The sequence below is a fragment of the Salmo trutta genome, chromosome 34, assembly GCF_901001165.1.
Source record: "Salmo trutta chromosome 34, fSalTru1.1, whole genome shotgun sequence".
Taxonomy (NCBI): Eukaryota; Metazoa; Chordata; class Actinopteri; order Salmoniformes; family Salmonidae; genus Salmo; species Salmo trutta.
The window spans coordinates 19,076,655-19,148,743 of NC_042990.1; the positions used below are offsets into that span (position 1 = coordinate 19,076,655).

The following is a 72,089-nucleotide window of genomic DNA, read 5'->3' on the forward strand; positions in this document are numbered from 1 at the left end:
CGTCATGACAGTGGGATTTGAAATGGTCGGTGATCTGTTTGTTAACTTGGCTTTCGAAGACCTTAGAAAGGCAGGGTAGGATAGATATAGGTCTGTAACAGTTTGGGTCTAGAGTGTCTCTCTCCCCCTTTGAAGAGGGGAATGACCGCGGCAGCTTTACAATCTTTGGGGATCTCAGACGATACGAAAGAGAGTTTGAACAGGCTAGTAATAGGGGTTGCAACAAGTGTGGCGGATCATTTTAGAGAGAGAGGGTCCAGATTTTCTAGCCCAGCTGATTTGTAGGGGTCCAGATTTTGCAGCTCTTTCAGAACATCCGCTATCTGGATTTGGGTTAAGGAGAAATTAGGGAGGCTTGGGCAAGTTGCTGTTGGGGGTGCAGGGCTGTGGACCGGGGTAGGGGTAGCCAGGTGGAAAGCATGGCCAGACGTAGAAAAATGCTTATTGAAATTCTCAATCATCGTGGATTTATTGGTGGTGACAGTGTTTCCTAGCCTCAGTGCAGTGGGCAGCTGGGAGGAGGTGCTCTTATTTTCCATGGACTTTACAGTGTCCCAGAACTTTTGGGAGTTTGTACTACAGGATGCAAATTTCTGTTTGAAAAAGATAGCCTTTGCTTTCCTAACTGCCTGTGTATATTGGTTCCTAACTTCCCTGAAAAGTATCGCGGGGGCTATTCGATGTTAGTGCAGTACGCCACAGGATGTTTTTGTGCTGATCAAGGACAGTTAGGTCTGGAGTGAATAAAGGGCTTTATCTGTTCCTGGTTCTACATTTTTTTTTATGGGGCATGCTTATTTAAGATGGTGAGGAAAGCACTTTTAAAGAATAGCCAAGCATCCTCTACTGACGGAATGAGGTCAATATCCTTCCAGGATACCTGGGCCAGGTCGATTAGAAAGGTCTGCTCGCTGAAGTGTTTCAGGGAGCGTTTGACAGTGATGAGGGGTGGTCGTTTGACCGCTGACCCATTGCGGATGCAGGCAATGAGGCAGTGATCGCTGAGATCCTGGTTGAAGACAGCAGAGGTGTATTTAGAGGAAAACTTGGTCAGGATGATATCTAAGAGGGTGCCCGTGTTTACGGATTTAGGGTTGTACCTGGTTGGTTCCTTGATAATTTGTGTGAGATTGAGTTTAGATTGTAGGATGGCCGGGGTGTTATTAAGCATATCCCAGTTTAGGTCACCTAATAGTACAAACTCCAAGATAAATGGGGGGCAATTAATTCACATATGGTGTCCAGGGGCAGCTGGGGGCTGAGGGGGGTCTGTAACAAGGCAACAGTGAGAGACTTATTTCTGGAAAGGTGGATTTTTAAAAGTAGAAGCTCAAACTGTTTGGGCACAGACCTGGATAGTATGACAGAACTCTGCAGGCTGTCTCTGCAGTAGATTGCAACTCCGCCCCCTTTGGCAGTTCTATCTTAATGGAAAATGACCTTGCAGACAATGTTTCACTTTTGAAATTCGATCTTGCTCTTTTACAGAGAATGCTGTGCACAAACGAGACATCAACTTTTCTGATCCAGGCGAAATCATGCAACAATATTATTATAATAGATATAGCCAATTAATTGTAAATAAAAAAGCTATGAAAACAGAAGAATATTGAGCGTTTGCTGCGTTTCCAGCTGTAGAGTTTGTAGCTTCAGTTGGCTAAGTGAGAAGAGTTAGCTTGCTGCATAGCAACCATTTTTGTTAGGCACAGCAACAAATGTTTTTGCACGGTGTAAGGATTTTGTTTTTTGTCCTCAAATGGAAGGATTAAATAGTATACATTTACTTAGCAAAATAAGTAGCAGAACGCATTATTACAGACATCACATGCGTTTGTAAAGTAAGTGACAGTGCAGCGTTTGATTGGACAGAGCATTCTAGGCGTTGTTCTTGACGTTTCCACACAGGCTGTTTTGGCACCATGTTTCTGGGATCAGGGCAGTTTACTTTGAGACGGATTCTGACGGAACACCGGCACCTCTCAGATTTGACTTTGTTTGTTCTGGCACATATTTGCCCTGATCCGGTACCTCTCGCGGCGTTATAAATGAATTGTTTCCCTGTTCGCACTGTAGACATTCTAATAAAAGAGATCAGCGTTAAATCAAGTTGCCACCTCGTTATTTCTCCCGGACCCCAGAAAGACCATCATGTAAAAGCGTGGATGTATTGCAATATACTGAACAAGACTGGTTACTCGCATCAATGCCTCTGTCTCGTCATTTAACATTCAAACATGGTGGTCCTTCTGTGTAATCATCCTATCCTGCCACACTGATTCCAGACCTGCTCTCTTATTTGTACATAGAGGTTATGGGGAGGGCCGGTGGTGTAAGTAACTGATCTTGACACAGGTCTTGGTAGTGTTGGTCAGCTATTGAAGAGTAAGTAATCATGTTAGGTAGCCTAGGCTAGTCGTCTCCCTACTGAATTTGAATCGTGGCAAAGCCAAATAAAAAATTGATAAGAAAAGGCAATCGACTATGATGACATTTTAAGTCCAAAAATCTAGAGAAAGATGGTGAATCGAACCCAGAACGAGCCAGAGAACTGTTAGTGTAACAGGGTTATATTGGTTATTCCCCCTTGCCACTTTATTGTTAAGCCAATGGGTTTTTGGTTTTAGTTTTGTCTTGCCTTCACCTACTCAACATGGCATCTTATTAGCTGGTTTGCGTAGCTTGATTACGAGGGAGGATGTTTCCGTTAGAATCGTCCCAGTGAACGAGCACCGAACCAGCGTGCGTGAGTGCAGAGTTGGATGGTGAGCCGTGCATTGCATGACGTGTAATTTTGTGCTGTTCCTATAAGAATAAAGCTCCACGACTGGTGTTACAAGTTGGAGTTCGTGTCGATGATTGATTGACTGTACACAACGCAAGAAGAGTACTGTTAGAGTGGTGCCGGAGGAGATGAGTGATGGGCAAACTGTTCCTGATGGGGATGCCTTAATTAGGAGCGCTGCTAATCCCGCCAGTTCAGCATCACCACCGGCACCTCCACCAGTAGGCCTACTAGCGGGTCAGACTGAGCGGGAGAGGGCGACGGGGCGACCGGGAGCTTGGAGCAGGTGCAATTTGCAGTTCAAGAACCAGCAAACGTATAACCCCTGGTTTGTCATGCAGAATAACTAAATTGGGCTGTACAACATGCAAAAGGGTAGGGAGTTTGGGTCTAGAAACGACAGGAGGGATTCAGATAGCAAAAGACTGGGTGGGTTGTACAGTAAATTAACATCCTTTGGCTCAGACGTAAAAAACAAAACTTCAAAAAGCCCTCAGAATTGTTTTTAACATGCCCGAACCAATGTGCATTTGGTGGCAGCAGGCCTTGTAGACAAGGCTAAAGAGGACACCCAGGTTATAGTTAACCCTCAAAATGAAACAAATAGACACTACAGCCAGTCTTCAGAACAGCACATGGCTTTGAGCAAGACATTGACTCTCAGGAGTTGAATGCACATGACATGGGGAGAGTCATTCTAGGAGGTTTTGAAAACTAAGGTAGGACTTTCCTTTACATTCTTGTTCTGTACTGTGAAGGTAATCTGACCATGTGCTTCATATTGTCACAGTCAGGAGGCCTATATATTCTCATGTGTGTGTTCTGCTGTAGTCTACAGTAATTAATTTTATTTGAAGTTATATTCCGATATTGATATTTGTTCTACTGCTACACTGATGTCTTTAAAATGTTATATGCAATTCGGGTCTTGTAAACCCCACAGTTGACTATGTGTGCATATGACGGGTGTTTTGGCTGCAGTGTCATCTAAAAACGTTGCTGTACATTGATGTCTAGAAAATGAGGCTGTAAGAAATTCGGACTTGTAAGCCCCGCAGCTATACTCATATGTGGGCATACTGCAGAGGCGCCTAAAACGCTTTGAATTAGTCAGCACCTTGGAGAGTGGTGTCCGTTTCACCACAACAGACAGTAGGCTACTTGACTTCACTCTGTCTGCTGCGCTGCCACGTTGTGTTTGACACTTTCTTTCTCTCAATGTGTCCCGGTACCTCAGAGCCCCCCCGGATACATATTAATTACTGGAGCAGGGCCTGCTAGCCCTGGGCTAAGGTTGGTGCTAGCCCTGGAGCAGGGCCTGCTAGCCCTGGGCTAAGGTTGGTGCTAGCCCTGGAGCAGGGCCTGCTAGCCCTGGGCTAAGGTTGGTGCTAGCCCTGGAGCAGGGCCTGCTAGCCCTGGGCTAAGGTTGGTGCTAGCCCACTTTAGAGTGTGAACAAGCGCTTAGCCCTGGGCTAACGGGCAGTGTGAACGCGGCTAACGAGAGTAGTAATTGTACACGCTGCTGTCAACGTGAAAACCAGTACATTACTATGCATTAGGGAAATAGCTAGCTAGTTGTTTAGCATGTAACACCCTCTAGCGACCATGGCAGTGCCGCTCAGATCGCACAACAACAGAACGGCCGTGTTCAAGAGGGATCAAAACCTGTATCATGGGTAAATTGTGACTGACTGACGGATGTGCAAGTAATAACGACTAGTTATTTTATGATGCAAGACGCCTGTGGGAAGATTTTTTATATAACAGTCGGCTGCTATGTCCAACGAGCCCAACCAGTTCTACTATGACGTCATCTTTCGGGTTTATGGCGTACCAGGTGATGATGCGGGTTCTAGAATTGCAACTCAGATTCTTGTACTGTCTTAATTTTATACCCTAACATTTTTTAATTTCATAGAATAATGACACTGGAAATGATCCAGTTTTCTTCATCAGAATGAGAATTTGAATTTGATCAGTATGGAACATATGGTATGTAGGCTATTTTCTATAAAGACAGTTATATTTCAGCTGCTATAGCTATTTCTTCAATATTCAACTGCTTTTTTTGTTGTCACTTTATGATTTCTAATTAGGTCAGACGAGACCATGGCATTTGTACAATGTCTTTAGTTTCATTTATACTGTGTGTTTAGTTTCATCCATAAAATAAGTTTTGAGTTTGGATGTACAGTAGCCTATTAGGCCCACATTTCAAATGAAACCCCAGTAAAGAAAAACATTGTCTTTATGGTCAGCTGCCTTCTTATCCTATATGCTACATTATTGATTGAGTGGTTTGGTATCCACTACAGGGTGCTGGTAAGCAGACCACCCCTCACCCTCTGGACCTGCCCATCCGAGGAAAGATCCCTGTTGTTTCTGGGGTGTCCAATGTCTACCACACAACCCGGCTCTGTGAGAGGGTAAGCAGCACTAAGCACTTCTGTTAGCACCACTAAGCACCAGGGTAAGCAGCACTAAGCACTTCTGTTAGCACCACTAAGCACCAGGGTAAGCAGCACTAAGCACTTCTGTTAGCACCACTAAGCACCAGGGTAAGCAGCACTAAGCACTTCTGTTAGCACCACTAAGCACCAGGGTAAGCAGCACTAAGCACTGCTGTTAGCACCACTAAGCACCAGGGTAAGCAGCACTAAGCACTACTGTTAGCACCACTAAGCACCAGGGTAAGCAGCACTAAGCGCTACTGTTAGCACCACTAAGCACCAGGGTAAGCACCACTAAGCACCAGGGTAAGCAGCACTAAGCACTACTGTTAGCACCACTAAGCACCAGGGTCGCAGCACTAAGCATCAGGGTAAGCAGCACTAAGCGCTTCTGTTAGCACCACTAAGCACCAGGGTAAGTACTACTAAGCACCAGGGTAAGCAGCACTAAGCACTACTGTTAGCACCACTAAGCAACAGGGTAAGCAGCACTAAGCACTACTGTTAGCAGCACTAAGCACCAGGGTAAGCAGCACTAAGCGCTTCTGTTAGCACCACTAAGCACCAGGGTAAGCAGCACTAAGCACCAGGGTAAGTACTACTAAGCACCAGGGTAAGCAGCACTAAGCACTACTGTTAGCACCACTAAGCAACAGGGTAAGCAGCACTAAGCACTACTGTTAGCAGCACTAAGCACCAGTGTAAGCAGCACTAAGCGCTTCTGTTAGCACCACTAAGCACCAGGGTAAGCAGCACTAAGCACCAGGGTAAGCAGCGCTAAGCACTACTGTTAGCACCACTAAGCACCAGGGTAAGCAGCACTAAGCGCTTCTGTTAGCACCACTAAGCACCAGGGTAAGCAGCACTAAGCACCAGGGTAAGCAGCACTAAGCACCAGGGTAAGCAGCGCTAAGCACTACTGTTAGCACCACTAAGCACCAGGGTAAGCAGCACTAAGCGCTTCTGTTAGCACCACTAAGCACCAGGGTAAGCAGCACTAAGCCCCAGGGTAAGCAGCACTAAGCACTTCTGTTAGCACCACTAAGCACTACTGTTAGCACCACTAAGCACCAGGGTAAGCAGCACTAAGTGCTTCTGTTAGCACCACTAAGCACCAGGGTAAGCAGCACTAAGCACCAGGGTAAGCAGCACTAAGCACTTCTGTTAGCACCACTAAGCACTACTGTTAGCACCACTAAGCACCAGGGTAAGCAGCACTAAGCGCTTCTGTTAGCACCACTAAGCACCAGGGTAAGCAGCACTAAGCGCTTCTGTTAGCACCACTAAGCACCAGGGTAAGCAGCACTAAGCACCAGGGTAAGCAGCACTAAGCACCAGGGTAAGCAGCGCTAAGCACTACTGTTAGCACCACTAAGCACCAGGGTAAGCAGCACTAAGCGCTTCTGTTAGCACAACTAAGCACCAGGGTAAGCAGCACTAAGCACCAGGGTAAGCAGCACTAAGCACCAGGGTAAGCAGCGCTAAGCACTACTGTTAGCACCACTAAGCACCAGGGTAAGCAGCACTAAGCGCTTCTGTTAGCACCACTAAACACCAGGGTAAGCAGCACTAAGCGCTTCTGTTAGCACCACTAAGCACCAGGGTAAGCACCACTAAGCACCAGGGTAAGCAGCACTAAGCACTACTGTTAGCACCACTAAGCACCAGGGTCGCAGCACTAAGCATCAGGGTAAGCACCACTAAGCACCAGGGTAAGCACCACTAAGCACCAGGGTAAGCAGCACTAAGCGCTTCTGTTAGCACCACTAAGCACCAGGGTAAGTACTACTAAGCACCAGGGTAAGCAGCACTAAGCACTACTGTTAGCACCACTAAGCAACAGGGTAAGCAGCACTAAGCACTACTGTTAGCAGCACTAAGCACCAGGGTAAGCAGCACTAAGCGCTTCTGTTAGCACCACTAAGCACCAGGGTAAGTACTACTAAGCACCAGGGTAAGCAGCACTAAGCACTACTGTTAGCACCACTAAGCAACAGGGTAAGCAGCACTAAGCACTACTGTTAGCAGCACTAAGCACCAGGGTAAGTACTACTAAGCACCAGGGTAAGCAGCACTAAGCACTACTGTTAGCACCACTAAGCAACAGGGTAAGCAGCACTAAGCACTACTGTTAGCAGCACTAAGCAACAGGGTAAGCAGCACTAAGCACCAGGGTAAGCAGCACTAAGCACTACTGTTAGCACCACTAAGCAACAGGGTAAGCAGCACTAAGCACCAGGGTAAGCACCACTAAGCACTACTGTTAGCAGCACTAAGCAACAGGGTAAGCAGCACTAAGCACCAGGGTAAGCACCACTAAGCAACAGGGTAAGCACCACTAAGCACCAGGGTAAGCACCACTAAGCACTTCTGTTAGCACCACTAAGCACTACTGTTAGCACCACTAAGCACCAGGGTAAGCAGCACTAAGTGCGTCTGTTAGCACCACTAAGCACCAGGGTAAGCAGCACTAAGCCCCAGGGTAAGCAGCACTAAGCACTTCTGTTAGCACCACTAAGCACTACTTTTAGCACCACTAAGCACCAGGGTAAGCAGCACTAAGCGCTTCTGTTAGCACCACTAAGCACCAGGGTAAGCAGCACTAAGCACCAGGGTAAGCAGCGCTAAGCACTACTGTTAGCACCACTAAGCACCAGGGTAAGCAGCACTAAGCGCTTCTGTTAGCACCACTAAGCACCAGGGTAAGCAGCACTATGCACCAGGGTAAGCAGCACTAAGCACCAGGGTAAGCAGCGCTAAGCACTACTGTTAGCACCACTAAGCACCAGGGTAAGCAGCACTAAGCGCTTCTGTTAGCACCACTAAACACCAGGGTAAGCAGCACTAAGCGCTTCTGTTAGCACCACTAAGCACCAGGGTAAGCACCACTAAGCACCAGGGTAAGCAGCACTAAGCACTACTGTTAGCACCACTAAGCACCAGGGTCGCAGCACTAAGCATCAGGATAAGCAGCACTAAGCGCTTCTGTTAGCACCATTAAGCACCAGGGTAAGTACTACTAAGCACCAGGGTAAGCAGCACTAAGAACTACTGTTAGCACCACTAAGCAACAGGGTAAGCAGCACTAAGCACTACTGTTAGCAGTACTAAGCACCAGGGTAAGCAGCACTAAGCGCTTCTGTTAGCAGCACTAAGCACCAGGGTAAGTACTACTAAGCACCAGGGTAAGCAGCACTAAGCACTACTGTTAGCACCACTAAGCAACAGGGTAAGCAGCACTAAGCACTACTGTTAGCAGCACTAAGCACCGGGGTAAGTACTACTAAGCACCAGGGTAAGCAGCACTAAGCACTACTGTTAGCACCACTAAGCAACAGGGTAAGCAGCACTAAGCACTACTGTTAGCAGCACTAAGCAACAGGGTAAGCAGCACTAAGCACCAGGGTAAGCAGCACTAAGCACTACTGTTAGCACCACTAAGCAACAGGGTAAGCAGCACTAAGCACCAGGGTAAGCACCACTAAGCACTACTGTTAGCAGCACTAAGCAACAGGGTAAGCAGCACTAAGCACCAGGGTAAGCAGCACTAAGCACCAGGGTAAGCACCACTAAGCAACAGGGTAAGCAGCACTAAGCACCAGGGTAAGCACCACTAAGCACTACTGTTAGCACCACTAAGCACTACTGTTAGCACCACTAAGCACCAGGGTAAGCAGCACTATATCTATTGTTAAAATAACTTTGAAAATTGTAAAGGGTTCAAGCTATTATTTCCTGTGCATCTGCATGTTTTACAACCAATGCTTAGACTCCTGAAATAGCCTACTATGATTGATGAGATCGCTCCAATTCCACTTGACTGGGACAAAGGTCAGAGAAACGTATCACTTATCATTTCAGTTGTTCCAGCCGAAGAGTGACTTTGACCTGACGGACCCCAACGGTTACCTGTTGAGCTCTGGGTACAGCAGCCTCCATGACCCCAACCTCAGGAAGTACCTCCACCGCAAAGACATCCACCAACGCCTCCTTAACCTGGGCTTCATCACCAAGGATGAGAAAGTTAGTGAGCTTTCAGCCTTTTACAATAAGCCCTGTTGATTCCTAAATAAACTGTATCATAATGTTTGGTGTGATAAGAGTTTTGGCGCACGTGGATAGTGCTGACACCACAATGTAACAGCCCTCAGAAAAAATTAAGTAATCCTAAATAGATGTTCTTACCCTTAGACCCATCCATGTCTCTACCATGTACACTACCAGTCAAACGTTTGGACACACCTACTCATTCAAGGGTTTTTCTTTATTTGTGCTATTTTCTACATTGTAGAATAATAGTGACAACATAAAAACTATGAAATAACACACATGGAATCATGTAGTAACCAAAAAGTGTTAAACAAATCAAAATATATTTTTGATTTTTCAATGTAGCCACCCTTTGCCTTGATGACAGCTTTGCACAGTCTAGGAATTCAAACCAGATGGGATGGCATACCGCTGCAGAACGCTGTGGTAGCCATGCTGGTTAAGTGTGCTTTGAATTCTAAATAAATCACTGATGGTGTCACCAGAAAAGCACCAACACACCACCTCCTCCATGCTTCATGGTGGGAACCACACATGCAGAGATCATCTGTTCACCTACTCTGCGTCTCACAAAGACATGGCGGTTGGAACCAAAAATCTCAAATTTGGACTCATCAGACCAAAGGACAGATTTCCACTGGTCTAATGTCCATTGCTGGTGTTTCTTGGCCCAAGAAAGTCTCTTCTTCTTATTAGTGTCCTTTAGTAGTGGTTTCTTTGCAGCAATTTGACCATGAAGGCCTGATTCACGCCTGGTCCTCTGAACAGTTGATGTTGAAATGTGTCTGTTACTTGAACTCTGTGAAGCATTTATTTGGGCTGCAATTTCAGGTGACTACCTCAGGAAGCTGGTTGAGAGAATGCCAAGAGTGTGCAAAGCTGTCATCAAGGCTACTTTGAAGAATCTCAAATATTCTATTTTGATTTGTTTAACACTTTTTTGGTTACTACATGATTCTATATGTGTTATTTCATAGTTTTGATGTCTTCACTATTATTCTACAATGTGTAAAATAAAATAAAAACCCTGGAATGAGTAAGTGTGTCCAAACATTTGACTGGTACTGTATGTAGTCTAATTCTATGGTCTCGACACCCTATTTCCCATTCTTCAGATTATCTGTTCAGTCAAAGAGTTGAACCGCTATAGAGATCACCTCGCGGATGTGGAGTTGGACTGGGGTCGGATATTCAGGACCGAACAGGTGAGTCTGGGCGAGTTCAGATACCAGGGCTTTGAGAGGGAGAAGGGAGAGAGAGCGAGAGAAAGAGACACATTCTAGCCATGTCGTCATCGACTGCAATTTCAGTGACATGATCCTTTCCTCCACGGGTTTAGAAGAATTGTTGCGCTTGTTATATGTTTAAATGCTTTTCTCTGTAATTCCAGAAAGAGTCAGTGCGTAAGTTCCTGACCCTCCAGCAGCAGGGTCAGATCCCTGAACATGTGACTCTATCTGATGTCACAGAGTGGTTACTGCACAGGGGAAGGAGCCTCTTCAGGAAGAGACAGCAGTCCAACAGGGCCAGGTGAGACAGAGAGGGCACAGACAGGTTGGCTGACAGGCTACTAAGGGACCTGGGAAAGGGATACTGTTACTGTATAGACACAAAACATGAAAGATGCTGGCATAGTACCTGATGAGAAAAATATGATTAAGATGAAGAAATTAAGTGCAAAAGAAGTATGGTATGTGTGTCTTATAATACCAAAAAAGTAGCAAGGAAAAATGCCCCATGGAAGTTCTCTTCATTGATTTGTTATGGGAGCTATGGTGAATGTGGATGCACATGGAGAAAAACACTTACTTACACAGTGCTTTGATGTGTGAAAAACCCCTTTAGAAGGTTCCCTTCCAAGTATGGGCTGGAGGAGGACTGTTATCTTGCTAGACTGCCCAGTATTGCTATGGGGGGCAACATGGTAGATCTAGACTGCTGCCCTAGCTTCACCTGCAGGTCGGAACTGGTAAGACATCAAATCAAACATGAGGGCTACTGTTATTAGGCCAACTAGAATGGCAGGGGGAAAGAATGCCATTCAAATAGAGCCACAACATCAGTAATGAAAGCAATACATAAAAGTTAACATACATCTCTATATTCCACTGAACAGGGGAAATAAAGTTCTGATATACTGTAGTATTTTGTAACATAAAATAAACATTTTTTGGGGATACATTTATATTCAGTCACTGACTTGAGAACCCTCTCTCCCTGGTCTTAGTTGTGGAACGCTAAGGGTCGTGCATTGCTGCAGGAGGTCAGCAAGGAGGTGAAGAGAGAGATGAGGCTGGAGCAACGATGGGTCACAAACCAACAGGAAAAAGAGAAAATGGTATGGCTTTGGATTTTAATTTTATGTTTTAACTCTCCTTAGTCGTGGTCACACTACACTTACGAGTTCAAACGGCAGGTTAAGGATAGCCCTGGTCTAAGAGCATGCAGTGGGAAAAACCAGTGTGTTTTGTTGCAAAAAGCATCAATGCCTTCACCAACAGAAACAAAATACATGGATCACAACTTAAAATGATATTGTTTTGATCACTTGCTCCTAGAAACGAGAGAGACAACAGAAGAGACGTCTCAAAGGCCAGAAGAAAGAGAGGCACTCTCCAACCAAGACAGATTCACAAGACAACCCAGAGAGCTTGGACAACATCCTGATATCGCTATCAAATCCTGACAACAACCCATGTGAGACTTTCCTACTGATGTTTGTTTTGAACAGACAGCCAAGTCCTGAAGTATGGTGCAATACATACGCTCTTTGTAAAGGAATTTAGCCAGTAAGAGACGCTTTCATGTTTAGTCTTTGTTTTTATCCCTCATCAGTCGACCTGGTTGGCTCCATTAGAACGAGCCCCTCTGATCATCAATCCTTATCTTCTCCAGTGGAACAGAAATGTGATGTAACGACAGTAAGAATCTTAATTTATCACTTATAGTGGAGGTGATTTATTTCTGGTCCAAACTAGGGCACTACGTAGTGAATAGGCTGTAATTTGGATGTGTTTGTATGTGGTTAACATCTTGCTTATGAAAAGTTGTATTTGTGTTTATAGAAACTCTCGGCTCTGTGTCAAAACTTGGTCGAAGCAGTGAATCAGAAGTCCATCATCTCTGCCCACAACCTCTGTAAGTAGAAGGCTAGGATTCCTCTCTTTCTGCTTAAAATATTTTACGATTTAGTAAATCAGCATTACTATGAAACAGCACACTGAGATTCAGGGGTGCAACTTTTGTTTTTCGAAGTGGGGGGGACATCTTTTTTTTTATCTGGTCGGATAAACACTCCAAACAGTTTACCCGACCGCTCGGAGGCATCCGCATGGTCCTAAAGCACACCGTTGCCTCGTTTGTATCACATTCCAATGATAAAACTTGGGGGGGCCATTTGTTTATAACATGACAGTTTATCTATAACAATATTTTAACTGTACCTTCAATATAGAGTGAAAACCATCATCATCATTTCTTGCCTTAGGTGACTTTTAACTTACTCATTCTATACTTTATGTGTATGGTATAAAGAGTGTTTTGTTCATGTCTTGTAGGTGCTGAGGGCCCAGGGCTGGTTGACTCTCTCTCCTCCACCTTGGTGACCTGTAGCAGTCTGATTGGACAAGCTGGCTCCCTTCAGTCCATCACCCAGCAACTGTCTGAAATGTAAGTCTGCACATTAAAACATTTGTAAATATTTGCTTTTATATGTGTGGAATGTGCTGTATAGATATTCCGCAGTTGATTGATAGATTAATTGACATGTATGGTCCAGTGAGTTTTATCTGTAAACACTGTGGTTCAGTCCATTTTTTTCCATTTCTTCTTTTGTTCACTATAAATGGGAAGGCTATGTATAGTGTTGTTGCAGTGAATTTGTATGTGTTTCCCACCGCAGAGAACAGAGGCTACTGAAGGAGCATTTTAAAGGAACTGTGAGTTTTGATTTATATTCATTCTGACACATGCATTATTAGTCACTTGTTAAGTCAAGTAAACGAGAACATCTAGGTATCAATACCAAATATAACTGTCATTCACGTCTACTGGAAATACAGTCTGAATGTGGCATGGGTCCAGTCTGATCAAAGTTTGAATGGATCTTGTGTATTGATTGTTCATGCCATGCTCTCCACATAGATCACCACTGAGGACCTACACACCATCATACACAGTGTGGTGGTGACCGTAGTGGAGGAGGTCAACGGGATCCTCATCCCAGCCATCATGGCCTTCGAGTATGAGCGCCTAACAGGCTCCGTAAGCTCCAGTGACATACCCAGCAGTGACGTACCCACCTACAGCAGCCCCTCCTCCTCTGACTACTACCAGACATCCTCCTTCAGCACTAGCCTGCAGTCCTCCTCCCCTCAGATAGGGCTGTCCAGCAATACACCTACACCTCCCATAATGCCGTTCCAACCTACTACCGGTGTCATCAGACATGGGACATTGACCGTGAGCTTTCCTGAAGAGGCTGATCGAGAGTCTGAGAGAGAAACTGAGGGAGAGGCATCTCTCTCAGTGGACCTGGCTAACTCCAGTAGCACAAGCCCTTCTGAAAACCAATCCTCGCCTTTAGAGACAAGTCCTCTCTGCTTGGGGTCTTCAGGATCCAGTCTGGGGGCTTTAGGAACCAACCTGCTGGTGAAGGTGGAGGCCGTTATTCAGGAGGTGATAAGGGGAGCCGTAGATAAACTAGAGGCCGAGAGGAACAACAGGCACGGAAGAAGGGTGAGAAACATGAGTCCTAAGGAAAAGGCTGAGAGGGTCTCCAAGAGTACTGAGGCTGCATCAAGAGATAGTAGTGGTGAGAGGAGAGTCAGGGGAGTGGAGAACAATGGTAAGAAGGTGGAGACTGTTGCAGATAGAGTGGCAAAGACAGAAGTGTCGACTATTGCAGACACAACAGCCAAGACTGAACTTCTGACTATTGAAGATACAATGGCTAAACTGGAGATAAAGAAAGTAGAGATTATTGCTAATGTGATACCCAAGACTGCAAGTAAGGAGGTGGCCACTGTTGTGGATGCGATGGAAAAGTATACTCTTGCAGATGTGATGGCAAGGACTGAAATTACAGAGGTGCCAATTATTGCAGGTACAACAGCCAAGAATGAAGTTCAGGAAGTGGAGACTATTGCAGATGTAACGGTCAAGACCAAAATGAAGGAAATAGTTGAGATTAACAAGAGGGACACCCAAGAGGCAAAGGGAAAGGCTAGTTTTGAGACAGAGGTCAAGCTGACTAAAAGGTGGGACATTGACATTAAAACGGAAGAAGAAGCCAATGCTGAGATGAACGCAGGTGAACAAGACAATACCATATCGGAGAATAACAGCAGGTGCTATGAGCTTATTCTAACAGCTGGAGAGTCCAAGATAGAAGTCAGAGATGAGAAAATAGAATGCAAGGTAGAACTCAGGGATGAGAATATTGACGCAAGGAATGAAACTATGGATGCAAAGTATTCTGTTGAGAATGCACATGCTGAGAAAAGTGAACACAGCCACAGAAGCCCTGAGCATTTTAAGTCATCATCAGACAATGATGAAGGTGGTCCTTCAATGTTCCCCGTGACCAGCATGTTGAAGAGCGCTGCCCTGTCCTCGGACCAGGTTGATGAGATCCTAGACAAGGTAATGTATTGTACAGTCCCTTGTTTTTATGCATAGTTTATTCTATTGATTCTATGGACGTCATGTATTGTACTTGTTCCATCAGTGCTTGGTTTATGTGTTCTGATGCATCCATGTGTATCAAATAAAGTGTATTCAATTCAAGGTGATCGATGTCCTGACTGGGGAGGGCCACAAGGTCATCTTCTCAGAGTACAGGCCAAGTATGACCTCAAGCCCAGACTCCATGGTGAGTATTGCCTCAAGCCCAGAATCTAGACCAGGTCTTACCTCTACTCCAGTGGACAGAGCAAGCAGTTCCTCCATCCCTGAGGCCAGACCAAGCAGTTCTTCTGCCACCCCAGGGTCCAGCCCCAGCAGTGAGTCCCTGTGCTGCATGTCTGGCGGCCACGATCAGGAGATCCATGTCCAATGCCCATCTGACCCACCTGGTAAGCTCCTAGGAGGCCAGGCCAGCACCCTGAAGTCTCAAAACTCACTGCTGCTCAATGAAACGGATCTGTCAGACAGGGAGCTAATCCCTTATGCCAACAGCATTATCAACATTATCATGCAGAAGATGCACCATGACGATGACCTTTACGAGTCCGTGGGTGGCCAGAAACCACTGTCCCCAAGAAGACGATCACGCCCAGCTCTTCTGTCACAATACTCTCCTCAGGACAACTCCGAGATCCCTGTGCTTTACATCCCCAAGAGGGCTGATCGGAAATCACTGAAGTCAGTTGATCCGAAGGCCCTGAGAGTAGTCAGGTGGGTGCTGCAGACCATCCATAGACGCCATGGGTGGCTGGGTCAGACTAACGGCCACAGCAGACAGGCCAAAGAAAGCTTGCTGCTCTGTGATGTCATCCAGGTCCTGCTTGAGAAGCTCGACCACAAGATGGTCACTACTGGAGATCTACAGGTGGCACCTACCCAAACATATGCGCTACATACTGACGACCGCTTCAAGACGAAGTTGCAGGAGGCTACAGTTGAACCAATCAGCGATATCATCGGATATCTGTCCATCAATCTGCTGAGGTCCGAGTCTTGCTTCGTGCCCAAGAAGAGATGGTCATCGTCAAGCACCCTGGCTAAGAGCGTCTCGATGACCAACTTGGGGAGCCGAGCTGTGGCTTCGGCTGTGGCCATGGACATCAGCTCCAATGTGGTTGAGAAGCTCAAAGAGGCCTCAGGTAGCAGCAAGACCACTTGCTCGATGACTAGCCTTCGGGACTTTGTCAGAGCCATGACCGTCAGCCATCCAGAGCTCAGCCAGCAGGCCACCTCGTGTGGGTCAAACATTCACAACGTCTACAGGGAGGTTCTGGAGATGGTTGTGACCAAGCTGAGGAGTTTTGTCACCAAAGGGGGATCATTTCACAAGCCCACAGAGCACTTTGCGCAGAAGATGGCGGAGAGCTGCCTCGAAGTAGAATGTGCTTTCATGGAGATTCTGCAGACACTTAAGAGTCATGGAACAGGCGATGAGGCATGCAGCACCTGGGCAGTTGACTGCATGTCCACGACTATCTCTGACACCATGTTTAAACGTGTGACTGAGGGGGGCCATCCTCCTCATCATACTCATGTCTCTGGGGCAACGGTCACAAACTGTGGTCCAATCAGAATCAGTGATGTTAACCAGCAGCGGCCTATCAAGATCAAGGCTCGAATGTCCAGGTCCTCCGTGAACCTGCTACAAAACACTGTGGAAAAGTTTGTGTATAAGCTGATGGGTGAGCGGGTGTCCATCCCAGAACTAGGAGAAGGAATGTCTACTTCTACAAGTCCCCAGCAAGGAAAGGATCCTGGTAAGATCGACAGAGAAATTTCAATTTTTTTTAAAGAAAATACATATAAATGTTTTCTTCTGTTTTTTAATTCTTGTTATTTTTATTATAAAATGCACAAATAAACAAATAATTCAGCCTCCTTCGCTATTAATACTATGTAATGTTTCCTAATTGTAGATAAACTAATGATCTCTTCTCTCACAGAGAACCTACGTAGGCCACAGGGTGTCCAGAGGAGATTCACTACTGAGTCTCCCTCCGAGCTCTCGCCACGGAGCCAACTGAAACGGGAGGAGCTCATTAGTACGCTGTGTACATTGATGACCAAATCCATCATTAGCTCCTTGTCTTTGGATAGTGATTTTCAGGTTCCAGTTGACGCAGTCTCGGGTAGGAGTCCTGAATACCTTTATTGAACCTGTATGATATTCATCACACCTCATATTAGATAGAATTTGGTGCAAAATATGCCATAGGCTACTGTATATTATTTAATCAAATCCTGATGTATTTTTCTTTCCACAGATACAAAGGAAAGCAGAGCTTCTGCTGTGAAGTTGGGTACGAATACCAGAACACTGGTGCCAACGCCCCCTCCTCGCCCCAACCTCACTAAAAGCCAGAGGGATAATAAGCCTGTCCAAGAGGACAGCAGGAGGAGAATCCGACCTCTACGTACTCTTCAGGCTGCCAAGAGGTAAGTAGCCCAGAGGTTAGAGGCAGACCAGTAGCGCCGGAGAGTCGCTGGTTCAAATCCAGGGCAGGGCAATGGAAAAAATGTGGGAACTGAAATTACAACTGAAGGGCTGGTGGTTTCAGATACATTTTTTGAATATCCTTTGCAAGATGGACTAATAAAGTTCGATATTTTTCTTCCCTTATTCTCTAAAAAAGGGTGGTCAGCTCCATGGACTTGGATATTTCCAGGACCACTAGTAGAAGCAGTGGGATGGTGGCTCAGCTGGCTTGTCCAGTCAAGAGCAACAACAGCCTCTTCAGCGAGCCTCCAAGCCCCTCTGCAGCCACCTCAAACACATCCCTAGCAGCCTCTGAGATCACTGAGAATTTGGTGTGTAAGCTCCTCCAGGGAGATTCTCCAGACTTCATGTCATCCAGCAAACACACCAGCCCAAGCCCCAGAGGAACAGCAGTGACAACATTCAACTAATGGAACTGCAGAAACCTCATTTTCTAAATATCTAGGCTTAATACAAATAATTTTGCAATGACATTATTTGGTCACTTGTTCATGATTTTGATATGATCATTCAAAGTAGACTACCTGAATTTTGCATTTTGAGGTGTAAGCAAAAATGCTGGTAAGTAACCCACTAAAGGTTTCCTCATGTGTCTGTTGTGTAAGCATAGACCATAACAAGAAAAGGGTGTAAGGGAAAATATTGACTCCATTCCTTGCCAGCAAATCATGAACGCTGTGAGTGTGTTGTAAACATTTCATAGCAATCATAACCAAAAGTTATCTATCATATTGACAAGATAGCCCAGTGACCGCTCTAACAATGGAAATGCATGTCCTCAATTAGTAAAGGCGAGTGAGGTCAGGTGGGACCATTTTAGCCCATAGACAATAAAACCAATGTGTGCGCGTCCTCCGCTATCATTACCGCCAGTTGGCCAGCGCCTCTGAGAGGGCAGATACCCGTGTGAACAACAGGCACAAGTAGTAAGAGGTTGTGTTCGTAAATTACATCTGGAGTGCCATAGTGCGCTCGTAAATTACATCTGGAGTGCCATAGTGCGCTCGTAAATTACATCTGGAGTGCCATAGTGCGCTCGTAAATTACATCTGGAGTGCCATAGTGCGCTCGTAAATTACATCTGGAGTGCCATAGTGCGCTCGTAAATTACATCTGGTGTGCCATAGTGCGCTCTTAAATTACATCTGGAGTGCCATAGTGCGCTCGTAAATTACATCTGGAGTGCCATAGTGCGCTCGTAAATTCAAGAGCGTTGTCAGATTGTCCGTTCGTAAATTCAGAGCGCACTCGAGCTTGCTAGCTACTTCGAGAGACAAACGAGAGAACACCTCACTGACAATTTGACTTAGGGCTGTGTTCATATTATTGTAATGAAACAGCAGGGAGCAGGTCTCGAACCCTCGACCTTCAAGCCCGAAGTCCGGCGCGCTATCGACTGTGCCGCAAAAGCGTGCTCGAGCGGCAGAGTCGATTTCCGCGCTTATAAACCCAGGGTCGTTACATTATCTAGATCGTTAGTGACTGCTGCTAGCAACAATTTCATTCCGTTTTTTTTTACCAACCTTTGCGGACACCTGTTGTATTCAAAGGGTGTTGCGCGTTGGTAAATCCATCAGTTATTCTGCGCTCTGACACTCAAACGAATAGATAACCTCAATTAATTAACGAACGCACCCGGCCGTAGTCGGTTTTCTCAAAGTTGCTGGAATGCCTCGTGCATCCACTTATATCAGAACATTAACAGCCTAAACATTACGAAACTTATATAAGATCAAATAAGCCTAAAATAATTCGACACTATCATAGACCTCCATATAAAAAAGGGTTTATCTCACGCAAGCAGATTTTGGGCGGAGTAAATTCTCTCCATAGAGCTGGATCATACGATATAAGTACACCTGACCTGCACGCTTTCCCCAATTTAATAGACTGCACAAGACCAAAACAAATGAAAAGACTGTCTGCAGTTGGTTAGTTAGCGTCGATTCATAGCTACGAAAACCCCGACAAAAGCCCTCATATGTCAACATTACCACCGGGAAATTTCAACATGAACGTTACTTTCTGCCCGGCTGGAAGTGTAGGAGTTGGTGGGCTCATATAGGATCAAACGGAACTGTCCGTATCAGACAGAACCCTGGTATGGTACCAATATACATTTTGATGCTGTTCATATGATATGTATTCTACTTAGTTACTATCCACTAACGATAGTCTGCTCGTCAATGTTGGGCTAGCTAGTTAACGTTAGCCTAGCTGTCGTTAGCATGGCCAGCTAGTCGGTCTGCTGATGAAACGGGTCACACACACAGCGGTTAATTAGCTAGATCGGAAGGATAATTTAAAAGTCCAATTGTTCTCTTCAATGAGTGTATATTTTGGGGACATGGTTTTTATACACTGGATAGTGGATACGCTTGGTGGTGGTGTTGTTGATTCTATGTCGACATGCTCCACTAATTTACCGGTGCTGTAACATGTTTGTAGGTAACGTTACTGGCAACGCGCTAGTCTGTTAGCAAGCTAGATGCCTATGTAGTTAGGTAACTAACACGGTATCGGTGACCGCTCATCTGCTCCGGACGCCCCAAACTGGGAGAAATACAAGTAGTCGCGTAGTTTTTCGTAAATCATGAACAATTGCGAATACCAACAAATCGACCCGCAGGCACTTTCAACGCCCACTCCCACCCCGACCCTGCCGCCGCGACCCGCAGTTGAAGAGGAAAGGACACGGAGAAAATGGGAAGTTTTCCCCGGCAAGAATCGCTTCTACTGCGATGGACGGTTCATCGTGGCTCAACAAAGCGGTGTCCTACCACTCACCCTCGGCCTCATTCTGGTCACCACCGTACTGTTCTTTGTATTTGAGTAAGTACAAGTTGTCTTTTTGGTTTGTATTTCTTTGACACGAAGTAATGTTTGCCATAGCCAAGAAAACAATGATTCAGGTTTCAACAAACCATGTTGCGTTTGGTTGTGTGTCTGGCACTTCACAACACAGCAGATTCTGGAATAGAAGAATAGTTTTAATACCAGAAAGTCATGACATCTTCCTGCAAGTGTCTCTTGCTGAAATGCGTTGCATCTCCTGAGACTATGCCACAGTGGTGATTAAAAAGTGAGTTGTCTAAAACCAGATCCCCTCTGGGTGGTTGAGAAACTCTATTGTACTATTTGCGTGTCAGTCTGGTTTGACAGCATTTTCAGTTCCTCATGTTGAAAACGAGAACTAGTCCTTCGTGTGGTTATTCGGGGTCCTGTTTGTTTCTGCAATCAATCTTGACCTCTTTAGTTTCCTGGTGAGATAAAAAAAGACAACGAAGGCAGGCTACACAAAACACTTTAGATTGCGTTTACACAGGCAGCCCAATTCTGCTATTTATGTTCAGTACGGACACGCACGTCACGCATCAGTCGCCCATCAGTCAGCATGTATTATCAGCCACTGAAATAAGCTTTGACATTCTCATTCGCTTACCATGTTTTGATTATTGCTTGAACAGTCCCTAAGATTATATTTGGTTGTGGTAGTTGCAAAATACCTATTTTAGATGCAGCAGTTGTTAGCTATAATGCTAACACTCATAGACATTGGCTAGCTTTGATACCAGAGCTATTTTACTGGTTGACGTGTTTTTGAAGTGTAATGCAGTTGATTGGCAACGATGACACAATTATATTAAGCAGAACATTCATACAACATTTATAATCCAATTGTATAATTGAAAAGTTGTGTGTGTGTGTGTGTGTGTGAAATGCACTCATAATCAACATGTAAGTCGTTTTTATTTTATGATGGCTGTCTGAACGCCCTGTGTTCTCCCCTGGGGTTGGAAATAGGAACTCGGAGTATTGCTGAATGTGATTTCTTCTGGAGAAGCACTACTGATCTTGCGCCGATAATTCTCAGTAATATTCGGAATACATTGTGAAAAAAAAATACTTAAGCTCACCATTTGAGCGCCACAAATATTTTCTGCATCTGTAATTAGCAGTATACATAACTAGCGGTTTACGTATTAGCAGGGAGGGGTTTCTGCAACCAAATTGTGTGCACATCGCACCGTGCGGGAAAGTTTGCAAACACAGAAAAGGGCCTATTTGGTCTTTTGATTAATCAGATCAGCTTTTTTGCCAGTAATTGGGCAAAAGATCAGAATTGGGCTGCCTGTGTAAACACAACCTTAGTTTTAACATAAGGTAGTCCACTTCAATTCTTGCTGAATATGGTCCTTTTTTAATTTTTGTTCTGTCATCACAGCTGTCCCTTCCTGGTGAAGCACCTGACTGTGTTCATCCCAGCGATTGGAGGAGTGCTGTTTGTGTTCGTGGTCACCTCTCTCCTGCAGACCAGCTTCACTGACCCTGGCATCCTGCCCCGGGCCACGCCGGACGAGGCCGCATACATTGAGAAGCAGATCGGTAAGGGCAACAAGTACACACTTGAAAGAACATTCTTACTTTCCCCCTCACTTTTACAGCTTTGTGCACTTGTTCACCTACACTGTCCAAGTGACAGTATTTGTTTTCCTGTTCCATATTCTGGTCTTTGTTTTTGCACTGGTTTTGAGACACTAACAGCAACATATACGTTAGTTTCCTGTTTTTTGTTCAAAGCAATGCATTATTCAGCCAGCAAATGGTTGAACCTCCATAATTACAGGCTTCCTCCTCCCTTGAGAGAACCACACACAGTCCCCTCTGACAGAGCATGGTGGGAGGGAGGGAGGGATGGATGGATGGCTAGAGGTCTTTGAACTGTTAATGACTCTGCTTGTTGTGGTGTGTGGTCAGCCCCCTGGCCTAATTGCCTCTGCTGTTTAATTGTGTGAAAAATTAAGACACTCTGGCCAAATTGCAGTGAGATGCCACTAACATCTCTCGCTCTCTCACATTCACACCAGTAGCGGTAAAATCAATGGGGAAGCCAAGCTAGGCAAAACATTACAACTAGGGATGCACGATATATCGGTGAACATACCAATGTTAAAAGTAATAACGCCATGTAAAATGTTGCGCTACACGTGCAACACAGCATTCCTAACCTAGCCCACAATGTCTGCAGTGTGGATCAAGCAGCCAACAAGTCCAGCAGTCATTTGAAAGAGTAAGATCATATCAGCGTGACAACTCAAAGCCGAAATCCATTAACGGCCAAGATAATGGAATTCATTGCCCTTGACAATCAACCATTCTCTGTCGTGGGTGATGTTGGCTTTCGCCGACTGGTCGAGCACCGGTACACATTACAATGTGCGCTATTTTTCCGATTTTTGCTCTACCGGAGTTACACAGTAATAGCGTCACTGCTATTAGCTTCACAACATACTATGGAACGCCGTTTGGGTCTTTGCGTGTCAAAAAAAATATACAGTAGCACTGTCAAAGCTGTATAAAAAAAGTCTGCAAACACCGGCCACGAACGATGCGTTTACAATGCCGCGTTGGTAATAAAGCATAATTTGTTCGACCGCAACTTCTGGGGTAGCTAGCTTTAGCTTGGTACCTCGCTAGCACCAATACAACCAGCCTGAAAACAGTAGAAACTGCAGTCATTTTCATTATTCTTAGCAATGATTTAGGAATCCTTGTAAGTATTAGCTAGGTTGCTACTTGTTGTTCACCTATTGAAATTGAACTTCAGTTCATGAAAATAAATAGCTAGCCAGCTACTTAACCCTGTTGCCTAAAGCTAACGTTATAAGCAGCCAGTTAGCTTCATCTGGCTAGTGAGGCTTAACCAGATTGGGTTATGTGTTGTGAAGCTAGCCACAATAAGGATTAGGCACAATAGTGGAATTTGCAGTTTGCCTTCAAAATAAGAGTATGTAATTGACAGTGACGCAAATGAATACAAATAGTAGAATTATGCCTTACTTTTATTTTGAAGGCTAACCGCAAAGTCCACTACTGTGGCTAATCGTTATTAATCAAGTAAGAACTGTCTTATAAATTAGGGTTATTTTATATGACACCAAGCTATATAGTTAGCTAGCTAACTATAGCTACAGAAACAGATTATGTTGTGTTATTTGATATGTCAAATAGTGGTATTTGACGTGTATCTTTTTTGACATGCAAAGACCCAAACAGGGTTCCATAGAAATCCTGGTTGAGAATGAAACGACTGAGCAACGAAACAGCACAGCAAGTAAGTGAAAGAAATGGGTTTTGATTGTTTTACTGGTATTGGGGACATACCAAAATAACCTTTTGGTCGATGTGTGTGTGTGTAACCTTTATTTAACTAGGCAAGTCAGTTAAGAACAAATTCCTATATACGATGACAGCCTGGATGACGCTGGTCCAATTGTGCGCCGCCCTGTGGGACTCCCAATCACGGCTGGATGTGCTACAGCCTGGATTCGAACCAGGGACTGTAGTGATGCCTCTTGCAATGAGATGCAGTGCCTTAGACCACTGCGTCCGTGTGTTAACTCTTTAACTACTAGAATGCTTAAAAGGCCGCTAAAAGTTTAAATATTGGTTATCCGTATCTTAAAAAAAAAAAAAGGCAAGGACAATATCAGATGTTGGTATTGGCCAAAAATGTCATATCACTAATCACAACCTATGTTGTGATAATTGTATTGTTTTCTCTCTAACCTGTAAGAAATGCATTTATACGGCACCGTGATGGCCAATATGAGGCTGATAAACCATAGCCTACATTGTCACAGACAGTTCCAAAGTGTCACCCAGTGGCGGAATAAATTCAACCACGTACTTTAGTGTTTCATCACAGTTAAAACCGGAGAGCAACGTCTGTCCTGTTTTAAGTCCACAAAGATGTTGCATGTAATCAAACAGTTACATGACCTACACAGCATGGTCAAATAGTCATGTTAACTTGTGGGAACCCCAAGATGTGCATTAAAACAGACTCCGAGCACAAACTATTGATTCAGGACCACGGAGAGTTACCGGAGAGTGTGGCCTCCGCTATCGGCACCGCCAGTTGGACAGCGCCTCTCTGGCGGAGGCTGTATCTCAACGAGCACATTCACACTAACATGCTGACCAGACCGGACACGTCCGGTGTGTCGCAAAATAAATGTAGAAATCCATGTTATTCAATATTGCACCCACACTGCTCGCGCGCGCCAACGAGCGTCTGCGTTGCCAAGGGCTAAAATAGAAATCGGTTCTATTTCTGACGCAGATTGCGCTGCAAGTCCTGCCTCTCCCATCTCCTCATTGGTTTATAGAAGCAGGTACCCACGTGCCATCTCCTCATTGGTTATACCCACGTGGGTGATTGAAAGATGAAATGTTTTGCCGGTTGTCGTGGTAATATGAAAGTGTAGATGCCAATCACCATATAAGTTCAAAGATGAAAAAGCCTGGAAGGAAGAGAGATGACTAGAAACGATTCGGTTGGCGGTTTTATGTGTGGATTAATTGTCGGAGTAGAGGACCTTGTGCATTTCAGGTAAAATAACAACTCCGTGTTTATATCCCAGGACAAATTAGCTAGCAACAGCAAGCTAGCTAAATAGGACAAATTAGCTAGCAAGTGCAAGCTAACTAGCTAAATTGCCATACATGTTTAATGCTTTTCGACCTGTCACCAAATTAATGTCATTGGTTCAGAGTTTGTTTTGATATTTTAACCAGCGTTTGGAGTAGGGGGACAAAATAAATGTATGCACGATGATGCACGCACGCAGCCGGTTTGGGTTCCATATCACAATAATATATGCAACTTAGAATAAACCAGAATATATGCCCACAGTCCAGACTAGATAAATAGTTAAGTATTACCATCTTGCAGCAAAGATGGAAGCAAATATGAAATAAACCGAGCTAAAACAATGAATAACATGGTACACAGTGTAAGCATATAGACATTGTTCACCTTACGGCAAAGATGAATACAGAAACCATTTAAACAACATTTTCAACAACAAAGTATATGCCTAGTCTAATACAATGGCAATTTTTAAAAACACAAACAATTAAATTCAGTCTAATCAATCTGTGTGTGTGTGTGTGTGTGCAAAAAGAGAAACATGTTGACTCGCCCTACTTGTAAAGGAATGCCACCCTCGCTTTCATGCTGGCAAAATTGTAAATGATGTTTTCATACAGTACTCCGCTGGACTTAAGTTCATGCAGCACATGTTTCCATTGACATTTTTGCCAAATGCGTGAGTCTCTTGTCCACAGCCACCGTAGGTAGGTTTTAATCCCTTTCAGACAGGAAAATGACCTTTCAGCTGATGTATTTGTAACAGGGATGGCGAGCATCAGTTTCAGGAGCTTCTATACCTCCGGTAAAGTGGTGGTCAGTTCATTTTTCACAAGTGATTGCAGCAGCTCACCTGGTGGTTTGTGGAAGGAGGCATCAGCAATAGAATACCTGCAGCTCATTTTTCAACCTCTGGTTGTCAAAGAAAGGTTAGGTCTGGAACAGCTGTGTGAGTACTCTGTCAGGAAACCCCTTTTGCTTGGACTACTCTGGAAATGACCCATGATCAAGAACACGGAAAAAGTCGAGGCTCTTCATGTCAGCAAACCTCTGGGTCATGTGTAGTATGATTCCATCCAGTATTTCAAAGGGCGGTGTCTGTCCAGGGAGCCTGGGTCATTGTCAGCGTTGTCTCGGTGGTTGAGTCCATGCTCATAGTCATCCCAGCCATGGCGGTGTCTTTCATCTTCCATTCTAACAGTCTGGACAGTGTTGTCATATATCCCTTGGAACTTCGCATCACTTCTGATGGCATACACTGTACTATCAACCTGTACACAATGTCTTCGGTCAAGAGATCTGCTCTGCAGGGCCTGAAACAGTGGTTCTGTGAGTCCAAAAATGGCCACAAACACTAAGTAATTTCTTTTTTTTAACATAAACTACTTCAGTTTCTGGTTCAGAGCATTGCTCTGGGCGATCTAATCTTTATCCTAGCCGGGCTCAGTAATGATCCGATCATAAACGATATCCAATGATCTCTGGCCTTCATGCACGGCTCTACTTTTGAAGTTCCAAGGAGTGGCACAGCCTTCCAGTACCTGACTGGTATTGTCAACCTCAGTAAACATTGCTGTCTTTTTGCATGACAGGGTAATAAATGTTATAAAAACTGTCAATGGATGTCCAAAAAATGTACGTCTTGAATATTGCTTGTCTCCTGTGCTAAAACTTAAGTTTAGTTTGTGGGCATAACAGTGAATGAACATGGCATATTGAAAGTGGGTTTTCACGAGTGCCTGAACCCCACCTCACTGCCCACTCATGCAGCTTGCCCCGTCGTAAGTCTGAGTTCGGCTGCTCGGTTGAATTTCCAGTACAACAGTGGTGATCGCCTCTGCGTTTCTCTCTGGCTCACATCAGAAAATCCCAGCAATCTCTCGCATATAACACCCTTATCATTGACCAAGCATGCTATGATTGACATTTGCAGGATATGTCTGTGGTGTCATCCACCTGGACTGCTATGAAGGGTGCTGAACTGACCTCACCGTCAATTTCACTTTGTATCACGTCTGCGACGCTCTGATTTGTCATTCTGTATGGTGTTTGACATACCTTATAAATATGGTGCTTGTCCCAAGGTGTTCAGCCATGGCAGTATCGAACTCTGCAAATGCATTGTCAAGTTCAAAAAAATTAACTTTAAGGCTTGTTGCTGACTCGTCATGCCCCCTGAAAGCTTGCTCCTGCTGTCCCAGGTACATTGCGATGACCAGTTTCTTCAGAAGGTCTCTGTTTTTATTCACCTGTTCGTTGTGCCTCTGGACACTGATCACTGCGGCCTGGCCGAGAGCCTCGTTGATCCGGACTCGACCAAAGAGCTTTAGTTTCAGGCTTGCCATGTGTTTTTGAGATTTTCCATGTCGGTCAAGGGTCCTGCCCAGGTTTGCAAGATCAGAAAAACCAGTGGTGGCCCAAGGGTTGCTGATCAATCGTGTGCTCTTGTCAAATAGAAGGCATGGCCAGCAAAACAGTTCTTTAGCCTAGCACTTCCAGCTAGCCAGTCGGTTCTATTGTAATTCTCAATGTTGAAAGATCAGGTCCCACCCTGTGCTCCTCTCCCCTGCACAATATCCAGTTTTTGACTCACCCTCCCGTTCTTCTTGATTTTCAGCTGCTGCTCAAATAAACTTGTTTTGAACTAGAAACTGCAGATCTCCATCCATAGCTAGCTACTGCAGGACACAGCTAACAGTGACGTTTTGCTTTGGTGTGATTTGCCAAATCCAAACTGGCCTCCTTTTGACTTGTTTTTGGTTGTTGCTGCACCTAGACCATTCAGAGTTGAGCGTTTGGCTTACATTTTTATCAATAGAAGCCAAACGCTAGCTGGCTTCCTTTGCTGTTGAATTCAATGCTATGGGCGGCAACATCAATTTCTACTCTTTTTGACCAGTCAGATGCGTGGGCTACACACAGGCTACTGAGACAGAGGGGTGCTGTTTTTCCTCGCTCTGTTTTCTCCATTGAGATATAGATTCAGCCTGGCCACTTGCGAATTGAATGAAAATGATGAAACGCACGGAGATGAAAAATACATTTTATATATATTTTCTTATGGGGAAGGCTGGCTTCTCTTGGTGTCCATGAATACACGCCACTGACACACACACACACACACACACACACACACACACACACACACACACACACACACAGCTCAGAGTAGAGAGAGAAGTGCACCAAAATTATTTAAAAAGTTATGATACTCTCTGCAACATGGTTTAAGCCTAATGTTTTACATATCTGCTGGTTAGGCCTATTTTCCTAAACCAGATGAATACTTCCAGAAAGTTCTCATCAAGAGTATCATACTTAGTTCTGACTAGCTGCCTAATATTCAGCTGTCATTGTGACGCAAAGTTGTTCTCTTGAGAGTACCTTACACTGTACTGTGAATGAGCTCATGCCATGGCGTGATCGAGCCAGTCTATTAATACATGAAATCGCCTCGCATCTGAAACCTTCTGTTACTATGGCTGCGTTTACACAGGCAGCCCGATTCTGATATTTTGCCTAATTATTGGCAGAAAGACCAATCGGTGGAATAAAAATATCAGAATTGGACTGCCTGTATAAACACAGCCTATGGGTCTGCTAGGCAGGCATCACACTTTCATACATTACACAGAGCCTGAGTTGATTGGCTGCCGCCTCTTTGATTCCACCTTATTGGACACCACTCCACCAGCAATTAGGCTTAACGCCACTACCTGGATCACAGCATAGGTTTTACTATCCCTGTGGGGACCTAAAATGTATTTCCATTAAAAATCTTATTTTACCTAACCCCTAATTCTAAAATAGGACAATGTTCCTTGTGGGGACTTTTGGGGATTTACAGACCCACAAGGATATTAATACACACACACCTTGTGTACTGTCTCTCCTGATATGTCCTCCCTGTCTTTCTCCTCAGATGACTCTGGATCTTCCACCTACCGACCCCCTCCCCGCACCAAGGAGGTGATGATCAACCAGCAGGTAGTGAAGCTCAAGTACTGTTTCACCTGCAAGATGTTCCGGCCACCGCGCACCTCCCACTGCTCCCTCTGTGACAACTGTGTGGGTAAGGACCGGAGACCGAGGGGGGGCGTTCAGCACGGAACACAGACGGTGGGGGGGTCACCACACTGACATTTATTAGACTGAATTATTTAGACTCTACTACACAGCCTGTTACTGAGATTGTTTTGTTGAACAGTCTTTAGAAGACCGACAGAGGATTTATTAGTGCTCTCCATAAAGATGCTGATCAACTCTGAAAGCAGGCCTCTTAAAATGTTAACTTTTCTACAAATGTATTTCCCTATTGAAAGGGGCTTGAGTGCTTGGCCTCAATGTCAATGAGATGTCCTTTGTAGATAATTGTACATTTTCTTCCCCCATCTCGCTTCCTGTCCTCCAGAGCGATTCGACCACCATTGTCCCTGGGTGGGGAATTGTGTTGGGAAGAGGAACTATCGTTTCTTCTACACCTTCATCGTCTCTCTGTCCTTCCTGACAGCCTTCATCTTCGGCTGCGTTGCCACACATCTAGCACTGAGTACGTAGTCTACACAGCAGACACATCTGGCCACTGCCCTGGCTTGTGATATTGTACAAAACCACTGAGTGGATCCTGATATTATCCTATCAAGAGTTTTCTGTAACAATCTTCAATTGCTCTGTCCTCAGGGGCACAAGGAGGGAGAGGCCTTATTTTTGCTCTTCAGGAGAGTCCAGCCAGATATCCTTTTACCAAGACTGTGTGTCTAGGGTAACCTATCTGATCCCCTCATAATACCACTCCCTGCCTCGAGTAGTGTGGTGTTAGGGCACCTAAACTGTCATTCACTTCAGTTTCTTGGCTGTATTGCAGAATAAGAACGAGTCTCTTTGTCCAGCTGATGTCTCTGATGATATTTAGATACTCAAACCATAAATGTTGTCCTTGACTTTTCTTCCTGCACTGCTGTGGAGCTGGTGATTTGCTTTTTTTCAGTTTGGTCCATCTTGGGCCTCTCAGGCTTCCATACCTACCTGGTTGCTTCTAACCTGACCACAAATGAAGATGTGAGTAAATGCCAATGAGTGTGATGTCTTTGTCACCTCTGGGATATGTGTAATACACTTTAAAGGTCCAATGCAGCTGTTTATATCACATCATTTCTGGGTAACAATTTATTCATCTTACTGTGATTGTTTTTCAATTCAAATGTGTAAAAAAGAAACATACCTTCTTAGCAAAGGGCATTTTCTCAAGCAAGAATTTTGCTAGGACTGTCTGTGAGTGGTCTGAGTGGGGAGGGGTAAACTGAATATTGGCTTTTATTGACAGAGGTTTGGTACTCTTTCTTATTGGTCTATTAACTAATTTACTGCATGGTGGTGTCACCATGAAAGGCCAAAACTCCATCCCACCAAAACAGGCAAAAATGTCACTAAAAGGCCATTATCATAATCACAGCATTATTCCAACCTTAGTGTGGAAAATGTGTATAAACACATACAGTTGAAGTGGGAAGTTTACGTACACTTAGGTTGGAGTCATTAAAACTCGTTTTTCAACCACTCCACAATTTTTTTTAACAAACTCTAGTTTTGGCAAGTCGGTTAGGACATCTACTTTGTGCATGACACAAGTAATTTTTCCAACAATTGTTTACAGACAGATTATTTCACTTATAATTCACTGTATCACATTTCCAGTGGGTCAGAAGTTTACAACATTAATTTGTTTAAACAGCTTGGAAAATTCCAGAAAATGTCATGGCTTTAGAAGCTTCTGATAGGCTAATTGACATAATTTGAGTCAATTGGAGGTGTACCTGTGGATGTATTTCAAGGCCTACCTTCGAACTCAGTGCCTCTTTGCTTGACATCATGGGAAAATAAAAATAAATCATCGAAGACCTCAGAAAAAAAATAGCAGACCACCACAAGTCTGGTTCATCCTTGGGAGCAATTTCCAAACGCCTGAAGGTACCACATTCATCTGTACAAACAATAATATGCAAGTATAAACACCATGGGACCACGCAGCTGTCATACCGCTCAGGAAGGAGAATCGTTCTGTCTCCAAGAGCTGAACGTACTTCGGTGTGAAAAGTGCAAATAAATCCCAGAACAACAGCAAAGGACCTTGTGAAGATGCTGGAGGAAACGGGTACAAAAGGATCTATTTCCACAGTAAAACGAGTCCTATATCGACATAACCTGAAAGGCTGCTCAGCAAGGAAGAAGCCACTGCTCCAAAACCGTCATAAAAAAGCCAGACTACGGTTTGCAGCTGCACATGGGGACAAAGATCGTACTTTTTGGAGAAATGTCCTCTGATGTTTGTATGTTAGGAGGAAAAAGGGGGAGGCTTGCAATCCTCCGAATACCATCACATCTGTGAAGCACGGGGGTGGCAGCATCATGTTGTGGGGGTGCTTTGCTGCAGGAGGGACTGGTGCACTTCAGAAAATAGATAGTTTTCCTTCCTTATGAAGCCATGTGGATATATTGAAGCAACATCTCAAGACATCAGTCAGGAAGTTAAATCTTGGTTGCAAATGGGTCTTCCAAATGGACAATGACCCCAAGCATACTTCCAAAGTTGTGGGAAAATGGCTTAAGAACAAAGTCAAGGTATTGGCGTGGGCATCACAAAGCCTTGACCTCAATCCTATAGAAAATTTCCTATAGAAAATGTGTGGGCAGAACTGAAAAGGCATCTGCGAGCAAGGAGGCCTGCAAACCTGACTCAGTTACACCAGCTCTGTCAGGAGGAATGGACCAAAATTCACCCAACTTATTATGGGAAGCTTGTGGAAGGCTACCCTAAACGTTTGACCCAAGTTGAACAATATAAAGGCAATGCTACCAAATACTAATTGAGTGTATGTAAACTTCTGACCCGCTGGTAATGTGATGAAAGGAATAAATGCTGAATTAAATAATTCTCTCATTCTGACATTTCACATTCTTAAAATAGTGGTGACCCTAAGTGACCTAAGACAGGGAATTTTTACAAGGATTAAATGTCAGGAATTGCACCCCCACAACATGATGCTGCCACCACCGTGCTTCACGGTTGGGATGGTGTTCTTCGGCTTGCAAGCCTCCCCCTTTTTCCTCCAAACATAACGATGGTCATTATGGCCAAACAGTACGACCTTTGTCCCCATGTGCAGTTGCAAACCGTAGTCTGGCTTTTTTATGGCGGTTTTGGAGCAGTGGCTTTTTCCTATGTTGATATAGGACTCATTTTGCTGTGGATATAGATACTTTTGTACCTTATTCCTCCAGCATCTTCACAAGGTCCTTTGCTGTTGTTTTGGGATTGATTTGCACTTTTCGCACCAAAGTACGTTCATCTCTAGGAGACAGAACGTGTCTCCTTCCTGAGCGGTATGATGGCTGCGTTGTCCCATGGTGTTTATACTTGCGTACTATTGTTTGTACAGATGAACGTGGTACCTTCAGGAGTTTGGAAATTGCTCCCAAGGATGAACTAGACTTGTGGAGGTCTAGATTTTTTTTTGACTGATTTCTTTTGATTTTCCCATGATGTCAAGCAAAGAGGCACTGAGTTTGAAGGTAGGCCTTGAAATACATCCACAGGTACACCTCCAATTGACTCAAACGTAGTCAATTAGCCTATCAGAAGCTTCTAAAGCCATGACATTTTGTGGAACATTTTGTGGAATTTTCCAAGCTGTTTAAAGGCACGGTCAACTTAGTGTATGTAAACTTCTGACCCACTGGAATTGTGATACAGTGAAATAATCTGTCTGTAAACAAGTGTTGGGAAAAATTACTTGTCATGCACAAAGTAGATGTCCTAAACGACTTGCCAAAACTATAGTTTGTTAACAAGACATTTTTGGAGTGGTTGAAAAACGAGTTTTAATGACTCCAACCTAATTGTATGTAAACTTCCCACTTCAACTGTATGTGTGGTGACGTGTTTGTTGTGCATGGTCCCTGACAAATAAACTATAAAACTAGTCTAGGATGAGGACTGATGGTCGATCTTGTGTGTCTCTCCTGTTCCCAGATCAAAGGCTCGTGGTCGGGGAAGAGTGGGGCGGAGGACCCCGGTAACCCCTACAGCTATAACAACATCATTACTAACTGCTGCTCTGTACTCTGTGGACCCATGCCTCCCAGGTGAGACTCAACCTGATTTATAATGCATATTTGATAAGGTTTGAGTCAGTCCATTTAGGATGTGATTTTATTTTTGTTAACTTTCTGAATGAAATATGCTCCATTGTTTTCTAAGGATTTTCTCCAATTCATGAATTAAATTTGTATCTACTGCTTGAATTGACTAAACAGGAAACTGAATTCACCCTAACATGCTGACCAGACAGCATGTTGATTTTGTCCAGCCACACCAGATGCAACCAGGACACGGAATATCAAAAACCTTAAACCAACTATATTCATTTGGGGACAGGTTGAACAGCATTTAACAGATATGGCAATTTAGCTAGCTTGCTGTTGCTAGCTAATTTGTCCTGGGATATAAACATTGGGTTGTTATTTTACATGAAATGCACAAGGTCCTCTACTCTGACAATTAATCCACAGATAAAAGTGTAAACCGAGTTCATTGCCAGTATTCGCTCCTCCTTCAGGCTTCTTCTTCTTTGAACTTTATGACGGTTGGCAACCAACTTTAAGCTGCATTACCGCCACCAACTGGACTGTTGTGTGGACCTCAGTTCATATTTTAATCACCTATGTAGATGTATGCTCCTAAAAACCAATGAGGAGATGGGAGAGGCGGGACTTGCAGCACGTCAAGCGTCACAAATGGAACCAAGTTCTATTTTAGCGCCTGACTGCACAGAAGCTTGCGAGCAGTGTGGGTTCAATAGCATGTATGTGTACATTTATTTTGTAGCGCTCGCGCGAGTGGTGTGGTCAGCATGTAACCCTGAAGCCTAACCTTTCTGTCTAACCTGTTTCCTCCATGTTGTCCTGTGTCAGTTTGATTGACAGGCGAGGCTTCGTACCAGTGGAGGAGTCATTGCAGACAGTTTCCACGGAGATGGAGCTGCCCATGCTGGCTGCTAAGAAGGAGATAAATGTGGTAGGAGGGCCCACGCCGTCCCAGCTGCCCCCCCTCCTGTGCCTTGCAGGTTCCCTCCCCTCTACCTGCAACCCCCCTCAGCCTGACTGGCAGACCCCAGTTTAGTTGCCTGTTCTAACACTGTTTCCTGACTGGCTGTTGTGTATGGGGTCACCCTCTCATGACAGTCCCACAGACCAGTGTACTGTTACTGTTGGTCAGGATCCGGTACAGACCAGTGTACTGTATTACTGTTGGTCAGGATCCGGTACAGACCAGTGTACTGTATTACTGTTGGTCAGGATCCGGTACAGACCAGTGTACTGTATTACTGTTGGTCAGGATCCGGTACAGACCAGTGTACTGTATTACTGTTGGTCAGGATCCGGTACAGACCAGTGTACTGCATTACTGTTGGTCAGGATCCGGTACAGACCAGTGTACTGTATTACTGTTGGTCAGGATCCGGTATAGACCAGTGTACTGCATTACTGTTGGTCAGGATCCGGTACAGACCAGTGTACTGCATTACTGTTGGTCAGGATCCGGTACAGACCAGTGTACTGTATTACTGTTGGTCAGGATCCGGTACAGACCAGTGTACTGTATTACTGTTGGTCAGGATCCGGTACAGACTAGTGTACTGTATTACTGTTGGTCAGGATCCGGTACAGACCAGTGTACTGTATTACTGTTGGTCAGGATCCGGTACAGACCAGTGTACTGTATTACTGTTGGTCAGGATCCGGTACAGACCAGTGTACAGGACATGTACATATGGTGTTTACTACTGACTGTAAAATACTCTCTGGAATAAGGAAGTGAAACCGCCTGCTAGGACGTGTGACCTGGGTGTAGCTCAACCGTTAGTTCCTCACGTCATTCCGTGCCTTAACGTCATAACCAGGCAACTCAGTGTTTTGTCTTTCAGTGAAAAGGGCCTAGCTTGGTTAGAGGTTTAGCTGTTGTTGTTTTGTGGTCCAGGAGAAACTTAAGTACTAGGAGTTTATCAGAACATGTTTGTTTACAAAGTGTGATGGCCACTGGGCTATTTAGTTCAGTCTTACGTTAGTGGCTCTCTCCAACCCTTCAGACAGTCTGCCTCTTCCAAACCAACAGGCCTTTCTGCTGTTTACACTCAAGCAATATACAGACAAGCTAACCTTACCTTGGTTTACTTTAAGGATACAAGGGCTCAGTCTTGTCTGCTGCGAGCCTGCATATTATATATATTTTTGCACAGAAGGAGTTAGACCATAGAAGACGATGTTCAGTATTTATACTTTTTAGCAAACACATGCTGGTAATGGAAGTGGTTACTGCTGGGAATGTACCTGTCACAAACGCATGTCTGTACCCAAGGGCTGTTTTCATTTGTCTCAATCTGGACACTGACATGCAGTTGGCCAGCAGAAAGGTGGGGGAATGTTTTATTGACACACATGGAGTTGTCTTTGTTTACAGAGTGTGAACACGTATTTGTCTTTCCTCAATGTTCTTGTTTGTATTTTGTATTTGTCTCTGACGTGAGTCTGTTAGTGTAGTTGTGCGTCATAGCATAATGTAATGGTCATGTGACACAAGCTACATACATTTTAGTCATTTAGCAGATGTTATCCAGAATGACTTACAGGAGCCAATAGGGTTCAGTGGCTTGTTCTAGTGTATTCTAACCAGATGTTAGCCGCTAGGTTATCTGCTGCCCTCTAGCCAGTCAACATCTCCCTCTTACTGGTTTCTTATGCTTTTATATTGTTTCTCTTTGTTTTATTTTGGTCTTTTTTAAATATTTGTCATTTTGGAATATATTATGTCCATCTGAAATGTACTGTATAAAACATTGCATTTTAAAAAATAAAATAAATGCACTTATTCCCAAATGAGTTGTTCTCAATAGACGTAAATAATTTTGTATGTTTTCTGTGTTAAGAGAGCATTATGATAAATGTGTGAACAGTTCCGATGTAGTTCTTGTCACAGTCTTACCCCTGTGTGCCTATTCCATAGTGTCAGCTGGTAATGTGTGTGTCTGTATGCGTGTGTACTGAATGCCCCATCACCACCCCGACACTAGGAGGATAACTGTCTGTATGTGTGTATACTGAATGCCCCATCACCACCCCCACACTAGGAGGATAACTGTCTGTATGTGTGTGTACTGAATGCCCCATCACCACCCCCACACTAGGAGGATAACTGTCTGTATGTGTGTATACTGAATGCCCCATCACCACCCCCACACTAGGAGGATAACTGTCTGTATTTGTGTGTGTACTGAATGCCCCATCGCCACCCCCACACTAGGAGGATAACTGTCTGTATGTGTGTATACTGAATGCCCCATCGCCACCCCCACACTAGGAGGATAACTGTCTGTATGTGTGTGTACTGAATGCCCCATCACCACCCCCACACTAGGAGGATAACTATCTGTATGTGTGTGTACTGAATGCCCCATCACCACCCCCACACTAGGAGGATAACTGTCTGTATGTGTGTATACTGAATGCCCCATCACCACCCCCACACTAGGAGGATAACTGTCTGTATTTGTGTGTGTACTGAATGCCCCATCGCCACCCCCACACTAGGAGGATAACTGTCTGTATGTGTGTATACTGAATGCCCCATCGCCACCCCCACACTAGGAGGATAACTGTCTGTATGTGTGTGTACTGAATGCCCCATCACCACCCCCACACTAGGAGGATAACTATCTGTATGTGTGTGTACTGAATGCCCCATCACCACCCCCACACTAGGAGGATAACTGTCTGTATGTGTGTATACTGAATGCCCCATCACCACCCCCACACTAGGAGGATAACTGTCTGTATTTGTGTGTGTACTGAATGCCCCATCGCCACCCCCACACTAGGAGGATAACTGTCTGTATGTGTGTGTACTGAATGCCCCATCGCCACCCCCACACTAGGAGGATAACTATCTGTATGTGTGTGTACTGAATGCCCCATCACCACCCCCACACTAGGAGGATAACTGTCTGTATGTGTGTGTGTACTGAATGCCCCATCACCACCCCCACACTAGGAGGATAACTGTCTGTATGTGTGTGTACTGAATGCCCCATCGCCACCCCCACACTAGGAGGATAACTGTCTGTATTTGTGTGTGTACTGAATGCCCCATCGCCACCCCCACACTAGGAGGATAACTATCTGTATGTGTGTGTACTGAATGCCCCATCACCACCCCCACACTAGGAGGATAACTGTCTGTATGTGTGTGTGTACTGAATGCCCCATCACCACCCCCACACTAGGAGGATAACTGTCTGTATGTGTGTGTACTGAATGCCCCATCGCCACCCCCACACTAGGAGGATAACTGTCTGTATTTGTGTGTGTACTGAATGCCCCATCACCACCCCCACACTAGGAGGATAAATGTCTGTATTTGTGTGTGTGTTCTGTGCTGGCTGATGAGCCAGGCAGGTTGGTGAGATGGTCCATCTCTGGCTGCTGTGTCTGCATCCGGCTCAGTTGAGGAAGTGAATTTGATGTCAATTCACTTATTTGACATTTTCTAAGGGGCTCTTTTTCTGTGTGTCTTTGCGGTCTGCTTTTATTGGTGTTTGCCTGGCTATGCTTCTTCCTTTACCACGTCTGACTCCTACCACGTCAGGCTGTAGCCCGTCACACACAAACTCAATCTCCAGACTCTCAAACTGAGGAAAGGATAATGGGACATTGGTTGTACTTTAATTGCTATAGTTCTTTCAAGCTATGCCTATGCAGATATACTCATGCATGCTTAAATGCTCAGATACACTGAGCTCAAAGTATTGGAGCAGTGAAATTGTTGTTTTGGCTCTGTACTCCTGCACTTTGGATTTGAAATGATACGACTGAGGTTAAAGTGCAGACTGTCAGCTTTAATTTGAGATTATTTCCATCCATATCAGGTGAACCGATTCTAGAAATTACCACTTTTTGTACACAGTCCCCCTGTTTTTAGAGGACCAAAACTATTGTGACAAATTCACTTGTGGATTAAAGAAGTTGTGGATTAAAAGTTGAGTATTTGGTCCCATATTCCTATTACGCAATGACTACATCACTGTCTGTACGGCCCCAGTCCACCTGGCCATGCTGCTGCTCCAGTTTCAACTGTTCTGCCTGCGGCTATGGAACCCTGACCTGTTCACCGGACGTGCTTGTTGCACCCTCAACAACTACTATGATTATTATTATTTGACCATGCTGGTCATTTATGAACATTTTAACATCTTGACCATGTTCTGTTATAATATCCACCCGGCGCAGCCAGAAGAGGACTGGCCACCCCTCATAGCCTGGTTCCTCTCTAGGTTTCTTCCTAGGTTTTTGGCCTTTCTAGGGAGTTTTTCCTAGGGAGTTTTTCCTAGCCACTGTGCTTCTTTCACATGCATTGCTTGCTGTTTGGGGTTTTAGGCTGGGTTTCTGTACAGCACTTTGAGATATCAGCTGATGTACGAAGGGCTATATAAATACATTTGATTTGATTTGATTTCAACCTTGTGACTCCACAAATGTGTTGGATGCATTTGCTGTCTGTTTTGGTTGTGTTTCAGATGGTAAATAATGTATTGTCATTTTGGAGTCACTTCTTATAAATAAGAATAGAATATGTTTCTAAACACATTAATGTGGATGCTACCATGATTACACATAACTATCAACCGTTAGTACCGGATCATGCACAACTATCATTCCCCCCCCCCCCCCCCCCCCAAAAAAGACATTTGCTGACCCCTGTTATTGTAACGGTGAAAGGTTAGCATGTCTGGGGGGGGGGGGGTGATATTTGTTCGACGTCTAACTTTCTCACTCAACATTATTCACCATTCATTCAAGACTGGCCTTAATCATGGTACCATCCACATTAATGTACAAGTGTTTGTTTAGAAACATTCTATTCTTATTTACAATAAGTGATTGCAAAATACACTTGTGTGAATTTGTCCCAATACCTTAGTCCCCAATTTCTAAACTGGTCACCTGGTATGGATGCCGATCCCCTCAAATGAAAGCTGACACTGCACTTTAACCTCCATAGTGATGGTGTCATTTGAAATCTAATGCTGAAGTACAAAGGCAAAACAGCTAAAACTGTCACTGTCCTAGTACTTTTGGCGTTCACTGTATATGTGCACACCAGACAAAGATAAAAATAACTTTTTCATGCAGTAAAATTGTTAATAGCTTACAGCGATTGTCTTCACACCTGCCTATTTTTATTTTTTTATCTCTTGATGCATAAATGGCTTGACAGAATTGTTTCAGAGGAGAATCCTTGGGGGGATTTCTGTTCTTAAACACTGCTTCCTTGTTTGCTTTTAGCTGAGCCAACTGTTCTTGCTTCTGTTATTTTCTGCTCAGCTGTTTCTCACGCAGTCTTTTTTTTCCAACTCCTCGCTCGCTCTCTCTGCCCCCCTCTCGCTCGCTCTCTCTGCCCCCCTCTCGCTCGCTCTCTCTGCCCCCCTCTCGCTCGCTCTCTCTGCCCCCCTCTCGCTCGCTCTCTCTGCCCCCCTCTCGCTCGCTCTCTCTGCCCCCCTCTCGCTCGCTCTCTCTCGCCCCCTCTCGCTCGCTCTCTCTGCCCCCCTCTCGCTCGCTCTCTCTGCCCCCCTCTCGCTCTCTCGCTCTGCCCCCTCTCGCTCTCTCGCTCTGCCCCCTCTCGCTCTCTCGCTCTGCCCCCTCTCGCTCTCTCGCTCTGCCCCGCCCGCTCGCTCTCTCGCTCTGCCCCGCCCGCTCGCTCTCTCGCTCTGCCCCGCCCGCTCGCTCTCTCGCTCTGCCCCGCCCGCTCGCTCTCTCGCTCTCTCGCTCTGCCCCGCCCGCTCGCTCTCTCGCTCTCTCGCTCTGCCCCGCCCGCTCGCTCTCTCGCTCTCTCGCTCTGCCCCGCCCGCTCGCTCTCTCGCTCTGCCCCGCCCGCTCGCTCTCTCGCTCTGCCCCGCCCGCTCGCTCTCTCGCTCTGCCCCCGCCCGCTCGCTCTCTCGCTCTGCCCCGCCCGCTCGCTCTCTCGCTCTGCCCCCGCCCGCTCGCTCTCTCGCTCTGCCCCCGCCCGCTCGCTCTCTCGCTCTGCCCCGCCCGCTCGCTCTCTCGCTCTGCCCCGCCCGCTCGCTCTCTCGCTCTGCCCCGCTCTCTCGCTCTGCCCCGCCCTCTCGCTCTGCCCCGCCCGCTAGCTCTCTCGCTCTGCCCCGCCCGCTCGCTCTCTCGCTCTGCCCCGCCCGCTCGCTCTCTCGCTCTGCCCCGCCCGCTCGCTCTCTCGCTCTGCCCCGCCCGCTCGCTCTCTCTGCCCCGACCGCTCGCTCTCTCGCTCTGCCCCGCCCTCTCGCTCTCTCTGCTCCCCTCGCCCGCTCTGCCCCTCGCCCGCTCGCTCTCTGCCCCTCGCCCGCTCGCTCTCTGTCCCTCGCCCGCTCTGCCCCTCGCCCGCTCTGCCCCCCTCGCCCGCTCTGCCCCCCTCGCCCGCTCTGCCCGCTCTGCCCCCCTCGCCCGATCTCTGCCCCTCGCCCGCCCGCTCTCTGCCCCTCGCCCGCTCGCTCTCTGCCCCTCGCCCGCCCGCTCTCTGCCCCTCGCCCGCTCGCTCTCTGCCCCTCGCCCGCTCGCTCTCTGCCCCTCGCCCGCTCGCTCTCTCTTTGGTTCGCTCTCTCCTTCCACCCAATGCACACAGGGAACTAAAGACCTGTTGGAGTTGGCTTCTCACTCTCCATGCCCCCAGACAGTGAAACCCCAGACCGTCTCTACTTCTTCTCCAGACAGCATCGACCCAACTGACCCGGCGGTGACCTCTGACCCTGTTGCCGTGCCCTCTCTGACATGTGGGGTCCGCCACCACAGCCATACCATCAGCCCTCCGGACGAACCCCACCAGCTGCACCAGCACCATATTCGGCACCACAGGACTCGGTCAAAGCGGAGCAGCAGCAAGCAGGCCGCTCTACACATCTCCAACCCGGCTTACAACGTCAGCCTCAACCCCCCCCATCTTTCCAGGCCTGGGGCCTAGCCATGGTTCAGGGGCAGAGGACCACAGAAGAAAGGAAAGCTTTGCCGCGCTGCACTGACTCACTCACAGCTCCAAGCTCTGCCAGTGAGACATTACAGCTTCCTATCAGCAGAGGGCGCTACCAGCTATGTGAGATGCAGTGAGCGGGTGAATGTGATGTGAACAGTATCATAGGTCACACTAACCTCAATTTTAATTGAACCGAATAGCTCCTTTTGTTTACAGCGAAAGAGCTGATGTTTTGTGGAGTGAACTTGCGTAGCTACTCAGTGAGCCATACGTTCTTCTTTTGACACCAAGCAGAAGAGACCCAGCCAGCACTACAGAGCCACATACAGACGTTGGTGTTAGTATGGTTGGCAGGCAAAACACTAGACTAGCATCCAAACTAATGTCGCTACCTTTTTAACAACTCTTGATCTACTTTGTTACACCTACCCCTGCAATACCTGCACAAAAAATCGAATGAACTCACACTGGGCATGAAACATGGCTTCACTGAGTAGTAGGTTACACACAATGATCACTTAATACCGACGCTCCATTTCCTAACAAATGTTCTGTATTCCTGTAGTCCACTTGGACCTACAGTATTCTCATCACTGCATATTTTGTATTTTAAAAAGTGTTTCCCTTCATCACAGCAACTTAGACATACTGTAGATCGGTGGTCAATGAAGGGCAAAACAATGCATTGTGAAGGTTGGTTTCAAATTGTATTCTAAAGAGCTTTTTCTGTTTTTTCAGCCAATGTTCCTCTCAAAATGAAACTTTAGAATAAAAAGCGACGACTTGATAATGGTTTATTTTTGTTAATCGTGGATCCAGAATAGTTGGTCTGAGTTCTTTGTTTAGTTTTCTTCAACATGATTGATTTATTTACAGAAACCCGTCAATTTGTGTGTTTATAACCTGTGTGATATACTCCTCCATACAGTAATTTGAATTGATGCGCTCTGTTCGCGTGTCACACACTAAGACCACCAGATGGCGACAGTTACAACCAAATCTAGATTTGAGGTGTTTACACACTTACAAAAGAGCTCTCAGAATGAGTACAATGTTTGCTAGTCAAGTAGTGGAGTAAACATGGTCTTTTCATAGAGTATTTGTTTGTTTCTATTAGCTGGCAAAATGGCCTAAACATGAGTGCACAATTCCCCCTTCAGATTGTTATAGTTTTACACGACATCGTTATTAAGCAATTCAAACAGATGGCCAGTTCTTATATTGTCCATTTTTTAAATAAATAAATAAATAGAATGTAGGCTGACTGAATTGTGGGGAGTGTTGCACAATAAAAGATGAAATCGATGATATTTCTTCCTCCTTCAGCAACAGGCCCCTGCATGCCCCTTAATTGTGGTTTGCCTGTGCTGTCTGAATGACGTTGAGGGTTACACAGGGCACATGTATGTTTGACAGGGTCCTACCCTTACCCTCTCCCTGTGTATGTACAGTATGTTTGCCTTGGAATGTCAGGTTGGCAGCCTGAAGCCATAGCTTTCCGTCTCGTTTAAGAAGAACAAACACGTTTATGGAGAGACAGCAGTTAGGATCAGCTATCATATTTACAACTTAGCAGACACTTTCATCCTAAACATCTTACAGTACAGGAAGGGCATACATTTGGATGTGATTCCTGAGGGAATTGAACCCAAACCCTAGCACCAGGATGGCTTATTTCATCCCCGGTCTGTGTATTACAGTGCCATGACATAAAGAGAGAGTTATCAGGCGTGTCGGCAGGGAGATCCCCACTCCAGCTGATGATGATGAGGGTTTTATCTTCGTCTTAGGCTGCAGGTCACAACATTTCATCACTATTTACTTTTACAATCTATCTGGCATGGGGTCATACCTCTGTTTTGATATACGATCACTGATTTGATAAGTCTGGTTTTCAATCAGGAACTATTGATGAGAGGTTATTGCTGACCAACCCTAATAACAGGTTACAGTGTCTGTAATAATGATGATGATGATAACCTGTGTCCAATTTCAGTGATTATGTGGCCAAGTCAATTGGTTGTGGAGAGAATGATTGCAGACAATTACAGTGATTCCCTTTCCACTGGTCCATGATGGTCCATGCTACAAATAGAGTACCATTCAATACTGCCACCCATAGCAGTAAATAAGTACCTCTTCACTGGAGGATCCTGATGGGGGATTATTGGTGAAACACTAATTTATCCACTCCAGGTCTCACTCACACCTGACAATACAAGAGTATTGTAGCGACCCTCTTACTCTATCATGTGGGGGGTGAGAGAGGGGGGGAGTTCAGATATTTATCTAAATTGAAACTTTATTTAACTAGGCAAGTCAGTTAAAAACAAATTCCTATTTACAATGACAGCCTAGGAACAGAGAGTTAACTGCCTTGTTCAGAACAACATATTTTTACCTTGTCAGCTCGGGGATTCGATCTTGCTCGGTTGCTAGTCCAACACTCTAACCGCTAGGCTACCTGCCGCCCCAACGTAATGTAATGCAGAAGACCAGGGTTCCGGTCCTTTATTGATAATGATACTATAGCAAATCGGTGTGGCAGGGAAACAAACACAGGTTGCTGGCGTGAAAGGCAAACACGCTACGCATCGTGCCAATAAGGTTAACTCACTCGGTGGGAATTGTAACGAGGCTCACACAGTGAGGATTGCTACATTGCCCCCCTCTGACACCAGTGTGGAATTAGAGGGTCCACTCCTTAGCTAGTTAACTAACTAGAAGAATGAGATGGTAGCTCAAGTTGAACCGGCAAACCTGGTTAATACCCTCAAAATACAGGCAAACAGAGGGTTATAGAAGGGTTGCACAAAACAATACGCCTATCAGACTCACTGTAGAAACTTGGAAGTCAGAGATGTTGTGATCCATTCAGTCTGGCTCTGGCTCTGACACCCCTCAACCCCCAAAACTAGTGGCCTATCAGCTATCCCGAGGCTTCCGAGTGGTGCAGCGGTCTAAGGCACTGCATCTCAGGGTTAGAGGTGTTACCTCAGACACCCTGGTTCAATTCCAGGCTGTATCACAACCGACCGTGATGGGGAGTCCCATAGGGCGGTGCACAATTGGCCCAGCGTTGTCCGGTGTAGGCAGTCATTGTAAATAAGAATTTGTTTTTAACTGAGTTGCCTAGTTAAATAAAGGTAATAAAAAACACGAGACTGTGCTAGCGTGTTGAGTTGAAGCCTTGGTCACTTTACTCTCATCACACGAGTTCACTAAACCATTTCCTTTACACATGAATGGAATAAACCTGCTTGTATCCAGCTGACACTAGCTGTCAGTGTCACAGGGTTTGCCATGTCAATTCATTGGCAACTGAATAAGACTTGGGGCATCAAGCCTTTTTAAAAGTAATGCCAATCAGTTTATTCAGCTGTCCTTTTAAAACCTCTACAGGATGGGTGTCCCTATACCAGGACAGTTGTTGCTAATATGCACACATTTTTAATTGGTATTTTATTTAACTAGGCAACTCAGTTAAGAGCAAATTCCTATTTTCAATGACAGCCTAGGAACAGTGGGTTAACTGCCTTGTTCAGAACAACAGATTTCTTACCTTATCAGCTCAGGGATTTGATCTTGCAACCTTTCAGTAACTAGTCCAACGCTCGAACCACTAGGCTACCCTACTGCTGTGACTATAATGACATAAGTAACAGACAACTTTCCAGGACATAGACATGTCTTATATGTGCAGAAAGCTTAAATTCTTGTTAGTCTAACTGCACTGTCCAATTTATAGTAGCTATTACAGTGAAAAAATACAATTCTATTGTTTGAGGAGAGTGCACAACAACAACACTTATCACAGCAACTGGTTTGATACATTCACCTCTGAAGGTAAATAATGTACTTACATTCAGTAATCTTGCTCTAATTGGTCATCCTGAGGGTCCCAGACATAAAATGTAGTGTAGTTTTGTTTGATAAAATCAATTTTTATATTCAAATGTAGGAACTGGGTTCTACAGTCTGAACCCCTGCTGGCTGTCTGGCTTTTTAAAAGATTAGGCAGGTAAGGCAATAAATAGGCCATAGTGGTGAAATAATTACAATGTAGCAATTTAACACTGGAGTGATAGATGTGCAGAACATGAATGTGCAAGCAGAGATACTGGGGTGCAAAGGAGAAGAAAAAAAAATAACAATATGGGGATGTTGGGTGGGCTATTTACAGATGGGCTGTGTACAGGTGCAATGATCGGTAAGCTGCTCTGACAGCTGATGCTTAAAGTTAGTGAGGGAGATTATAAGACTCCAGCTTCAATGATTTTTGTAATCTGTTCCAGTCATTGGCAGCAGATAACTGGAAGGAAAGGTGGCCAAAGTAGGAGTTGGCTTTGGGGATGACCAGTGAAATATACCTGCTGGAGTGCGTGCTATGGGCGGGTGCTGCTATGGTGACCAGTGAGCTGTAATAAGGCGGGGCTTTACCTAGCAAAGACTTATAGATGACCTGGAGTCAGTGGGTTTGGCAACGGATATGAAGCGAGGGCCAGCCAACGAGAGCATACAGGTCGCAGTGGTGGGTAGTATATGGGGCTTTGGTGACAAAATGGATGTCACTGTGATAAACTACATCCAATTTTCTTGTTGGAGGCTATTTTGCAAATGACCGCCGAAATCAAAGATCGGAGTAATAGTAGCATAGTCAGTTTTACGACATTTGGGCCGACTTGACACAAAATATTGTGCAGTATTGCAACGCTTCACTGGATCAGTCTGAAACTTTGCACAGACACTGCTGCCATCTAGTGGCCAAAGTCTAAATTGCGCCCGAAGTCCTATATGATATTATGGCCTTTCTCTTGCATTTCAAAGATGATGAAAAAAAAGCATATTTTTTTGTTTGTATTATCTTTTACCAGATCTAATGTGTTATATTCTCCTACATTAATTTCACATTTTCACAAACTTAAGTGATTCAGGTCCTGAGCTACAGGCAGTTAGATTTGGGTATGTCATTGTAGGCGAAAAATAGAAAAAAAGGGTCCGATCCTTAAGAGGTTTAAACTGATTTGGGCTGAGATTAACTGTGCCTATATAGACCTTATGTAACCCCTTCACGCTGCTACCCCTTCACGCTGCTACCCCTTCACGCTGCTACCCCTTCACGCTGCTACCCCTTCACGCTGCCATCCTTTCAGCATTTACGGCGGCCAGTTATTTAATTACAGCCCGAAAATGGTTAATTACAGGCCAAAGCTTTTTGGATGGCAGAGATGACATTCAGAAATATGAATGAATGTATTTGTCTCTCAGGGAAGTAGTGGCTGTAGTGGCCATGTTAGGTATAAAAGTTGGTGACCCACACCCATGTTCTCAATGGATTGACCCCTGTCATACAGACATACACATACACACACTCTGCATATGCAAACATATACTGTATAAACATATACTGTCCATGTATACACAAACTCTTAGTGTGGAAACTTTGAGAAGTTGTGCTTTTGTTTCGTCTTTGTTAGTTTTTTCGTGCTCTGTGCTTGTGGAAGTATAAAGAGTTTTCCATGGGTTCAATTCCATACTTCTTCATGCTGTAAAATTATACACCTCCATCGTCCTTATTTCCTGAATCGTCCAACCCTGTTGGCATGAATTCTACCTCACTGCCATCCAGCATGGCTCACTCGGCCATTGCGCAGTGCTCTCTTCTTGTCTCTCTCTCCCTTTTTCTCCTCTGCCTCCGGGTCCTCTCCCTGCCCCACGTCCCTCCATCTCTCCCTGCCCCACATCCCTCCATGGCCACAGTCTCTCTCTCTCTCTCTCAAATCCAGCTTTGTTACCTAGCGAAAACAGTTAATTACATATGGTCACTGATGTGGAATTCTTTCTGTAGGCCTGTCTGTGAACAAACCCTGCGGTTCTTTGCAAGCTGCCCATTTGACCTTCTCCGCTCCTTTCCCTGGCACTCGTAGCACCACTATACATTGACAAGTGCTGGGAACCTAGTGCCGGGGATAAGCAGAGGGGACAGGGACAAGGCCTTTCCAGTGCAGGGACACAAAAGCCTCCTTGACCATATTAACTTCTGCCCCACAGCAAAGAGAAGAGTAGTACTGGTCTGAAGGACTCTACCATGCATAGCCAGTATTGTGCTTCTTCACACTCTTCTGTATTTATTCATTGCACAAACACAGGGACAAGGACCAATGGTGGAAAAAGTACCCAATTGTCATACTTGAGTAAAAGTAGAAGATACCTTAATAGAAAATAACTCAAGTAAAAGTCACCCAGTAAAATACTACTTGAGTTAAAGTCTACAAGTATTTGGTTTTAAATATACGTGGGTATCAAAAGTATATGTAATTGCAAAAATATACACTACCGGTCAAAACTTTTACAACACCTACTCGTTCAAGGGTTTTTCTTTTCTTTTTACTGTTTTCTACATTGTAGAATAATAGTGAAGACATCAGCACTATGAAATAACACATATGGAATCATGTAGTAACCAAAAAAGTGTACAAAAAAATCACAATTTGTTATATTCAAGCTGCCTTGATGACAGCTTTGCACACTCATGGCATTCTCTCAAGCAGCTTCATGAGGTAGTCACCTGGAATACATTTCAATTAACAGGTGTGCCTTGTTAACTTAATTTGTGGAATTTCTTTCCTTATTGCGTTTGAGCCAATCAGTCATGTTTTGACAAGTTAGGGTGGTATATAGAAGATAGCCATATTTGGTAAAATACCAAGTCCATATTACGGCAAGAACAGCTCAAATATGCAAAGAGAAATGACAGTCCATTATTACTTTAAGACATGAAAGTCAGTCAATTCAAAACATTTTAAGTTTCTTCAAGTGCAGCCGCAAAAACCATCAAGCGTTATGATGAAACTGGCTCTCATGAGGACCGCCACAGGAATGGAAGACCCAGAGTTACCTCTGCTGCACATGATAAGTTCATTAGAGTTACCAGCCTTAGAAATTGCAACCCAAATAAATAATTCACAGAGTTCAAGTAACAGACACATCTCAACATCAACTGTTCAGAGGAGACTGTGTGAATCAGGCCTTCGTGGTTGAATTGCTGCAAAGAAATCACTACTAAAGGACACCAATGAGAAGAAGAGACTTGCTTGGGCCAAGAAACACGAGCAATGGACATTAGACCGGTGGGAATTTGTCCTTTGGTTCCAACCGCCGTGTCCTTGTGAGATGTGGTGTGGGTGAACGGATGATCTCCACATGTGTATTTCCCACCGTGCTGGTGACACTGTCTGTGATTTATTTACAATTCAAAGCATACTTAACTAGCATAGCTACCACAGCATTCTGCAGCGATACGCCATCCCATCTGGTTTGGGCTTATTGGGACTATAATTTGTTTTTCAACAGGCCAATGACCCAACACACCTCCAGGCTGTGTAAGGGCTAATTGACCAAGAAGGAGAGTGATGGGTGCTGCATCAGATGACCTGGTCTCCACAATCCCCCGACCTCAACCAAATTGAGATGGTTTGGGATGAGTTGGACCGCAGAGTGAAGGAAAAGCAGACAATAAGTGCTCAGTATATGCGGGAACTCCTTCAATACTGTTGGAAAAGCATTCCAGGTGAAGCTGGTTGAGAGAATGCCAAGAGTGTGCAAAGCTGTCATCAAGGCAAAGTGTGGCTATTTGAAGAATCTCAAATATAAGATATATTTTGATTTGTTTAACACTTTTCTTTGGTTACTACATTATTCCATATGTGTTATTTCATAGTTGTGATGTCTTCACTATTATTCTACAATGTAGAAAGTAGTAAAAGTAAAGAATCATTTTATAGTGCTTATATTAAGCAAACCAGGCAGCACAATTGTCATTCTTTTTTTAATTTATGGATAGCCAGGGGCACACTACAACACTCAGACATCATTTCCAAATGAAGCATTTGTGTTTAATGAGTCCTTCAGATCAGAGGCAGTAAATGTGTGAATTGGGCCATTTTCTTGTCCTGCTAAGCATTCAAAATGTAATGAGTACTTTTGGGTGTCAGGGAAAATGTATGGAGTAAAAAGTGCATTATTTTCTTTAGGAATGTAGTGAAGTAAAAGTAAAAGTAGTCAAAAATATAAATAGTAAAGTATAGTACAGATACCCCAAAAAACTACTTAAGTAGTATTTTTACTTAAGTACTTTATACCACTGACAAGGAGGCATAGATCCTTTCACACACTGACAAACTAATACATATGTAGATATGCAAGTAAATTCAGCAAAATAACAGCTGTAGGCTGCTCACTTGTTCACACTGTTTATTAAAACTCCTTCATGGACACATGAGACAAAGGGTGTATAATCTATCTACCGGTAAGCCAATGGAGAGGGGCTGAGAGGAGCTGTGTCACTGTGTTAATACCTACTTGGTCTGGTTCCCCCAGGGTGGCCTGGGAGGATGAGTAGCTAATCCACCAAAGAAGAAAGTGTCTGTGATCCACTTAGTCTGCTGAGGAACCTGCTCTTGTCCTGTCGTCACTTTCCTTCGCTGCAGATCAAGAGCGTAACGCTGATTCTACTTACCCTTTTTCTTGTTCCTCAAATAGTACTTCCTGTATGGTTGCCAAGTCAGTCACATGGAGTTGGATCATTGATTATGTGGCCATTTTATTTGATTACACCTAGTCCTTTATTGATTGTAGCTCATTGAAAAGTGTAAACCATTGGATTTTGTTGAGAAAGATAAAAGCTAATTGGGAACAGGGGTCTTTGATTAGGATGTCAGTTTTACACTTTCTTCTAAATACTATCCACAACAGTCTATTTGATTTTGTTTGTTTCAAAAGTTTTGGGGAGGTTACCATTACCACAAGCATAATGGGAGGATATTGATGGGATAGTGACCTAGGGCCTCATTTATAAAACAGACTTAGGGTCAATTCTGATCTTAAGTATGACTTACGCAGACAACCACATAAGTAGTTATTTATAAAACCTTACTTTGACGTGGAAATGATCTTATCTCTACGCAAAGTCCCGACGTAAGTGATTTTCCTGCTGGTTATGTAGGGGTATTTCAGTTTGGGATGCATCTGAGTCCAAGCCTGTGGGGAACTTTGCATTAGCTTTACGAACCATTTGTTAGGAATTATCAATTAAAGATGTGAGGAATTAATTGCTAGACGCAAGGTGTTTTGAATTAAAAACAGGATGTGATGTTCTATAAATAGTGTGTGAAATTAGAAAAAAGTAACCATGGCTGTTCTTGAGTTATTGGAAGACATTGAAAACCGTGCTTTTAGAAGGGAGAGAGTTTTCAGAGACTGTAATGACTTTTTTTGCACATGATGTTCCATGGCTTATAAATTGCTATTGTCTCCCAATAAATGTTCTGTTAGATTTGTGCCCGGATTTAGCCCCTAATCTGGAAAGGAAGACACAGGTATGGCATGATTACAGCATATCTGTCCAAGTACTGTCCACTCTGGGATTCCTCGCTACTGGGACACTCCAGAGGGAAATGAGTGACAGGTCGGGTATATCACAGCCATCATTCAGCCGCATCCTGCCACAAGTGATCGAGGCGATTCTACACGTATTGTCCACGAGATACGTTAATTTCCCATTTACAGGCGTGCGTCAAAGCCGAGTTTGTTCGCTCATTTAATTTCCCAGGGACCATAGGTGCAGTTGACTGCACGCATATTGCCTTATGCACACCGTAGCTGAACATGTATATGTTAACAGGAAGAATTTCCATTAATTGAATGTTCAGATCATCTGCGATGCCCGTATGCAACTATGCTCCAAGTGGCCAGGGTCTACGCACGACTCATTCATTCTGCGCCACAGCAGAGTAGGCCTGCGTCTAGAAGCTGGTGAGAGTGGCGCTGGTTGATTTCTCCGAGTTTTTTTTCACTGTATAAATAGCCTATTAACCGTGCAAAAATAATGTAACGGTTTTACCCTATTAGGTGACCGGGCGTATCCACTGAAAACGTGGCTTCTCACTCCCTCTGCAGAACCCCGAACAACAGGAAATGTGCTAAAATTTGGCGCACGGCAGAACAAGAATTGATTATGAACATGGTCTTTTGCCTGCTAATGCCTGCAATGCAGTGAAGGAAACGATATGACAACAATAACGTCTAATGTAACTGGCCCCTCTAACAGTACAACTGGCCCCAGCTTGGCCCCTCCAGTTGAAATGGTCTAGAACCGCCACTGTCTACAAGCCAGAGAAGGTAACTTCATTTAATAAAAATACAAAACTTAAATTTAGTTTTAAAATGGTCAACTTAAAACAACATATACCATTTTATATTTAGCATTTTATTGAAATTGCACACCCAAAGGTTCTGGCCAAATAGCTGAAAGCAGTTTTTAATTTGTCCCTACAGTTACTGAGATGTCCCATTGAAGCTTGTTCATTTTGTAGCAATGCTGTTGTAAAAGAATGGAATCAGCTGATTCCTTTAGTTTCCACTAGCATTGCAACAAAATGCGAACAGATTAAGGGGACATCTCAGTAGCTGTAGTGCCCATTAGTAGTGCAAGTTTGTTTGACAAGAACATTGGGGTGTGCAATTACAAACCTAAATATAAAATGTTGGCCTGTTTTAAGAATGAATGGTTTCCATCCCCAATCAAAGGTAACACGCATAATATTGGCCGGTGGTGTGCTCCACAACATAGCCCTGAGGCATGGTATTGAAATGGATGTGGAGATTACAATGGACTCCCAAGAGCCTCCTAACCCACCACCCAATAGAGCACCTGCCACGGCTGATGCAGGGAGGAGGCGGCAGCTCATGCAGAGATTGGTGGTAAGAAACAGAATGCCAGACAATATACAAAGGTTTTTATTCACATATTCTTCCGAGTTCAGTCACAATCTGCCCATCCAATGTGTTCAACTCGTTCTGGGTTTGCAGGACTGAGGCGGTCAACATGTGGATGCAGATGTGGATGGACCCTCGACACCTGTGGCCAAACCTTGCCCCTCACTCCTGGCACCTGCTGATTTGAGAACCCTCCCTGGGTGGAGGGCGCACTGGCTGCAACAAAGCTTCCCTTGGTGGAGGGGGCACACTCACCCAGCGCACGGGCTGCAACTCAGCTTCCCCGTTTCTATGTGAATAAAATACATCAGTGCATGTCTTATATATTAAGTTACTGACAACCAAGTTTCATATCCTCTTAATTACTTACCGTGATCCGGTGATGCAGTCCTGGGGGTTTCGCGCTGACTTTCCAATGTTACTGCTAAACAATGTAAAAGTTGGGATTAAACCACATGCAAAATAGAAGAAACTCACCTTTTTTGAAACATTCACTGTCGCCGTTGGAGCATGTGCTAGTGTATGTGCTATCCCCAATGATTGCCCCGATGTGCTGGTCCATTTGGGAGAGTTCCGGCGTGCCAGGCCCCCCTCCTGCTGCCTTAATGCTGCGGTTATGTATGGATATTATTTTTATCCCTTGCAGTTTAAGGTCAGACCATTTATGTTTCACATCAGCCACAGCTCTGTCTTGCTGCCCCACCTCGTTCACTGCAGCGGCGACACACTCCCAAGATACCTGTTTGGCTTTGTTTGTCAACCCACTATTTAGTCCACCGACTAATACGTGTTGCCTGTCTTCAATCTCCTCTACCATCGCCGTGATCTCGTCTTCCAAAAAGTTTGCTTTTGGTCCACGGCTATTTCTGACTAAACCCCCATTTGTGCTAGCATTCTGTAAGGGGAAATCGCTGATTGTAAGCCACGTTCACAATGTATGCCTGGCTGTGTCTACTCTTGACACTTACATGTTACTCCTGCTATCATAATACAAAGATCGCATTGAAAGACAGGTCAAGACGCACAAAAGTCGCATTGAAATCTGCACACAATGCATCCCTGACCACCTGATGTGGTCAGCCAGATCGGAACACAATCCGATCACAATGCGACTTTTGTGCATCTAGACCTGTCTTTTCAATGCGATCTTCGTATTCTGATAGCAGAAGTCGCATGTAAGTGTCAAGTGTAGACACAGCCAGGGAGGCATTGTGAGCAGATTTCTTCTTAGTTTGGACACAATCAGGCTACCGAAAGCACATACAATTGGGCGGCGTCATCAGCACTCTGCTCACAAGTCTCCAGAAAATGTGCTTTTTGGGAGTTAGAGGCAAACGTAGGTGTAGAAGCATTACACGTTAGGAATTCCACGATCAGAACTCCATGATCAGAATACAAAAGCTGCATGAACTGTCAAGTCTAGACACGGCCTGTTTGTGTACTAAACATGTGAGGAGCAAGGGGATTTTCAGGTGAACAAAAAGATCGTTGATAATACCAATGAAAAATCTATCCGGTTTATTACAAGTTTCAACAGAGCGACATCTCCAGAACAAAAGCTGAGAGAATGTCTAATGGACCTTCTCTGAGAAGGCCCTTATATATTAATCGCACAGCACCGAATGTTCTGTAAACACCAGCCTGAGAGGTTTGTAGGACATCACAACCTCCGCTGCTACAGAATCGAACAGCGTCACAGATACATTAAGGTCCTTCAACCAGTTCGGTGGCTTTTGAGATGTGTAACTTTGTGATTTTTGTTGATTTTACCTGCACATGTAAAAAAAAAGAAAAAAGTTTTCCCCCCTTTTGAGGTAAAAAAAAAGATTATATTAAGTCACATAAAGTAACAGGGTTGACTGTAGAAGGGGATGAGCGCAACAGGATTGATGATTTCATCTTAAATCAGGAAGCTTGTGGGCAACAGGGATGGCAATTGAATGCAGGCGTAATTTCTTTTTGAGTTTCTAGCCTGTCTATCTATGGATAAGACGGCTTCGGCTCAACCCGCTCAGCATTCCACTGCGAAACACCAGAAAAGTGTAGAACCAGCCCACCTGCTTTCACACTACGATTTCACAGTTACATTTTCAATGTTTCTTTTGAAACAAATATTTTAAAAGGAATAGTTTCCCCATATTAAATCGATAGTTTACTTCAGATAACATAATGACCTTAAAATGAGGGACATACAGCATATAAATGAATCACTAATCACATGAAAAAAAAAGAATGAAATATAATTAGGACTTTACAATGATGGTGAACATTTGGGGTTAAGTGGGTTGTAATCGTCCAAGAAGTCACAGAGGGTGGGCACTTTAGCAAGTTTTTATTCATATACAAATCTGATTTATTGAATTATCCGTGTGGTCTATGTTAATTGGCAGTTCATTGAAAATAATAGGCTTTTTAAAATGAAAAAATTGTGCACTAATATTTTAGTGCACAATTTCTACTTAAAATATCAACGGGACGCAAAGGGCACTCATTTTGTGGAACGACCCGTTATCAGTGTGACCTCCCCCCAGCCTGCCCTCAAACTTTAACCATAACATTCAACACTGGCAGACATTTGATACTGGCAGCTAAACAGGCCAAAGGTAGGAGCATCAGTACTAAGTTACAACAGATAATTATAGATCAAAAATACGAAAATAATGAATCAAATAATTTCTCATTACATGTATCATCGAAGACGGTGATGAAAAATAACTGAGGCTTGGCTGCCAGACACTCTGGTGTACTGATTATTAATCTACAATTCATTAGAAAACTCAATCTTTAGCATTAGCGCTGGACAGGGTATGGAGTATTAATGCCAAATAGCCTACACACAGCTGTGTGTTCTCTCTGATGCATGCAGTCACAGCCTTTTGTTTTGACATATCTTATGAAGATCTAAACAATATTTAAGCTATATCTAAATATCTAGGCAATATGTAAACATTCAGGAGACTCTGACTCTTACACACACACACACACACACATACACACACACACACACACACACACACACACACACACACACACACACACACACTGGGGCCTGGGCGATGGATTAGTATGGGGTTTACATGGTACTTGGCTGTGGTCCTGAGACTTGGCTGTGGTCCTGACAAGCTGATACAGTGACACAGCTGTGACATAGTAGTGAAAGCCACAGATTAAAGGTGACCATTAAAGGACAGATATCATGATGTCCCTGCGGCCCAGCAGTGACGTCATACCAGACAGTCTCTGCTCTGTGAATAAGACCTACAGTAAGTTCTGTACTTCAGGGAAGGGCAAAGAGATGAAGAGACTAGCCAGTCACTCCCTGCTATCTGATGGTGGGGGTAAAGAGATGAAGAGACTAGCCAGTCACTCTCTGCTATCTGATGGAGGGGTAAAGAGTGAAGAGACTAGCCAGTCACTCTCTGCTATCTGATGGGGGGGTAAAGAGTGAAGAGACTAGCCAGTCACTCCCTGCTATCTGATGGGGGGGGGGGGTAAAGAGATGAAGAGACTAGCCAGTCACTCTCTGCTATCTGATGGGGGGGGGGGGGGGGGGTAAAGAGATGAAGAGACTAGCCAGTCACTCTCTGCTATCTGATGGGGGGGGTAAAGAGATGAAGAGACTAGCCAGTCACTCTCTGCTATCTGATGGGGGGGTAAAGAGATGAAGAGACTAGCCAGTCACTCTCTGCTATCTGATGGAGGGGTAAAGAGTGAAGAGACTAGCCAGTCACTCCCTGCTATCTGATGGGGGGGTAAGGAGGTGAAGAGACTAGCCAGTCACTCCCTGCTATCTGATGGGGGGTAAAGAGTGAAGAGACTAGCCAGTCACTCTCTGCTATCTGATGGAGGGGTAAAGAGATGAAGAGACTAGCCAGTCACTCCCTGCTATCTGATGGGGGGGTAAGGAGGTGAAGAGACTAGCCAGTCACTCTCTGCTATCTGATGGGGGGGTAAAAAGATGAAGAGACTAGCCAGTCACTCCCTGCTATCTGATGGGGGGGTAAAAAGATGAAGAGACTAGCCAGTCACTCCCTGCTATCTGATGGGGGGTAAAGAGATGAAGAGACTAGCCAGTCACTCTCTGCTATCTGATGGGGGGGTAAAGAGATGAAGAGACTAGCCAGTCACTCCCTGCTATCTGATGGGGGGGTAAAGAGATGAAGAGACTAGCCAGTCACTCCCAGCTATCTGATGGAGGGGTAAAGAGATGAAGAGACTAGCCAGTCACTCTCTGCTATCTGATGGAGGGGTAAAGAGATGAAGAGACTAGCCAGTCACTCTCTGCTATCTGATGGGGGGGTAAAGAGATGAAGAGACTAGCCAGTCACTCCCTGCTATCTGATGGGGGGGTAAAGAGATGAAGAGACTAGCCAGTCACTCCCTGCTATCTGATGGGGGGGTAAAGAGATTAAGAGACTAGCCAGTCACTCCCTGCTATCTGATGGGGGGGTAAAGAGATGAAGAGACTAGCCAGTCACTCCCTGCTATCTGATGGAGGGGTAAAGAGATGAAGAGACTAGCCAGTCACTCCCTGCTATCTGATGGAGGGGTAAAGAGATGAAGAGACTAGCCAGTCACTCTCTGCTATCTGATGGGTGGGTAAGGAGGTGAAGAGACTAGCCAGTCACTCCCTGCTATCTGATGGGTGGGTAAGGAGGTGAAGAGACTAGCCAGTCACTTCCTGCTATCTGATGGGGGGGTAAAGAGATAAAGAGACTAGCCAGTCACTCTCTGCTATCTGATGGAGGGGTAAAGAGTGAAGAGACTAGCCAGTCACTCTCTGCTATCTGATGGGGGGTAAAGAGATGAAGAGACTAGCCAGTCAATCCCTGCTATCTGATGGGGGGTAAGGAGGTGAAGAGACTAGCCAGTCACTCTCTGCTATCTGATGGGGGGTAAAGAGATGAAGAGACTAGCCAGTCACTCTCTGCTATCTGATGGGGGGGGGGGGTAAAGAGATGAAGAGACTAGCCAGTCACTCCCTGCTATCTGATGGGGGGTAAAGAGATGAAGAGACTAGCCAGTCACTCTCTGCTATCTGATGGGGGGGGGGGGGGGTAAAGAGATGAAGAGACTAGCCAGTCACTCTCTGCTATCTGATGGAGGGGTAAAGAGATGAAGAGACTAGCCAGTCACTCTCTGCTATCTGATGGGGGGGGGGGGGGGGTAAAGAGATGAAGAGACTAGCCAGTCACTCTCTGCTATCTGATGGGGGGGGGGTAAAGAGATGAAGAGACTAGCCAGTCACTCTCTGCTATCTGATGGAGGGGTAAAGAGATGAAGAGACTAGCCAGTCACTCTCTGCTATCTGATGGGGGGGTAAAGAGATGAAGAGACTAGTCAGTCACTCCCTGCTATCTGATGGAGGGGTAAAGAGATGAAGAGACTAGCCAGTCACTCCCTGCTATCTGATGGGGGGGTAAGGAGGTGAAGAGACTAGCCAGTCACTCCCTGCTATCTGATGGAGGGGTAAAGAGATGAAGAGACTAGCCAGTCACTCCCTGCTATCTGATGGGGGGGGGTAAAGAGATGAAGAGACTAGCCAGTCACTCTCTGCTATCTGATGGAGGGGTAAAGAGATGAAGAGACTAGCCAGTCACTCTCTGCTATCTGATGGAGGGGTAAAGAGATGAAGAGACTAGCCAGTCACTCCCTGCTATCTGATGGGGGGGTAAAGAGATGAAGAGACTAGCCAGTCACTCTCTGCTATCTGATGGAGGGGTAAGGAGGTGAAGAGACTAGCCAGTCACTCTCTGCTATCTGATGGAGGGGTAAGGAGGTGAAGAGACTAGCCAGTCACTCCCTGCTATCTGATGGGGGGGGGGGTAAAGAGATGAAGAGACTAGCCAGTCACTCCCTGCTATCTGATGGGGGGGTAAAGAGATGAAGAGACTAGCCAGTCACTCCCTGCTATCTGATGGGGGGGGTAAAGAGATGAAGAGACTAGCCAGTCACTCTCTGCTATCTGATGGGGGGGTAAAGAGATGAAGAGACTAGCCAGTCACTCCCAGCTATCTGATGGGGGGGGGGGGGGGGAGTAAGGAGATGAAGAGACTAGCCAGTCACTCCCTGCTATCTGATGGAGGGGTAAGGAGGTGAAGAGACTAGCCAGTCACTTCCTGCTATCTGAGGAAGGGTAATAGGCTAGTACAGTTACAGCATCACTGCAGACTCCTGCTGAGCCCCTACCGTATATCTTAATTGTACAGTAATCTTATACAGGTAGACATGGGGGTTAGGGTTAGTCGAAATCATACACATGTACTGTAGACCAGGAGGATCAGCTCACGTCCATGAGGACCAAAGTATCTAATGGCATTTGGGTTCTCTGTGCCCACTGTCGATACCAAAGTGTCCAGTTGTCATTTCAGCTGTTTGTGATGCCCTGCTGCCTGTCCTACTGGTTAGCCCAACAGTAGTCTCAGCTTGGTAGCTCTCCTAACACTCATAACAGCGATGACAGCCAGTGAAAGCAAAAGCATTTTATAAAATCTCAATACCGTCTCATGCCTGCCGTGTTTTCTTTCAGCTTCAACAATAATGACTATTTCTGAGGTCCCCTTTTCATTTACAGTAAACAACTAAATGGAAACTGACACTTGATATGCCCTGTCTATATTAAAGCAGGAAACCAAGAGTTGGACTTTTCCTCTATAATATGTGTCATGTGTTGGTTGTGTGGTGTGGTACCTGGGAGGGCATTAAAGATAGGGCTCTGACTGCGAGCATGTTGTCCTGGTGTTGCTGTCTGATTTCATGTTTGTCTGTTAAGAGAGGCAGGCAGTCAATGTCTGCGCTGCTATGAAAAACGGGTCTCAAGGTACAGTAAGAGAAAGATACAATAATATTTGAACCTCCTGTTTTACCAAGTAGGTGGTAAAGGTGCTGTTTCAGTGTTATCTTATCTTCTCTGTGTGTGTCTCTCTCCCGCGGTCGCTCTGTGTGTGTGTGTGTGTGTGTGTGTGTGCGTGCCTACATGTCTGTGCTTGTGCATGCGTTCATTTTCACCTCTATTCCGTTTCTTTGAAACGTTTCTGCTAGTGGAGCACGAAGTTAGTAGATGAATCTCGGAAATACGTATGTGTAGAAGTGAACGATGAGAACAAGATCAATTAGGTCTAGGATCACGTTCATAACCTGGACCGCGTCCCAAATGACACCCTATTCCCTATAGAGCACTACTTTCCCCTATAGACCCTGGTCAAAAGTAGTGCACTATGTAGGGAATAGGGTGCCATTTGGAACACCTTCTCTGTCCCTCCAGGTGGTCTCTCTGAGAGATAACAGAATCACATTGGTATGTTGTTTTGCGTTATAAGTCCTTAGGATCTGACAGTTACAAAAGTCCCCAGCTGGAGTGTTTGGGTTATAATACCTCTGCGGTGTAGATACTGTAGCAGACTGTGTGTCCATCATATCAGTCTAGCCATCATATCAGTCTTCCACATCACTTAGAGCATAACAACTCAGATATGCAGCTACTCTCTGTTTATCATATATGCATAGTCACTTTAACTATACATTCATGTACATACTACCTCAATTGGGCCGACCAACCAGTGCTCCCGCACATTGGCTAACCGGGCCATCTGCATTGTGTCCCACCCACCACCCGCCAACCCCTCTAATACGCTACTGCTACTCTCTGTTCATCATATATGCATAGTCACTTTAACCATATCTACATGTACATACTACCTCAATCAGCCTGACTAACTGATGTCTGTATATAGCCTCGCTACTTTTATAGCCTCACTACTTTTAAAGCCTGTCTTTTTACTGTTGTTTTTATTTCTTTACTTACCTATTGTTCACCTAATACCTTTTTTGCACTATTGGTTAGAGCCTGTAAGTAAGCATTTCACTGTAAGGTCTACACATGTTGTATTTGGCGCACGTGACAAATAAACTTTGATTTGATTTGATTTGATGTCTACATAAGCGCTTGAACTGGAAGTGGAACCAGATGTGGGTCAAATACAAACAGTATGTCAAAACATACTATGTGCTCCTGATTTAGTGTGGAGTTCGTATTTTGGTAAGACTTTATTTGCATAGTCCATCTGTAGATACTCTACAAACTATCAGTAACATTTCAACTAACTATCTATTTTTCTATTTTTTATTGAACTTTTATTTAAATAGGCATTTCACTATCTATTAACCATATCCCTAATCTTAAGCCTTATCTTAACCCCAAACTTAACCCTTATTTTAACGCTAACCCTAACCTTAATAACCCTTATCCTAAATCTAACCCCAACCGTAACCTTAGAAAACAGTTACTTATCAACAGATTGTCATACTATCAACAAACTATCTGTAGAGCATCTACAGATGGACTTTCCGGACTGTCCAAATAAAGTGTGACCTGTACTTTGGGACTTACGTATATGACCCAGGTACAGCGCCTTCAGAAAGTATTCATACCTCTTGATTTATTCCACATTTTGTTGTGTTACAGCCTGAATTCAACATTTCTCACCAATCGACAGACGATACCCCATAATGGCAAAGTGAAAACATGTTTTTAGAATTTATTTCAAATTTATTGAAAATTAAATACAGAAGTATCGAATTTACATAAGTATTCACACCCCTGAGTCAATACTTTGTAGAAGCAGCTTTGGCAGCGATTACAACTGTGAGTATTTTGGGGTCTCTAAGAGCTTTGCACACCTGGATTTTACAATATTTTCCCATTATTCTTTAAAAAATTCTTCAAACTCTGTCAAGTAGATTGTTGATCATTGCTAGACATCCAAGTCTTGCCGTAGATTTTCAAGCCGATTTAAAACCTCTACAGGATCAGTGGGTCCCCCCGCGGGACAGTTGAGCTAACATAGGCTAATGTGATTAGCATGAGGTTGTAAGCAACAAGAACATTTCCCAGGACATAGACATATCTGATATGGGCAGAAAGCTTAAATTCTTGTTAATCTAACTGCACTGTCCAATTTACAGTAGCTATTACAGTGAAAGAGTATCACGCTATTGTTTGAGGAGAGTGCACGGTTAGGAACTTGAAAATGTATTAATAAACCAATTAGGCACATTTCGGCAGTCTTAATACAAAATGGTGAACAGAAATGCAATGGGTCATTGGATCAGTCTAAAACTTTACACATACAATGCTGCCATCTAGTGGAGAAAAGAAAATTGTGCCTGGGCTGGAATAATACATTATGGCCTTTCTCTTGCATTCCAAAGATGATGGTACAAAAAAAATACAAAAAGCACATGTATAGTGCACTATATAGGAAATAGGGTTCCATTTGGGATGCAACCGGAGATTGTGATTACTGGAGATTTCCTCTGTTTTCGAGCAGAGGCTGTTTTATGGTCGCGTTTCGGCATTTACGAGCACGGAAAGTTCCTTCTTAATTAGGGGTGCGATTGGGGAGTCTCTGGGAAACTGGGAAAACTGCGAGCTGGTCCACATTCTGTTCAGAATCTGATGGCGTTCCAACGTCAACCACAGGAGGGGAAAGATCTGAGGTTTTCCTGGGAACCACTGATCCATATCACCCCTGTATAAACTAGACTGGTTTATTGGAGGGTGGATGGTTTGTTCTCATTCTGTGTGTGTGTGTTTGTGTGTGTATCTATGTGTGTGTGGACGGAGTTCCAGTTCAAAATGAGAGGAATTTTAGGAGATGACCTCAGATTAAGAAATGGCTAGACTAGCCAAACATGGCTGCCACTGTGGTTGTCTGTTCTACAGCCCTTAAGGGCCCTTAGGGAAGCGTTTTAATATAGGCTTGATGTATGCCATCTAACACACATTCTGTCTCTCTCTCTCTGTCTCTTTCTCTGTAACACGGATACAGACAGAAATACAAACATTTATAGGGTTAGAATGGCTCCAACAGTGAGTATATTAGCCATGTCGATGCCTCCTGTCCAAAGTCCAGTGAGTGTCAATGGAAACTCTCTGGCCACAGATGTTGCTTACCCAGCCATCCACTCTCATTATTAGAATCCTTGGTTACGGAATGAACACAGGGTGGCTGGGAAGAACACAGCCAGGCAGAGGATGTTGCTGGGTAATCGTGACCCTATTGAAGACAGGTATTAACAGCTTGAGTGGAGAGGTGGAGATGGGGAGTAGGAGAGGTGGAGGGTGGAGGGGTGGAGAGAACAAGAGGAGAGTAGCGGAACAAACAGCTATGAGGGGTCATAAAGTGACCCTGTGTGTCCAGACTGTCCAGAGCTTCACACAGCTTCCATCAGGAGATGAAACATCTCTCCATTAATTTCTGTGACTCTCTCTCTCTCTCTCTCTCTCTCTCTCTCTCTCTCTCTCTCTCTCTCTCTTTCTTCCCCACTCCATTCTTCTCAGGGGTTGTGTGTGTGGGCATATTTCCGTGCCTGTGTGTGTGTGTCTTGATGAGGATGGGGTTAGGTCTTGAGAGCCCATGGCCCCTGGGGCCCTCAATGATGAATGGATATGAACGGTAAACAGTCAGAGAAGAGCCTGAGTCACAGATCACTGCAGGGATAGGATAGCATTACTGAGAAGGAGGACAGGGAGAGGACTGTTCCTCTCCCACCAGGTTCACTGTTACCCTGCAGATGGTGGACTGGGGCTGGGACAGGAGCTAGTGGAATTTGCCACTGTGGTGGTGTAGGCCTTGTCTGGGGCTTTTCCCAGCCAACTGTCAAGTCTACTTATTAAGTCTGTCCTTTTTATTTTTATTTCTTTCTCACATTAAGGCATCATCCATTTTACATTAAAGTAGAGGCTCATTCGAGAAAGTTTAAAATATCAAAATTAGCGTCAGGTGGGTTTTTTCTACAGTCTGGCTTCCTAGAAGATTGAGTTTTTTTTAGTATGAAGCAGGGTCAGAGTTGGTCTGTGGGTCAGGGTTGGGCTGCTGAGCGATGGTCTTGGCTTGACAGGGTCACACCTAACTATGTGACATACAGACCAGTGTAAGTCAAACACTGAAATACTCTACTACACACTACTACACAGATCTGCTGTGACCCTACACTAACCTGCTCCAATATCCACACTCCTCAGAATAATTGCCCAATACATTGCTTCATTCTAAGTAGTATGCTTGTATGGACATTATAACATAGCCTACAACCTGAACATTAGCACGTAGTCCTTAGGCTAATTGGACATGAGATTCAACTTAGCAACACCCCCCCACCTCCTCCACTTCCACTCCCTATGGTTGGAAAGGGCCATGGTGAGGATTTTACAGCAGATGGAATTTACCTTTGAACACAGTTGAGACACAGTGGGGCTTATTTAGCAAATGTTCTGGGGGTGTTTCGCACATCTAAAACCGTTACCACAAGCTAACAATTATCAACCGTGCTCAATAAATATTTTGCTAACTTGAAATTCTATAGGCAATAGCTATGGTATCTTAGTGAATGAACTCCAGTATGTTGATAAATCACCATCATCAGCGAGAGAAAGCATGAAGAAACACAAAGACACTATGGAAGACTTGATGGATGAGCTTCAGAATACCGGCATTTGGATGGCGGTACTGTTGGTATTCTGACTGGGGGTGACAGTTCTCAGTGCCTGTGAAGCAGCAGAGAGACAGGGCTTTGCTTTGTGTCTCCTGCCCAGCGGTGTTGGTGCCAGGGGTTAGCTGGTCAGCGGTGTGGTGCCTCTAGTCCCCTCACACTCATCTGAGATGAGGCAGTACCAGTAGCTGTGTCAAATCGACAGGCGAGGGAACATACAGCCGGGGCAAACACTGACAGACAGGACTGTACACACCATCCAGGCACTGCCTAGTCCCCTGTGCTTAGTCCCCTACTTGTCTGCCTGTCTGAGTCTATAGGGGCTCGAGCTGAAGTCCATATTAGGAAGGATTACTACTATGGACTGTAGAGCTACTGTGACACAGGGTTGGGTTGCAACCCAATGACACAGAGTCAAGGGCAGGCTAGGTCATTGGTGGGGAGTTCAACTGAGGATGTTCCGTCCTTTGAGCCTACTGTATCCTCAGTAAATACAGGCTCGGATGTCACACAAGTAAGATGTCTGGCTTGGTAGAAACCATAAAATACACTAGGAGGGATTGAGAGAGTGAAAGAGAGGTAGAAAGTGAGAGAGGAGAGGAACGAAAGCAGCCTGGGGGACTGAGAGGATCAGGGTCTTTCTTGACGCTTGGAGTTGTTTAATGAGTGTCATGTGAGCTATTAGACTGGGGTTTTGGGAGTTTCTTAGGTTTGTTGGACAGGAATTACATTACATTACATTATTTGCAATATTATTACCTACAGCCGAAAATAACTTCGGCCTATTAAATCGGCGTTCACTCATCAGAAATTCGACTTCCATGACCTTGACCCTTTGTTAGAAATTCCCAATGCAGCCCCATTCATCCCAGGTGCTAGACCAAAGCGTCAATGCTGGAGAAGAGGGAGGAGAAGTGGGGTTTTGGTCAGACAGGTGGCGAGCAAACCATCCACCATTTCCGAGTATATTACTCTCTAACATTCAGTCCCTGGGCAATAAAGTAGATGGGCTCAGGGCGAGGATCTCCTTCCAGAGAGACATATCCCACTGGGCAAAAACTGGTTGAATCAACATTGTTTCCACATAATTTAAACCAAAAAATTGTATGTGATGACGTTGAATCAATGTGGAAACCTGATTGAGTTTGAGTTTGAGTTTATTTTTTATTTTTACAGGGACAGTGCACATTAATCAACGTTTCAGTAAAAGTGCCGGTTTTAGCCAGCCGGCTAATTTTCAACTGCAGTCCCTGGGCAGGTTATTAAAAACAATTACAATACAGACAATCAATGAACAGTGAGCACACGCAGAGCAACATAGGACAAGCAAGACATAGCATGCAGACAGAGCAACATAGCACAAAAAGAAACAAGACAAAATCCATAAAAGCGAGAAAGTGTTTCCACACCTCACAAGCTACAGACAACAGACAACATGGAAAGAGACAATACACAGCTAGGGATTATGTTCACGAATCTGATTGACCTTTAGCCAGTCTTCATGTTTTTTGTGAAAGTGTGATAGGTGGTGCAGTTATGTGTGTCTGATGGCAGTGTATTCCAGACATGGGAAGCTCTCACAGAGAAAGCAGATTGACTAAAGGTGCTTTTCCTTAAGGGAACTATACAGTCACCTCTCATGGCAGACCTTGTGGATCTGCTGCCATATGTTTGGGTTTTCTGTAACCTAACAAAGGTACTGAGCAGAGGGGGAGCCACGCCATTTAGGATCTTGAATACAAGACATGCGTTGGATTTTCAAAAAGTCATCGACGTAAGGAAAGTTTGTATTTAACCTACAGTGCATTCGGAAATTATTCAAACCCCTTGACTTTTCCCCCATTTTGTTACGTTACAGCCTCAGAACGACAGATTTTTACCTTGTCAGCTCAGGGATTTGATCCAGCATCCTTTTGGTTACTGGCCCAACGCTCTAACCACTAGGCTACCTGCCGCCCCACCAAACCTACCTTGTTACAACCAAACTGATTGGCTGCAACTGTAAAGCCCAACGCAGGAGATGAGAAGCAGGTACAGGGAGTGAACCATTTAATATAGACGGACATGCAACGGAACAAGAACAGCGTCTGGACATAAACACGACACGACAAACAATGCTGCTACAGGGAACAACACGGAGGAGCAGACATATATACAGGGGAAATCAACAAAGTGAGGGAGTCCAGGTTAATCTAATGAGCACAGCTGTACGTAATGGTGGTAACAGGTGCGTATGACGATGGGTAGCCTAGCCCTCGGGTCCGACGTCACAAAACAAAACAAAACAAAAAAACTAATGGACTGGCTGAGGCATAGGAGCCCGACGAGCCGGCTGAAGAATGACGTGCGATGGGAACCTGCCGAGCCAATTGGGAAAAGGAAACCTCTTGAACCAGCTAGGCCAGCTTAGGCACCGGTTCCATCGGTGGCGGTCCCTGGGTCTGACGTCACCCACAAAACAAAACCCTGAAAAACTCCCTGATGCTCCTTGTAATGATAGTACCATTCTGTGAGGCCCAACGCAGGAGACGAGAAGCAGAAACAGGGAGTGAACCATTTAATATAGATGGACATGCAACGAAACAAGAACAGCCTCTGGACATACACAAGACAAGATAAACAATGCTACTAGAGGGAACAACACAGAGGAGCAGACATATACAGTTAAAGTTTATATATACTTAGGTTGGAGTCATTAAAACTCATTTTTCAACCACTCCACAAATTGCTTGTTAACAAATAGTTTTGGCAAGTTGGTTAGGACATCTACTTTGTGAATGACACAAGTCATTTTTCCAACAATTGTTTACAGACAGATTATTTCACTTATAATTCACTGTATCACAATTCCATTGGGTCAGAAGTTTACTTACACTAAGTTGACTGTGCCTTTAAACAGCTTTGAAAATTCCACCAAATTATGTCATGGCTTTAGAAGCTTCTGGTAGACTAATTGACATCATTTGAGTCAATTGGAGGTGTACCTGTGGATGTATTTCAAGGCCTACCTTCAAACTCAGTGCCTCTTTGCTTGACATCATGGGAAAAATCAAAAGAAATCAGCCAAGACCTCAGAAAAGAATTGTAGACCTCCACAAATCTGGTTCATCCTTGGGAGCAATTTCCAAACGCCTGAAGGTACCACGTTCATCTGTACAAACATTAGTATGCAAGTATAAACACCATGGGACCATGCAGCCATCATACCGCTCAGGAAGGAGCCTCTTTCTATCTCCTAGAGATGAACTTGCTTTGGTGCGAAAAGTGCAAATCAATCCCAGAACAACAGCAAAGGACCTTGTGAAAACAGGTACAAAAGTATCTATATCCACAGTAAAACGAGTCCTATATCGACATAACCTGAAAGGCCGTTCAGCAAGGAATTATTCACTGCTCCAAAACCGCAATAAAAAAGCCAGACTACGGTTTGCAACTGCACATGGGAACAAAGATCGTACTTTTTGGAGAAATGTCTTCTGGTCTGATGAAACAAAAATAGAACTGTTTTACCATCGTTATGTTTGAAGGAAAAAGGGAGAGGCTTGCAAGCCGAACATCCCAACCGTGAAGCACGGGGGTGGCAGCATCATGTTGTGGGGGTGCTTTGCTGCAGGAGGGACTGGTGCACTTCACAAAATAGATGGCATCATGAGGGAGGAAAATTATGTGGATATATTGAAGCAACTCAAGACAGCAGTCAGGAAGTTCAAGCTTGGTCGTAAATGGTTCTTCCAAATGAACAATGACCCCAAGCATACTTCCAAAGTTGTGGCAAAATGGCTTAACTTCTTTGGGATCTGGGGGCAGTATTGAGTAGCTAAGATATGCATATTATTAGTAGATTTGAATAGAAAACCATCTGAAGTTTCTAAAACTGTTTGAATGATGTCTGTGAGTATAACAGAACTCATATGGCAGCCAAAAACCTGAGAAAAAATCCAACCAGGAAGTGGGAAATCTGAGGTTTGTAGTTTTTCATGTGATTGCCTATCCAATATACAGAGTAAATGGGGTCATATTGCACTTCCTAAGGCTTCCACTAGATGTCAACAGTCTTTAGAACGTTGTTTCAGGCTTCTACTGTGAATGGGGAGAGAATAAGAGCTATTGGAATCAGGTGTCTGGAAAAATGGCATGAGCTCAGTCACGCGCGCAGCCCGTGAGAGCGAGCTGAGTTCCTTTTCATTTCTGAAGACAAAGGAATTGTCCGGTTTGAATATTATTGAAGATTTATGATAAAAACATCCTAAAGATTGATTTTATACATCGTTTGACATGTTTCTACAAACTGTAATGCAACTTTTTAAACTTTTTGTCTGGACTTAGTGCATGCGCCTTCTGCATTTGGAATAGTGAACTGAACGCGCAAACGAAAAGGAGGTATTTGGACATAAATATGGACTTTATCGAAACAAAACAAACATTTATTGTGGAACTGGTATTCCTGGGAGTGCATTCCAATGAAGATCATCAAAGGTAAGTGAATATTTATAATGCTATTTCTGACTTCTGTTGACTCCACAACATGGCGGGTATCTGTATGGCAATGACTAGAAAAAACTACAAACCTCAGATTTCCCACTTCCTGGTTGCATTTTTCTCAGGTTTTTGCCTGCCATATGAGTTCTGTTATACTCACAGACATTATTCAAACAGTTTTAGAAAATTCTGCGTGTTCTCTATCCAAATCTACTAATAATATGCATATCCTACCTTCTGAGCCTGAGTAGCAGGCAGTTTAATTTGGGCATGTCATTCATCCGGTCGTCAAAATACTGCCCCCTCCCCTAGAGAAGTTTTAAGGAGAAGTGTATCTTTAATTCTATGTAAAACACTTGTATCTTATATCAACGTTTATGATGAGTATTTCTATAAATTAATGTGGCTCCCTGCAAAATCACTAGATGTTTTAGAGGCAAAACATTACTGAACATAACACGCCAATGTAAACTAAGATTTTTGGATATAAATATGAACTTTATCGAACAAAACATACATGTATTGTGTAACATGAAGTCCTATGAGTGCCATCTGATGAAGATCATCAAAGGTTAGTGATTCATTTTATCTCTATTTCTGCTTTTTGGGACTCCTCTCTATGGCTGGAAAATGGCTGTATGTTTTTTTGTGACCAGGCGCTGACCTAACAATCATATGGTATGCTTTCACCATAAAGCCTTTTTGAAATCAGACACTGTGGTTGGTTGGTCAAGAAGTTAAGCTTTAAAATGGTGTATAATACTTGTATGTTTGAATTTTAATTATGAGATGTTTGTTGTTTGTATTTGGCGCCCTGCACTTTCACTGGCTGTTGTCAAATCCCGATAACGGGATTTGAGCCCTAAGAAGTTTTAAGGACAACAAGGTCAAGGTATTGGAGTGGCCATCACAAAGCCCTGACCTCAATCCAATAGAAAATGTGTGGGAAAAACTGAAAAAGCGTGTGCGAGCAAGGAGGCCTACAAACCTGACTCAGTTACACCAGCTCTGTCAGGAGGAATGGGCCAAAATTCACCCAACTTATTGTGGGAAGCTTGTGGAAGGCTACCCGAAACGTTTGTCCCAAGTTAAACAATTTAAAGACAATGCTACCAAATGCTAATTGAGTGTTTGTAACCTTCTGACCCACTGGGAATGTGATGAAAGAAATACGAGCTATTATTCTGACATTTCACATTCTAAAATAAAGTGGTGATCCTAACTGACCTAAGACAGGGAATTTTTACTTGGATTAAATGTCAAGAATTGGGAAAAACTGAGTTTAAATGTATTTGGCTAAGGTGTATGTAAACTTCCGATTTCAACTGTATGCAGGGGCAATCAACAAAGTGAGGGAATCCAGGTGAGTCCAATGAGCGCAGCTGTGCGTAGTGATGGTAACAAGTGCGTATGATGAAGGGTAGCCTGGTGCCCTCGAGCGCCAGGGAGGGGGAGCAGGTGCAGGAATGAGCAGACAAACGCATTAAGAAGGAAAGAAATTCCACAAATTAAGTTTTAACAAGGCACACCTATTAATTGAAATGTGTTCCAGGTGACAACCTGATAAAGCTGGTTGAGAGAATGCCAAGCGTGTGCAAAGCTGTCATCAAGGCAAAGGGTGGCTACTTTGAAGAATCTCAAATATAAAATATATTTTGATTTGTTTAACACTTTTTTGGTTACTACATGATTCCATTTGTGTTATTATCACGTCCTGATCAGTAAAGGGGTATTTTGTTATTGTAGTTTGGTCAGGACGTGGTAGGGGGTGTTTGTTTAGAGTGTCTCGGTGTTTGTTGGTCTATGTGCTTATGTAAGAGGGGTGTTTGTTTAGAGTGTTCCGGGGTTTTGGTCTATGTTCTATGTTAGTGTATTTCTATGTTCAGTCTAGTCTATCTATTTCTATGTTTAGTTCATTGGATTGACCTTCAATTGGAGGCAGCTGTTCCTCGTTGATTGAAGGTCCTATGTATAGGGGTGTTTTTGTAAAGGGATTTGTGCGTAGTTGTCTCCTGTCTTGTGTCTGTGCACCTGACAGGACTGTTTAGTGTCGGTCGTAGTTTTGTATACGTGATTTGTTTGTTTTTCCTTCTTTTGATTTAATAAAGAAGATGAGTATACACGTTCCCGCTGCACCTTAGTCTAATCCTTATGACGCCCGTTACAGTTATTTCATAGCTTTGATATCTTCACTATTATTCTACAATATAGATAATAGTAATAATAAAGAAAAATCCTTGAATGAGTAGGTGTGTCCAAACCTTTGACTGGTACTGTAAGTATTCAGACCCTTTGCTATGAGATTTGAAATTTAGCCCAGGTGCAGCCTGTCTCCATTGATCACCCTAGAGATGTATCTACAACTTGATTGGAAACCACAAAACCACATATCCTGAGGCCACATTTATTGTAGCTGGGGATTTTCACAAAGCGAATTTGAGAAAAACGCTCCCAAAGTTCCAACAACACATCGACTGTAGTACTCGTGCTGCTTAAACACTCGTCCACTGCTACTGCAACTTCTGGGATGCCTACAAGGCCCTCCCCCACCCTTTCTTCGGCTAATCTGATCACAACTCCATTTTGCCCCTCCCTTCCTATAGGTAGAAACTCAAACAGGAAGTACCCGTGCTAAGGACTATTCAACGCTGGTCTAACCAATTGGAATCCACGCTTCAAGGTTGTTTTGATGAAGCGAACTGGGATGTGTTCCGAGTAGCCTCCGGGAATAACATCAACGAATGCACTGATATGGTGACTGAGTTTATCAGGAAGTGTATAGGAGATGTTGTATCCACTGTGACTATTAAAACCTACCCTAAACAGAAACCATGGATAGATCGCAGCATTCGCGCAAAACTGAAAGCGCGAACCATCACATTTAACCATGGCAAGGTGACTGGGAATATGGCCAAATAAAAACAGTGTTGTTCTTCCCTCCGGAAGGAAATCAAACAGGAAAAATGTCAGTATAGAGACAAAGTGGAGTCGCAAGTCAACGGCTCAGACACGAGACGTGTGTGGCAGTGTCTACAGACAATCATGGACTACAAAGGGAAAACCAGCCAAGTCACCAACACCGACGTCTTGCTTCCGTACAAGATAAACGCCTTCTTCGCCTGCTTTGAGGATAACACTGAGCCACATGGCCCGCTATGAAGGACTGTGGGCTCTCTTTCTCTGTGGCCGACGTGAGTAAGACATATAAGAGTGTTAACCCTGGCAAGGCTGCCGGCCCAGACGGCATCCCTAGCTGCATCCTCAGAGCATGCGCAGACCAGCTGGCTGGAGTTTTTACGGACATATTCAATCTCACCTTATCCCAGTCTGCTGTCCCCACTTGCTTCAAGATGTCCAACATTGTTCCTGTACCCAAGAAAGAAAAGGGAACTGAACTAAATAACTATTGCCCCGTAGCACTCACTTCTGTCATCATGAAGTGCTTTGAGAGGCTAGACAAGGATCATATCACCTATACCTTACCTGACACCCTAGACCCACTTCAATTTGCTTACCGCCACCGCACTGCACACTGCCATATACCATCTGGACAAGAGGAATAGCTATGTAAGAATGCTCTTCATTGAATATGGCTCAGCCTCCAACACCATAGTACCCTCTAAGCTCATCACTAAGCTCGAGGCCCTGGGTCTGAACCCCGCCCTGTGCAACTGGGTCCTGGACTTTCTGACGAGCTGCCCCCAGGTGGTGAAGGTAGGAAACAACACCTCTACTACGCTGATCCTCAAAACTGGGGCCCAACATGGATGAGTTCTCAGCCCCCTCCTGTACTCCCTGTTCACCCATGACTGCGTAGCCACGCACGCCTCCAACTCAATCATCAAGTTTGCAGACGACACAACAGTAGTAGATCTAATTACCAACAATGATGAGACAGCCTACAGGGAGGAGGTGAGGGCCCTGTGAGTGGGGTGCCAGGAAAATGACCTCTCACCATATGCAAACAAAACAAAGGAGCTGAACATGGACTTCAGGAAACAGCAGAGAGAGCACCCCCTATCCACATCGACTGGACCACAGTGAGGAAAGTGGAAAGCTCCAAGTTCCTCGGCATACACATCACTGACAAACTGAAATGGTCCACTCACACAGACAGTGTGGTGCAGAAGGCGCAACAGTGCCTCATCAACCTCAGGAGGCTGTTGAAATTTGGCTTGGCACCTAAAACCCTCACAAACTTTTACAGATGCGCAATTGAGAGCATCCTGTCGGACTGTATCACCGCCTGGTACGACAACTGCAACGCCCCCGCAACCGCAGGGCTCTCCAGAGGGTGGTGCTGTCTGCCCAACACATCACCGGGGGCAAACTACCTGCCCTCCAGGGCGCCTACAGCACCCGATGTCATAGGAAGG

At 44.6% G+C, this 72,089-nt stretch overlaps 3 protein-coding genes across 3 annotated transcripts; all 3 read left to right on the forward strand.

Moving 5' to 3' along the window:
- The first annotated feature begins 4,528 nt into the window (after positions 1-4,528).
- LOC115173182 (uncharacterized) lies at positions 4,529-16,425 on the forward strand. Its single transcript, XM_029731105.1, has 15 exons — positions 4,529-4,619; positions 5,098-5,208; positions 9,094-9,255; positions 10,398-10,487; positions 10,673-10,812; positions 11,128-11,251; positions 11,510-11,620; positions 11,841-11,979; positions 12,118-12,203; positions 12,348-12,420; positions 12,840-12,951; positions 13,184-13,220; positions 13,426-14,925; positions 15,071-16,342; positions 16,411-16,425. Exons 1-15 carry the CDS (start codon positions 4,587-4,589, stop codon positions 16,423-16,425), a joined length of 4,005 nt encoding a protein of 1,334 aa, XP_029586965.1. The 5' UTR covers positions 4,529-4,586.
- On the forward strand, positions 16,362-18,037 carry LOC115173749 (uncharacterized). Its single transcript, XM_029732112.1, has 4 exons — positions 16,362-16,724; positions 16,911-17,096; positions 17,232-17,403; positions 17,601-18,037. Exons 1-4 carry the CDS (start codon positions 16,430-16,432, stop codon positions 17,872-17,874), a joined length of 927 nt encoding a protein of 308 aa, XP_029587972.1. The 5' UTR covers positions 16,362-16,429; the 3' UTR covers positions 17,875-18,037.
- A 1,124-nt stretch (positions 18,038-19,161) lies between these two features.
- On the forward strand, positions 19,162-35,831 carry LOC115173750 (palmitoyltransferase ZDHHC18). Its single transcript, XM_029732113.1, has 8 exons — positions 19,162-20,296; positions 21,690-21,850; positions 28,822-28,971; positions 29,311-29,448; positions 29,580-29,631; positions 29,855-29,957; positions 32,929-33,041; positions 33,870-35,831. Exons 1-8 carry the CDS (start codon positions 20,058-20,060, stop codon positions 34,075-34,077), a joined length of 1,164 nt encoding a protein of 387 aa, XP_029587973.1. The 5' UTR covers positions 19,162-20,057; the 3' UTR covers positions 34,078-35,831.
- Positions 35,832-72,089: the final 36,258 nt, after the last annotated feature.

Coding starts and splice junctions, on each gene's coding strand:
- LOC115173182 (XM_029731105.1), top strand. CDS start 4,587: ATGACGTCATCTTTCGGGTTTATGGCGTACCAG. Junction 12,204..12,347: donor AGAAATGTGATGTAACGACA/GTAAGAATCTTA, acceptor TTGTGTTTATAG/AAACTCTCGGCTCTGTGTCA. Junction 13,221..13,425: donor AGGAGCATTTTAAAGGAACT/GTGAGTTTTGAT, acceptor CTCTCCACATAG/ATCACCACTGAGGACCTACA.
- LOC115173749 (XM_029732112.1), top strand. CDS start 16,430: ATGTCCACGACTATCTCTGACACCATGTTTAAACGTGTGACTGAGGGG. Junction 16,725..16,910: donor CCAGCAAGGAAAGGATCCTG/GTAAGATCGACA, acceptor CTTCTCTCACAG/AGAACCTACGTAGGCCACAG. Junction 17,404..17,600: donor ACTCTTCAGGCTGCCAAGAG/GTAAGTAGCCCA, acceptor TCTCTAAAAAAG/GGTGGTCAGCTCCATGGACT.
- LOC115173750 (XM_029732113.1), top strand. CDS start 20,058: ATGAACAATTGCGAATACCAACAAATCGACCCGCAGGCACTTTCAACG. Junction 28,972..29,310: donor CCTCTGTGACAACTGTGTGG/GTAAGGACCGGA, acceptor CCTGTCCTCCAG/AGCGATTCGACCACCATTGT. Junction 29,449..29,579: donor TGCCACACATCTAGCACTGA/GTACGTAGTCTA, acceptor CTCTGTCCTCAG/GGGCACAAGGAGGGAGAGGC.